Raw genomic sequence first — 72,089 nt, forward strand, 5'->3', positions numbered from 1 at the left:
TGTCAGATCCTGCACATTTAGTGTAGAAGTATAGCATGAGTACGTAAATCAACGCGTACCCAGTAAGTATCTAGCCTAACCCCGGAGAAGTAGTGACGAGGGGTCGATATCGACACTTATTAGTGGTCCAATAAATCAGTATGATAAATAATAAATTGATATGAAGTGCAACAGTGATAATAAGGTAAAACAATAACTAACATAATAATACAATATTTCTTTCAACTATATAAATATCTCAAATCTCCTATGCTATATCAATAGATCAGAAATATCAAATGCAATCTTAAACGAATAAGGAATACCATATAAACGCCAGGTCTCAATAAAAGGGGAATCTCATGAATATCCGGACTGATAGCGGTATCACGCACGATTATGTTGAGGTCGTACGACCCGATCAGAGTGATGTGTACACTGCCAAGGGTCGCCGGCGCAAACCAGAGATGCATCTCAATATACTGCCGAGGCATTCGGTCTGATCCACAAGAAAGGAAAGAGCTTATCAAATTACGAGACACGTTCTTACAATAGAGGTTCATGAGCATAAAATGAATATAAACTTTACCGTTTCTCAAATAATTTGCCAACAACTCATTGTGATAAGGCTCGGCCTAATATATATTTCTAAATCAATTCCAATTATAAATTAAATTAATCAAGCTAGCAGATTGGGTTCATATAACTCAAATATTATATGATAGAGTCCTAAGTCTACCCGGGCATAAATATGCTTTAGCTACGTACGGACTCTCATCACCTTGTACGTACGCAACACCCACAACTAGTAGCACATAACAATTTTAATACCTATGGGTAGTTTCCCCCTCACAAAGTTAGACAGGAGACTTACCTCGCTTCGAAGTACCATAACTCGCTCCAACGCCTCTCTAGCACCTCAAACCAATGCCCAACGATCCGAAAATAGTAAAACAATCATGAAAACCAATAAGAATATTCTCCAATACTTGTAGTTAATCAATTTATAACAATTGCCAACTCCATTCGAAAAGTCAACAAAGTCAACCCTCGGGTCCACGTGCCCAAATTTCGAAAATATTTGAAGATAAATATTACTCATAATACCACGAACTCAAATATATGATTTATTCCCAATTTCATGTCCAATTTCATGGTCAAAATCCAAAATATCAAATTCTAGGTTTTCTTCTAAAATCCCACAATTCTTCATAAATTTCCATGCTTAAATCTACATATAAACTATGTATTTAACTCACAAGGTGTAGAAATCACTTACCTCAAGATTGATGAGGAAAATGGCACTCTAAAATCGCCCCAAAGTCGCCTCCCATGGAAGAAATGAGGTGAAAATGAGTCAAACCCCCGATTTTAAAATAACACTGCCCAGTATGACCTTCTTCACCAACGCGGAAAGGCCCTCGCATTTGCGAAGCACAACCAGCTCCTGCTCCCCACTTCCTCTACGCGAACGCAGGACAGGGCCCGCGAACGTGAAGCTTTACCGGCCTGCCCATCGCGAATGCGGCTGACCAATCGCAAACGCGAAGACCAAATTCCCCTGCCAGGCCACCATCTCTTATGCGAATGCGACCAGGCGATCAAGAACACGGAGCACCACTGCCCAACACTTCGTGAACGCAAAATCCATATCGCGAACGCGTAAAACAAAAGGCCCCCAGCTCAATTCCTTCTTTACGAATGTTTGAGACCATTCACAATCGCGAAGAACAAAACCAACACCAGCAAACGAGTACCAACAACTCAGCCAAACTTGGTCCAAAACCACCCCGAAACACACCCGAGGCCCCCCGGGACCCCGTCCAATCACACCATGATCAGGTGCGGCCGGCGGAGATGATGTTGCAACTACTGGTGGAAGAGTGGATGAAGGTGGAAATGATATAGCAGTTGCTGGTATTGGTGAAGGTGGAGATGAAGTTGATGGAGTCGATGGGTGAGAAGTAGTTGCATCAAATGCAGTGGTGGTGGATGGACGCTCGCCAACCAAAGACGGTAGGGATCCAGCACTCAGCCCCGTAGTACCGGACACAACACTTGGGGCCCAAAAATGGGAATTAGCATTATCTACCAAATCAAATGCTCCCCAATGTGCCGAGACACCGTCCTCTATTGGTGTAACTGTGTCAACAGGCCGAGCATCCTTTTGAGATGATGAGGATCGTCGCCTTCTATGTAGAGAAGCTCCCTCATCACTAGCTTCTTCATCATCATCAATTATCACAGAGTCTATGATCGGTCTTGTGGGAGGACCAGTCACCATCTCCACCGGAGAGGACTCGGGGGCATCAGTCTTTGCCCTCTTATTCTTTTCCCCGGCCTCGGAGGAACGTCTTCTCTTTGATTGTGTATCCTCCGGCCGGGGACTCCGTAAAGGAGTGTTTGCGCCTGAAACAAGCTCGGAGATACATGTTCGAGTAAGTGCCTCCTAAAGCAGCCTCGCTTCATTAACAATATCAGCCAAGATGTCCTCCGCAGGGACAGCAATAGAGTCCACAGGTAGACCTAATTTCGTGAACAAGTGAGAAGGGTTCGACCAAGTTCTCCATATACAAAAAAATGGAAGCAAGGTAAGTTAAAATTTCAATGATTTTTGGCCTTCCACCCATATTTAAGGGTCACTTCTTTCCACAAATGAGTTTCGTGCGTCGTGACGTCCAAGATCTTCTAAACCCACCGGTCCAAACCTTCTACCACCGGTGGGATCCATCGAGTTGCTGAAACATGTGAATGGTGAAGAGTCGATACGGCCATAGAAGAATGTTTAGTGAAAGAAAATATATTAAATAAAGATCTTACGAGTGCGGTTCCAAGAGGCCAGAAAGGATGAAGCCGTTGTCGGAATGATATTATTGGTGGCAACTGCAACGAACTGTTCCGTCCACCCACAGTCGTTATCATCATCCATGGTAGTCAACACAGCATGGTGACCACGTTTGTAGAGGTTTATCATACCGTCACGAAACATTTTGGGGGAGTAGAGATTCATCATACGAGCTGATGTTAGCTCTTCTTAGTCTCCTGGCACAAGTGCCGAAGGTAGGCGACCGTCCTCCATACTGAAGGACTTACCTGTGCCAAACACACCTGGCAGCGGAGGCAAAACTCCACAATCACGGAATCAAGCTCTCCACTAAAAGAAAATGCACCCAAAGTAAAGGGATACGTGTAAAAGTATGTAAAACCTTCCTTGGGAAAGGTCATTCGCTCTGATAGATCAGGAGCAATGATATCCAACTCATGGTAGCGATAGTCTTCCTTCACAGCAGGAATATTGGAAGGACGAATGGAAGAAGTGTACCTACTAATAGCTCATGTATGAGGGTTAGCAGTAAGGAATTTCTCTTCAAATTTCTTTGTGGTACTGAGTCTTCTTGGGATGATGGAACCCACTGTTGGAGGAGCAAAGTCCTCGGCTTTGTTCTTATTCTTTGAAGAACCGGTATGCTTGGAGGAAGAAGCCATTGAATAAGAAAAATGAAAAGGTTTTTGTTTGAAGAGAATTAGAGAAAGGATGGAGAACAAAGATTCAAATCAGAAGATCAAGAAATTATGAAGTGCAAAGGAAAAGAATGATGCGTATAAGTAAAATTTTGGCGGCTAAATTCATGGCCATGATTACCTCAATAATCGGCAAAAGCTGTGCTGAATCGTGGGATGACGCGTGTTTGGGGCATTAAATGCGGAGAGACGTGCAATCAACCGTCAGAAGCCTTCAGAGGGAGTTATAGTAATTCCCGCCAAAAGAGTGTTTCTACCAACTTCCTAGTAACACAAAGTTATATCATCGGAAAGTAGGGGAACTATCTGTATAGGGTGAAATATGATATGACACGTGGTCATCTAAAGGAAAGACACGTGGAACCCAAGACGGGGATGGCCGAAGACCGAATGCAGCCATTCCTCTTGGCATCGGAAGGGATAACATTCATAAAGGTGTATTAAATGCTCTGCGTCCGGTAGCATTTAATAAGAAATATTCTGCAACATTAAGAGCGACGATCCGTTACAGAGAATTTGACATTATTGTTCACTGTTACATCTTCATCAATGACCCTCATATTTGACACTAAAGGAGGGCACGATCCTAGGACCTCCTTCCCTAGACACAACTATAAATAGTGAGCCCAGTTATTATTGTAAAGGACACGAATATTTTGGCAAAACTTACACTGTATTCTATACAAAACTTAATACAATCTTACTTTTCAACTTTTTGAGATCATCATTGTTGTGCTCGGAAACCTTGTTCCCGGAACTGTCATCTCTGCTGTTTCATCTACATTTTAAGGCTAAGTATTGTACATTTCGTCAATGATTGCATTATTTCAGGATAAAGTTAATTCACTTGTCTAGAAATTATGTATAAATTCAACTGTACCGTTTTACGGGTAAACAATTATATTTGCCATATTTTAATCATGTTATAGTCTTTCTAACAAAAAAATCAAGTATATATAACAACCAGCAGATTTTGCACTAATGTTTACTTGAAACTTCTAAGTTCTATCAAATGCAGTGAAATTTCAGTTTCCTCTGTTTCCACCTTCCTTCTGATTTCTTTGGAGATTGACAGAGCTAATAGCCCTATAAATTTTAGATTGATGGCTTTAAAATTATATGTCTAGGAAACTTGAAGAGTGATTTGTTTCGTGCATCTCCAAACATGTTTTCTTGTTCGTGTGATTTGTTTACCTCTTGAAAATTGACATGTGTAGAAAGAAGCATTGACTTGAGACGACTGGCAATTTTCTCCCCCTTTTCTCTATTTTTGTCCCCTAAAATTCATTAAACGCAACACTGTGTAATAAAAAAAATCAAACTCCCCTAAATTAGAAACAAAACTCCCTGTCCATTAATTTCCTCGCCTACGTTACATTGTAATGGTAAGATTCTGTTTATCTTTTAGTTTTGTTAGCTACCATTAGCTTAGGGATCAAAACTGTATCATTGTTTTAATTGAGGTCATATATGCACCAATCAAATATTACAAGGATAAAAAATGAAATAAATCAATAAGTCAAGGGCTAAAATAAACAACTCCAGTATGTTTCCTTTTCTTTCTTGTTTCTCGTTATAAAATGTTGTGAGTGACGTGGTACTAACGTGCAATAGCATTTGCCATGTTATGTGGTGCTGATGTGACATGCCAAGTTAGAATTTTAGCTTATTTGGCATGCCACATCAGCTTTCTAGTTACAGGAAATGTGTTTACCAATTAGTTTGATATTTTGATTACGTAGGGTTGAGTTTAATGATTTGGTAGGTGACAAAAAATTGATATAGTGACTTTTGTAAGATAAATATTTACTAGGAAAATCAGCCAAGAAATTTTGAATAGAGTGTATTAATAATGCTCGTATTAGTTATACATGTATTAATTATGCTGAAATTATTTTTTATCGACTGTTTGATTTGGTGTATTAAAAGTTATATACATTGCATAATTATTTTAGAAAATTATTTGTTTACAAAAATACCCTCCAAATTCTTTAGGAACAATTACATTAGTTTGGTCTATACATTTTGTGCCATTGCTGATCCAAGACGGCGTGTCCATGGAGCAATTGGCCTCACAAGAGAGGACGAGGAAGAGGAAGAGGAAGAGGAAGAGGAAGAATCCCACGATTGTAGAGAAAAGTACTTTAATTTTCAGAAAAGGAATTGTGATTTTTAGCATTTTTTTTGTTAAATATGATATTTTAATAGAAAGGATGATTAATTGAAAGAATTTAATATTAGAAAATGGGGTGGAAAAAAATTAGATAAGACAAATTTATCAGCCTGTATCTTATTTACATTAATGAAAAACAGGTAAAAAGAATTCTAATCAAGCATAAAATTTGAAGGGGTAATTTTATCTTTAACTAAGCTTTTGCATGTATTAATAACTTTGGTATTACTAATATCATAATTTGCTATGTATTAAATATACATAGAACAAGACCAAATATGATGGTATAACTAATGCTTTTAACAAATGTACCAAATAAAGTATTACTACAATATACAAAGCTAATGCATATATTATTTTTTCTAATACAATCTACGAACGACATCAAGAGTAAGAAGCTTAGCTCGTAGATTTAGCTCAACTTACTTAATTACTTGATCTTGTTTAAGGTCCAAGAATAAATTAAAAACCATCGATCTTAGACCCCTCGTTTATAGACTTTAATCACCATAACGTACAGATATAGTCAAAACGAACTTATACTCAATTCTCCTCCTTTATTCACTTATATTTATTTTTTCGCAGGACTTTTTTGGAACTGAAAAGTCAAGATCAGTCCCTTTATGTAATGAATATCTTTTTTTTTCTCCTTTAATTTGAAGCTCCTTTCATTAGAAAAAATAGGTATACTCCATTACTTGGCTAAGGGACCTCAGTAGAAGACACACAATGAATATGTCATTTAATGCAACTCACAAATGATGATATTGATTAAATATGAACAAAAGGATTCATTTATGATTCAATATTTGCTCATCTAGCTCCTACCTAGAAAATGACTAAATTTGAATGAAAAAACAATCATAACGGCCTCCTAATTAACTCTTGCAAAGTCTTGCTTATACAGGAATATACAAACTAAATAATTTCACCCTAATATCTAACAACTTGATCCTCAACCTGTTATTTTACAGTCTAAACTAAAAATACTCAATAAGTTACTTAATTTGCTTGCTAAGAAATATAAATAAAGAATGAAATTGATGGACATACAAGAATTGTCTTCACCAAATTTTTGAGGTAAATTGTTTGAGACACTGGTCAATACATATTTGGCTCAACTTCTATTGACCTTAACAAATTTTAGATGAGTTGAGTTATATATTACCTGTAATTTTATTTAACTAGCTCGTTCTGACTCGTGCAATCTTCATTCGTGCTAATTTGACACTCAAAAAATTGTATATACCTAATTAATTCTGAGCTAGAAAATCCATGAATGTGTAGTCGGTAACATGTTTCCTATCCTATTTACAGGTCTACTTTTACTTGTCCAAGGGTCAACCAGAAATTTACTTTACTATAGTTTGTTTAAATGTGAAAGCTAATTCCTTCTAGTAGTTAGCATGCATGTAGATCTTTTTAATTATAATTTACTATCTAAGGATAATGTAAGGACCGTCAGAAACAAAAAGTAATAATTAATTTATGATTAAAAAAAAAAATCTCCATAACTTTCCGAGCCTTTAAATCCAACCTAAGGAACCATAGTCACCGCCCTGCCATGGCTGTTCCTCGTTGTTTTGCATTTTACGACAAAACAACTAGAATTTCGCCCGATTCCCTTATTTTCGTGTGTTATAGCCCACGCTTTACAAGTGGGTCCGGGCCCCCGGACCTCGATCGCCTAAAATTATTACGGGCCATCAAATACAACCTAAGACAAATTCTTCTTTTCATATTTAAAATTTCAGATAATTATCCTTTCTACTAGCTATGCATGCACTTTGTTCCACAAAAGAAAAGAAATAATTCTGACTTAATTTCTTAATTATCTCATCTATGATGGCATCTTATCAGTATGGTAAGATTGATGAGATCCCTTCACCATTGACCGTATGTATTACTCATTAAAAGTCACCAATTATATTTTAGCTTTAGGAATGAAGAAACTCTTGGTATGAAATGCTTGCCCTTTAATAGGCCATATGCAGGTTGAACCCATAAACTTCGAATTAATCGAGCCAATAAATTTTCGATACGAAAGAAAATAAAAAGAATATTGGAAACTCCATAGATCCTACTAGGAAGGTGGTGAGGAAGGTCACAAAACAAAGATACACAAGAATTTGCAATGCTATATAGAAGCACACCAACCAAAAAGCAAACATACATTTTATCAAAGTCACCATCTCTAAAGTCTTTCTTAGGTCTTATTGGTTTGTTTTCTCAAGCACAATGAGCTCCAACTTCCTAGAAACAAGCAATTCTCAAAGAGGAAACCCTAGTTTTACTTCTCCTTTTCGTTACCCACATATGACTCAAGATTGTGGTTATAATTTTCAAGATTGGGATTTTAATAATTTTCAGGATTTTGAATCTTCTTCATTTCTTGATCAGCTGCTTGTTGATTATTCTCCTACCAATAACAACTTCAACACTTCTCTTTCAGAAAATCCCAACATGCAGGAAATAAGTAGTACCAATATTAATCGCTTGAAAGAGTAAGTGATCAAACTAGCTAAGAAGATCTTGGCTATAATTAGTGGTCATTCTATTTTTAATATTTTCATAATTCTTGGTATATTTTCTTTATGTAGTTTTTGATGTTTTTACAGAAAAGCCGAAGAGGGGAAAAAGAAAGAGAAGATGAATGAAAGACATGTACAAGCTATTGCTTTTAGAACAAAGACTCAACTTGAGATCTTGTATGATGGATATAAATGGAGAAAGTATGGGAAGAAGAAGGTGAAAAGTAACACAAATCTAAGGTAAATTCTAAATTATGAGCTCATGCATGCAAATTTTTCCAATATGATGATCAATACTCATGTAGATCTGTTGATTGTAATTCTATATATTTATTCTATCTTTGTTCGCTTTTACTTTTTTCAGAAATGTTAGAAGAAGATTTTCACATAAATCAAAAGGCATTTTTTTGTGTTAAAATCTATCGATTAAATCAGTCAAATTAACAAAAAGTAAGTAATAAGTTACTGATCTCAAACTTCAAAACGATACGAAAATACTTTTTTGTGGTCCTGGACATGATCATGCTCTAGATTTGACTGCCCTTGAGTTTCTTGCCTTTTGAAATGCATCTTTTTTGTCCTTACCAGGTAAACCTGTGTCTAAAAATGAGAAAATAAGAATCTCAAATAAATTGAGAGAATGATCATCCTCGCTGACCAAGTTATTAATTTACTATGTATTATGTATACCTTGAAGATTAGGGCCACTGCTATATATTACGGAGCTATAGAGTGGCTTCACTCGAAACTCCCTTCGTCGAAGAGTTATATGTCAAAATTAACAAGCAATACATGCGAATTTTGACCACAGTCTCAACTATACGCTTATGCTTCCCAATGGCGGATCTACGTTGATAGATCTGGGTGCTTCAGCACCCATTATATTTGGGGTACTACACTATTTATTTATATAGAGAAACTAATGATACACAAAAATATTATTGTTGAGCACCCATCTCTCTTCATGAACTTCAAACTAAAAGTAATTAAGCACCCATAATATAAAATTTTTGGATGCGCCACTGAGTCGCTTCCCCAGAACGATGGCAAAAAATTAAAAGAAGAAACAACGGCCCGGAAAAATTATGTAAAATATTTAACGTGGCTCGCGTGTATTATACGCGCTGGTTAAATCTGGTGTTGACATCTAGGGTGGTAATAAATCCACTTCAAACAAGTATAAAGAGATAATAGGTCTCTCGCAAAGTTAAGGTCGACGAAGTTACTAGGATTTCTCTCCGGTGTCTGCTAAGATGCTCCGATCTTTGGTTGACGCTATTATGTGAAAAAGACCCCAATTTTCTCAAAGATTAGAGATGTCACTGTCCATCACCTTACCTCACACGGGAGGCCCCGCGCCAAGTGATTCTCCCCCAAAAAACTCTCTGGCGTACCTTTGATCCATTGAGCGAGGGTCCTTCCACACGGGATTCCCGGATCACTATGACCGACACTGCGGTAACGAGCCGTAAGAAAGATGAGCAGAGCATTCCTTCTGCTGCCTTTATAGTAGTAGGATAAAATATCCATTTTCAAGGTATTTTATGTATTATGCATTTTACGTGTGTGAGTGTGTGTGTGTATATATATATATATATATATTGTCTTTGCTATTTGCTGGACTTAATTTTGTGGTTACCCAAGTATATTTCACAATCATAATTCTTGCTTTGTAATTGGTCAATTCGATATTCATTAAGTGCTACTTCATTAATATTGTTATTATTTGTTATCCGTTGTTCTTGCTACTCCTTGTGGCTAGTCATGTATGTTAGCTTTCTCTTGATGGTCGTTCTAAGCAGAAAATATGCCATATCTTCTGTTGCGCCACTAATTGATTTGCCTACCATCATCTCCTTTAAAGAAGCAAAACTTCAATAGAATATTAACTCCATCTTCAGATATCTCTATAATAGTCATCTCTATATAAGTAACATTTTACTATAAAATAAAATTTTAACCGATTTTTTATGTTATATTTTATCTTTTTATAATAATAACAATCATATTTATAATAATATACTCTTTGTACAATTATCCCTTAATAGCGGCCATCTTGATTTTTGGTAATATAACAACCATCTTTATAGAAATAAAATCTCTAAAATCATCAATAATAGGTCTAGGGATTTTGACAAAATATTTTAAAACTTTAATACACCAATTATGACAAAGAATAATACGTGAGTACATACTACCGTAATTAAAGATTTCATTCCTTTGAAAGATCTACACATATATTTCTATTTCATTGGAAAAAGGTTTTGGTCTATAGCGATCAAATAATATTTTAACGTCAAATGTTGTTATATGTGTATAACAGTCAATCGCAATAAAAATCAAAAAAATATTAGAAATGATGGAATTCCACATCAGTGATAGACGAGTTTCTTGAACTCTTTATATGGTTAGGGAAATCTTCAGCCTTTGATCTAGCTTTTGGGGTGAGTTAGGCCCAAAGTCCATTTAGCATGGGATCAGAGTCAGGCCCAGATATTGGGGCCCAAAAATAAATTATCCACGCTCCAATTGGCAGGCCCGGACATGCGAGAGGAGGAGGGGAGGGAAGGGGTGATGGAATCCCAAATCGGCGATGGATGGGTTTCTTGTACTTCTTCTATGGCTTGGACAATCATCACCCTTTGATCTAGCTTTTGGGGTTGAGTTAGACTCAAGACCTATTTAACAAGAACAAACACGACTCTTATAAAGAAGTTTGACTACATATGATTTCTTTGTTTTTTCATTACTTCCATTCATGTTGTGCCTCGTGGTATGGCAGTATCTGTACTGTTGAAAAGGTTTGCTAATAGGGATGTTCAAAAAAGTTGTTATTTTCGACTAAACCATAATTCCTAATCCTGTCCTTGCTTGTGATACTTTCACTAAAAAAAAATCTCTTTGTAATCCAATTATTTGAATAGACAAGCTTAACAGTAAAGTGTAAAAAGTAGTACGTAACTTGGTCTAGGAAAATAGGAGAGAAAAGCATGTTTCCTAAATATATATCCAATATGGTATTTAGACATGGAAAGACGTCACAACACTAGTGTAGAAAGAGTGTACTTTGATTTTGGCATATAAAAATAAATGAGTCAAAATAGTGTGAATTGTCATGGCATTACATACTTAAGGACACTAACACAAGTATGTACAATAGACTAGTTTGGATTTATGCTTGGTAGGGTGGTACATAAGCTATATTTCTGCTGAGAAGATTGACAGAAGAATATTGAGAGGGGAAATTCCCACTAGATATTCATGATAATAAGTCAGAGAAATTAAATCATACTATAACATGCAAAGAGAAGTCCTTCATTTGGTGGGTGCTTAATTAGAAAATAATAGATCAATCATGTATGTGAGAATAGTGGGAGCATATGTATTAATGCTGGTGTGAATTATGATAATTGAATTCATTAAAGTAAAACGAGACAGACCTATCACATGTAAGGAAGTTAGTAAAAAACATATTTACAATTCTCTCTGAATTACTATGGATTTAGTTGAAAAAAAATACAACAATATGAAGATGAAAATCTATATAGGTGATGGTAAATTAGTTGAGTTTAAGATTCTCTTTTGTCACACTTACATTAGGTCTAATGTTTAATCTAGTAAGACTCACATGTTAAAAAGTAGAGATGAGTGTCAGATTTAGAGAACCTCTATTTTCAAATAAGCATTAATTTGCTAAAAGACAAATTGTTTAGCATTAAATTGGTCTGTATATATAGAATATACTCATATAGTCGAATCCTCCAACTAGTTATATTTTTGGTTTCCTTCTTTAGCATCACAAATGAATCCTTTATTATAGTCTGAAATAAGTTCTACTGAAAACACATGTAGAAACAAAAAGAATCTTGATGTATTACTTCCCATGAAGTCACCGGATGAATTGTCGAGTAAATAGATCAGATCCAGACATGGTTGTTGCTTCGCGGCGATACAGACTCGACCCGCTCCTATCCACTCCGGGGTACCATAGCATGTTGGGAATAAGGGGGAATACTGGACGTAACCAGTCCCTTGGTTGGAGGCTGTGCCGCCCTACCTTTCGATCGATACACAACTGAGGAGGCCGATCACAAACGCTACAGGTGCGGGAACGATCCTGGTCAGGGAAGGCTAAGACGGCGCCTCGCATATGGATAGCATGAGGGCACTTATGCCCCGAAGGCGGGGCCTTATGGGGAAGGGGCAGCCCAATAGGGACAACACACCCTCCCCTTTATTTTCTTCTCTTTTTATTATTTCTTTCCATTATATTTAACCAAATACTAACAAAAGAATCACATGTACATATCAAGAGGGAGGACACACTAGGAAATGAACTAATGATATGTTTACTTATTGTGCAAAACTAAATAGGAATTACTACAAGTGTTCAAGTGGAGGGTGCAAGGTAAAGAAGAGGATAGAAAGAGATGCACATGACTCAAGCTATTTGATTACTACATATGAAGGCAGACATAACCATGAAAGCTCCTCTGTAGTTTACAACCATGAAATTCCACTCAGTTTTCTCAATGAATGTACACTACAAGCAATTCCCATTGGTCTTATTGATGAGACAGTCTCAACTTCACAAATTTTATAAGAAATAATTGGACATTATATTATACTTCTATTTCATTAGTATATCATGTGATCTAGTTATGTAACTTCTCGCAATTTACAACTAGCATATAACTGTAATGTCTTATAGCTGATCAGCCATGAGAAACATTGTTGTAAGTGTAAAAAGGTTTTAATCGATACTACTTATCATGTAAAACATACTTACCTGATAAGTAATATTTATTTGTTTAAAGTTTTTTCCTGCTTATGTGACCATGTCACATCATCGTATGAGAAACCTTGTTGTGATGTATGAATATTTTTAAGGGAATTTTACGCTGTATAGCTGCACGTTCAAAAGTAATATCTCTATAATATATATATATATATATATATATATATATATATATATATATATATATATATATATATATATATATATATATATATATATATATATAATTTATAACTGATTGACTAGCGAATACAAATATTTTTGGTCAAAGGTGTAACTTAATTTCCTCTTTTTTAATCGATACAATGAGAAAACGTTTTCGTACATTCTCTAAATATTAAGATTTAATTAGTGAAAAATAAATTAATCGAGTTCTGTTTAGTTCTAATATCAACTAAATCATCTATCTAGGATAACTGTACGTATGAAAAATAGAGATCAATCAAAATGTTATTAGAGTATTACATGTGATAAGATGATATCTTTCAAAATGAAATGCAAGATTTATAAAAAGATCGTACACCGGTCTATTATATATCTGAGTGAACGTTGGGTAAATGCTTATGTTATGGTAGAGGTGCAACCATACAAGAGTAAACAAAATTAGAAATGATCTCTTTCAACACAAAAGGCAAATACTACACATGAATGATAAATCAGAGAAAGTCGCTTGAGATGTCCGACGTCGACCTCCAAATATATACTAGTCTTTAGATATGAAACAATGTTGATAGAATGCGTTAAAAATGGATGAAGTAGAACTAAAATCATATAAAATAAAGTTGTTTCGAAGACCTAAACTATCTCTGAATCTGTCACGATCCAAAACCCACTATAGACCGTGATGACGCCCAACGTCGCCGTTAGGCAAGCCAACAGTGAACTATCACATTAGTTGTTTATTTTATTTCTTTCGAAATCATAAAGTTTATTAAGTGAAGAAACTTACACATTTAAAATTATGGGTACATATATAATTAGTAAGGCATAAAGATAAAAGGTGATAATAATGTGCAATTTCGTAATTGTCAACTAGAATATCCCAAAACTCAGTATCACAAGTGCATAATCATTTACTAAAGAGTACAATAATAATACAATATCTGTCTGAAATATAAATTAGACATGATAGAGTAAATAATACGATGAAGACTCTGTGGGCCTATGCGCAAGGGTCTACACTCAGCAGTTGCGCCTATGCGCAAGGGTGACCACCAAATAAACCTGTCAGATCCTTCACATTTAGTGCAGAAGTGTAGCATGAGTACGTAAATCAACGCGCACCCAGTAAGTATCTAGCCTAACCGGAGAAGTAGTGACGAGGGGTCGAGATCGACACTTACTAATAGTCTAATAAATCAGTATGATAAATCACAAACCGATATGTAGCGCAACCGTGATAATGAGGTAGAACAGCAGCTAGCATAATAATCCAACATTTCTTTCAACTATATAAATCTCTCAAACCTCCTACGCTATCTCAACAGATTAGAAATATCAAATACATTCTTAAACGAATAAGGAATACCATATAAATGCTATGTCTCAATAAAAGGGGAATCTCATAAATATCCGGACTGCTAGCGGTATCATGCACGATTATGCCGAGGTCGTACGGTCCCGATCAAGAGTGGTGTGTACACTGCCGAGGGTCGATCGACGCGAACCAGAGATGCATCTCACTATACTACCGAGGCATTCGGTCCGATCCACAAGAAAGGAAAGAGCTTATCAAATTACGAGACACATACTTACAATAGAGGTACATGAGCATAAAATGAATATAAACTTTACCGTTTCTCAAATAATTTGCCAACAACTCAAGGTGATAAGGCTCAACCTAATATATATTTCTAAATTGATTAAAATTATAAATTCAATTAATCAGGCTAGTAGATTGGGTTCATATAATTCTAATATTACATGATAGAGTGCTAAGTCAATCCGGACATAAATATGCTTTAGCTACGTACGGACTCTCGTTACTTCACGCGTACGCAACACCCACAACTAGTAGCACACAATAATTTTAATACCTACGGGTAGTTTTCCCCTCACAAAGTTAGACATGAGACTTACCTTACTCTGAAATACCATAACTGGCTCCAACGCCTCTTTAGCACCTCAAACCAAAGCCCAACGATCCGAAACTAGTCAAACAATCATGAAAACAAATAAGAATATACTCCAATACTCGTAGTTAATCAATTTATAATAATTTTTAACTCAACTTGAAAAGTCAACAAAGTCAACCCTCGGGCACACGTGCCCGGATTCCGAAAATATTCGAAGATAAACTTTACTCATAACATCACGAACTAAAATATATAACTTATTCCCAATTCCATGTCCAATTTCGTGGTCAAAATCCAAAATATCAAATTCCAGATTTTCTTCTAAAATCTCACAATTCTTCATAAAATTTCATACTTAAATCCACATATTAACCATGTATTCAACTCACAAGGTGTAGAAATCACTTACTTTAAGATTGATGAGGAAAATGGCGCTCCAAAATCGCCCAAAGTCGGCTCCTACGGAAGAAATGAGGTAAAAATTAGTCAAACCCCCGATTTTAAAATAACACTGCCCAGTCCGACCTTCTTCGCGAATGCGGCAAGGCCCTCATGTTTGCAAAGCGCTACCAGCTCTTACTCCCCAGCTCCTCTACGCGAACGCGAGACAGAGCCCGCGAACGTAAAGCTTTACGAGCCTGCCCATCACGAACGCGACTGACCAATCGCGAATGCGAAGACCAACTTCCCCTGCCAGGCCAGCTTCTCATACGCGAACGCGACCAGGCGTTCGCGAATGCGAAGCACCACTGCCTAACACTTCGCAAACACAAACTCCCTATCGTGAACGCGTAGAACAAAAGGCGCAAACTCAATTCCTTCCTCACGAATGTGTGAGACCCTTCGCGTTCGTGAAGAACAAAACCAGCACCAGCAACAGCAGCCAAACTTGGTCCGAAACCACCCCGAAACACACCCGAGGCCCCGTCCAATCACACCAATAAATCCCAAAATATAACACGAACCTGCTCGAGGCCTCAAATCGCACCAAACAACATCAAAGCTATGAATCGACGATCGAAACCTTCTTTCAACTTTCAAATATTCAAACTTCGACGAACGTGTCCGATTCATACTTAAATATTCCAGAATAATGCCAAACTTTACACACAAGTCATAAATCACGATATGAACCTATTCCAAGGCTCGGGACCCCAAACGGATATCGATAACACCAATGTCCACCTCAAACCAAACTTAAGAAATTCTAAAACCTTCAAAATGCCAACTTTTCATAATAAGCGCTGAAATGCTCATGGATCACCCGATACTCAACTCGAATATTCACTCAAGTCCGAAATCATCATACAAACCTATTGGAACCTTCAAATTCCGATTCCGAGGTCATTTATTCAAAAGTCAAAACTTGGTCAATTCTTCCAACTTAAAGCTTCTGAATTCAAAATTTTCCATCCGAATCAACTCCGAACTTTCCGAAATCGATTCCAACTAAGCGTACAAGTCACAAAATTTGAAGTGAAGCTACTCAAGGTCTCAAACTGCCGAACGACGTGCTAGAGCTCAAAATGACTGATCGGGTCGTTACAGAATCCATGCATCAGACTTGGCAAAAAATAAGCTCATTAGGAAGAAAAAAACCATATAAGTGATATGAAAGTTAGGGTTAAGGTCTGGTCATGTAGGTATGTATATTTAGTTCCAGTATTTACTATTAGAATCTTTTTATCTGGTTAGATACTTTTATGTCAATGAAAAATGTAGGAAACTTTTGTTGTTATTATTGTTGTTGTTGTTGTATTTTGTTGTTATTGTTGTTGTTGTTGTTCGTGAAGTTACACATTATTAACAATGTTAACCTTCTGAATTTATTCGACGTAAGATTATTCTTGAATTAATAATTTTAAGATTCAATAACTATATAAATGTATACTTTGACATATTTTTCTTCATCAAAAATGTTTGTCTTCCTTAACTTTTAATTTTTTTTTAATAGAACTATATAGTTGAGTATTTTTCCAAATTTTACTCTATTTTATATTTTTTGTCAATAAAAAAAGAGAAAGGAATTATGTACTAACTACAAACTGACGGTTACAGCAGGATTAGTAGTCTCTCGTCCAAAATCTAATAGTAGTACTTATCCACATTAAATATTAACATCTAATTAAAATATTACCTAAAGAGTTCAACCAATCAATGTGAAAATGCATATCACTTAATTATATTATGATCTAGTGGATTGAATAACCTTTTTTTTTTAGTGCCAACAAAGTGTATGTATTCTTGGTTAATAAAAATACAAGTATAGGCTTGTGGACACGATTCTTTCGTGAAGCGCTCAAATGTTCAATTTAAACCAAGAGGGTTTTCAAATTTTTCCAACTCAATTCACCAATTAAATGATAAAAATAATCATAGATTCAGGTAATTTAATCAATATTGAGTTAAGAACACTTACCCCATTGTTTTCTCTGAAAATCACCCAAAATCGCCTCAAATTCGAGCTCCAAATCGTCAAAAACTGAAAATGGGAAGAACTTAAACTCACTGCCCAGGCTTTTCTTCTTCGCGAACGCGGTCAGTGCCTCGTGTTCGCGAAGCACAAAATATCTCCCGTCCAAATTCCTCCTTCACGAATGCGACATCACCCTCGCGTTTACGAAGCACAAACTGCCTTTGCCTCAATGCCTTCTACGTGAACGCGTTCAACCCATCGCGAATGCGATGCTTCGTTCCCCCTCACTACGGGAACGCGACACCCCCTACGCGAACGCGTACACCAATTACCTGGGGTCCTCAACTGCTTCCTCTCTTCTTCGTGAACGCGTAACACCTCTCGCGTTCGCGATGCACACCCAGTCCACCCTTCGCGAACGCGTGTTTCTCTTCGCGAACGCGAAGAGCAAATATTGCCAGCCTCTCAGTTCCTCTTCACGAACGCGATGAAGGAAACCAGATGGTGCATCAGAAAAATTCCAGCAGAGTTCCAAGTCTAAAATCCAACCCGTTAACCATCTGAAACTCACCCGAGCCCCTCGGGACCTCGACCAAATATACCAACAAGTTCTAAAACATCATACAGGCCTAGTCAAATCCTCAAATGACCTCAAACAACGCTAAAACCATGAATTACACCCCAATTCAAGCCTAATAAATTTTGAAATTTTTAATTTCTACAAACGACTCCGGAACCTATCAAATCATGTCCGATTATCCTCAAATTTTGCACACAAGTCATAAATGACATAACAGAGGTATTCCAATTTTCAAAATCGAATTCCGACCCCGATATCAAAAAGTCAACCCCGCGGTCAAACTTCTTAAAAATTAAACTTTCGGCATTTCAAGCATAATTCCTCTTCGGACTTCCAAATAATATTTTAGACACGCTCCTAAGCCCAAAAGCACCATACGGAGCTATTGGAATCATTAAAATTTAAATATGAGGTCGTTTACATATAGGTCCATATCAGATCCACTTTTCTAACTTAAAATTTTTAATTGTGAGACTAAGTGTCTCATTTGACTCCGAGTTCCTTCCGGAACCAAACCAACTAACCTGATAAGTCATAAATCAATTGCAAGAAATAAATTGAGCAGTAAATGGGGGAACGGGGTTATAATATTCAAAATGACCGTCTGAGTCGTTACATTCTCCCCCTCTTAAACAAACGTTCGTCCTCGAATGGGTTTAGAATAATACCTGGAGTCTCAAATAAGTGTGGATATTTGTTCTGCATCTCCTGCTCAGTCTTCAAAGTAGCTTCTCCGACTGGCTGGCCTCTCCACTGCACCTTCACTAATGCTATGTTCTTTGACCTCAGCTTTCGAACCAGCCGGTCTAAAATAGCCACCGGCTCCACATCATAAGTCAAATTACCGTCCAGCTATACTGTACTGAAATCCAGAATGTTAGACGGATCCCCGACATACTTTCGGAGCATGGATACATGGAACACTGGATGAACACCTGATAGACTAGGTGGCAAAGCAAGTTCATAAGCCACCTCCCCAATTTTCTTAAGTATCTCAAAAGGCCCAATATACTGAGGGCTCAACTTGCCCTTTTTCCCGAACCTCAACACACCCTTCATGGGCAAAATCTTGAGCAGAACCTTCTCCCCAACCATGTGAACAACATCACGAACCTTCCTGCCGGCCTAACTCTTCTGTCTAGACTGTGCTGTGCGAAGACGTTCTTGAATAACTTTGACCTTCTCTAAAGCATCCTGAACCAAGTCAGTACTCAATAGCTTAACCTCACCCGGCTCAAACCAACCCACCGGATACCGACACCGTCTCCCATATAAAACTTCATACGGAGCCATCTGAATGCTTGACTGTTAGCTATTATTGTAAGCAAACTCTGCGAGTGGCAGAAATTGATCCCAAGAACCCCCAAAATCAATGACACAAGCGCGCAGCATATCCTTCAATATCTGAATAGTGCGCTCCGACTATCCGTCCGTCTGAGGGTGAAATGATGTACTCAACTGAACTTGTGTGCCCAATTCTCGCTGCACTGCCCTCCAAAACTGTGAGGTAAACTGCGTACCCTGATCTAAAATAATGGACACCGGCACACCGTGTAGGCGAACAATCTCGCGAATATAAATCCCAGCCAACCGCTCCGAAGAATAATTAGTACCGACTGGAATAAAATGCGCAGATTTGGTCAACCGATCTACTATCACCCAAACAACATCAAACTTTCTCAAAGTCCGTGGGAGTCCAACTACGAAGTCCATGGTAATACGCTCCCACTTCCACTCCGGAATTTCAAGTCTTTGTAGTAATCTGCCTAGTCTCTAGTGCTCGTACTTTACCTGTTGAGAATTTAAACACCGAGATACAAAACTAACTATATCTTTCTTCATCCGCCTCCACCAATAGTGCTGCCTCAAATCCTGATACATCTTTGCGGTGCCTGGATGAATAGAGTACCCCGAACTGTGAGCTTTGTGGAGGATCAGCTCATGCAAACCACCTACATTAGGCACACATAGCCTCTTATGCATCTGTAATACACCGTCATCTGCAATAGTGACTTCCTTGGCATCACCATGTTGAACCGTGTCCTTAAGAACAAGCAGATGTGGATCATCACACTGACGCTCTCTAATGCGATCATATAAGAAAGACCGAGAAACCACATAGGCCAAAACTCGATCCGGCTCGAAAATATCCAATCTAAAAAACTAATTAGCCAAGGCCTGAACCTTCAAGGCTAAAGGCCTCTCTTCTACTGGTAAGTATGCTAAGCTGCCCAAACTCTCTGCCTTACGACTCTAGGCATCGGCCACCACATTGGCCTTTCCGGGATGATAGAGAATGTTGGTATCATAATCCTTAAGCAAATCCAACCACCTTCGCTGCCGCAAGTTAAGATCCTTCTGTTTAAACAAATATTGTAGACTCTGATGATCGGTATACACCTCACACTGGACACCTCTGAAAATCACCCAAAATCGCCTCAAATCCGAGCTCCAAATCGTCAAATCCCATTTTTAGAACTTAAACTCACTGCCTAGGCTTTTCCTCTTCGCGAATGCGGTCAGTGCCTCGCGTTCACGAAGCACAAAATATCTCCCGTCCAAATTCCTCCTTCAGGAACGCGACATCACCCTCGCGTTTGCGGAGCACAAAATGCCTCTACCTCAATGCCTTCTACGCGAACGCGTTCAACCCATCGCGAATGCGATGCTTCGTTCCCCCTCACTACTCGAACGCGACACCCCATACGCGAACGCATAGACCAATTGCCTAGGGTCCTCAGTTGCTTCCTCTCTTCTTCACGAATGCGTAACACCTCTCGCGTTCGTAATGCACACCCAGTCCACCCTTCACGAACACATGCTTCTCTTCGCGAACGCGAAGAGAAAATATTGCCAGCCTCTCAATTCCTCTTTGCGAACGCGATGAAGGAAACCAGATGTTGCATCAGAAAAATTCCAGCAGAGTTCCACGTCCAAAATCCAACCCGTTAACCATCCGACACACACCCGAGCCCCTCGAGACCTCGACCAAATATACCAACGAGTCCTAAAACATCATACGGACCTAGTCGGATCCTTAAATCACCTCAAACAATGCTAAAACCATGAATTACACCCATATTCAATTCTAATAAACTTTGAAATTTCTAATTTCTACAAACGACTCCGGAACCTATCAAATCACGTCCGATTGACCTCAAATTTTGCACACAAGTCATAAATGACATAACATAGGTATTTCAATTTTCAAAATTAGATTCCGACCCCGATATCAAAATGTCAACCCCCCGGTCAAACTTCTCAAAAATTAAACTTTCGGCATTTCAAGCCTTATTCCTCTACGGACTTCCAAATAATATTCCGGACACGCTCCTAATCTCAAAATTACCATACGGAGCTATTGGAATCATAAAAATTCAAATCCGAGGTCGTTTACACATAGGTCCATAGCCGGTCCACTTTTCTAACTTAAAATTTTCAATTATGAGACTAAGTGTCTCATTTCACTCCGAGTTCCTTCCGGACCCGAACCAACTAACCAGATAAGTCATAAATCAATTGCAAGACATAAATTGAGTAGTAAATGGGGGAACGGGGTTATAATATTCAAAATAACCGGCCGGGTCATTACAGGGACTTGCCTGCAAAATTCGGTGTCACTTAGAGTTGATTTGATATGGTTCGGACGCTTAGTTGTGATTCAAGAAGATCTTGAAGTTCATTGTGATTCTCATGCATTTGGCATCTGATTCGTGCTTCTAGAGGTTATTTTAGTGATTCGATCACACGAGCGAGTTCGTGTTTTGTGTTTGGACTGGTGTGGATGTTTGGTTTGGAGCCTCGGGGCCTCGGGTGAGTTTCAGATTGGTTTAAGATTGATTTTGTTAAATTATTGAGTATTACTGGTTCCATCGCATTTGCAATGTTTTTGTCGCAAATGCTACTACCGCATTTGCGAACCTGGGTTGCCAGGGAAGGGATCGCATTTGCGAAGAAATGATTGCCTTTGCGAAGCCTGTAGAGTTTGCATTTGCAAACTCTGTATCGCATTTGCGATGAAGGCCTAACTGAGTAGGGTCGCTTTTGTGATAAACTGGTCGCTTTTGCAAAGACCAATGTCCGCATTAGCTTCATTTTATCATGTTTTTAAACCCTAACCTCGATGGGAGGTGATATTGTGGAAGGATTTTCATACCAAACCATTGGGTAAGTGCCACTAATCAATTTTTAGTTATATTTTATGATTATACATTAGATTTAACATCAAATTCATGAGAATCTAATGGAAAAATTTGGGGATTTTGTCAAAGTTTTGAAAAATAAAAATTTGGAATTTGAGAGTCGAATTGGACTTGGATTTGGAAACAAAATACGTATATAAACTTGTAGGGCTATGGGTAGTCAAGACCTACCCTTGGACCCGAGTTTTGACCGGGCGAGCACGAGGTTGACTTTTTGGAAATTGTATAAAGATCATAACTTTGTTAATTGAAATTGTTTTCTCGTGCATTGTTTGATGTATTTAAGTTGTCTTTGGCTAGATTGAGCCGAGCGGAGGTGAATTTGTAAAGGGAAAAGCTAATTTGAGTATTGATTTGGCCGAATTGAGGTAAGTGTCTTGCCTAACTTTATATGGGGGAAACTACCCCTTAGGATTCGAGTTGATTATGCTAACTGTGTTATGTGAAAGTCGTGTACGCAAGGTGACGAGTGCGTACATAGGCCATATGTGGTATTTGACCGGTTTAGGTTATCTAGATTCTTTCTATGCCTTTAAGTGAATTGTCATGATGTGTTATATGTCTCATCGTTAATCTATGCTTATATCCTTTATTTGACATTGTTAACACTCACTGTACTTCTTACTTGATATTTTGCACTTATATGCTTTAGTTGAAGTTGTTGCCTTCCTTATTGTCTTGTGACCTCTTAATCGTTGCGTTCCTTCCATGAATCCGTACTTATATGCTACTTGTTTTAATTGTTGTAATTGCATACCTTAGTTGTCTCGTCCTTCATTTGTCATGTTGCTTTTGTAATATTTATTGCGTTCCTTGATTTTTATGTGATTCCTTCATTGCCGTGTACTCATATCCTATGATTGTAAAAATTCTTGTAAATTGAGTATTGTATTGTTAATGTTATTGATTTATTTATGGATCGAGTTGCACGACGCTACATGAGGAATAAGGGAGGATTTATATTGATACGGTGGGATCGGGTTGCGCGCCGCAACAGGTAAAATAAGAGTAGATTAATATGGTAAAATAAGGGAGGATTATGATATTTGCTCTGATTATATGGTGGGATCGGGTTGCGCACCATAATATATAATTAATTATTATTATTATTGATATTTACATGGTGGAATAAGGAAAAATAGTGTTGTACGGTAGGATCGGGTTGTGCGCCGCAACAATTTATGTGTTTTGTATTTCTGGTTGTATTGTGTTGGCTTCGGTTCTTTCGTACGAGATTTTGAGGATTGGTATTTCTGGTTTTTACTAGTTTTCGAGGATTGAGTTATTTTCATTAGTTTACTACTTTGCAGTCATTTCATGTTTTTCTTTCCTATTACTATTATTTTGGTGAATTAATTTTCAAGATGAATTTGCTACGCTGAGTCATTATCTCATACTTTGTTGAGTTATTAGTAACACAACTACTTTAAATAAATAATCAATAATATGCTTACATTATGTGACTCGTAAGTTAAAATTCGTCGTTTCATTCGATGCCTTACTATTTTTAATAGTTGTCATATTACACTTATCGATTTCTCAACTTAATCTCCTTACCCTATTTGATATTTCTACTTTACTTTTAAAAAGGAATTGCTATTATGTTTTAATTTATTTAAATTCTGTATTCAAATCAGTAGCTTATCCGATGCCTTACTTTATTTAAAAATGTTATTCTCTTCACCCAAAATATTTTCCAAAATAAACTCATTTCTCATTGATTTCCTGTTTCGTTCAGAAACTGTAATTTTACTTTGTTGTATATGAATAGATCCCTCGCATATTATTTGTAGCATTTGACACAGATACTATGTACTTGGTAGCACGTAGATTTTGCCGTGCGAAGTGATATGAAAAATATGGGCATAAGGTGTCATGTGTGTTAAAGGTTTGGAAGTTGTGATTTATGATTTGAGATTACGAGAAGTGGGATTGTTGAAATTCGTATATTAAAAATAATTTGGTTGGTTGAGTTGTCATCGTTTTCCCTACTTGAACACATTCATACTTCATCCATACCCCGACTATGTTGTTGCTTAATTACCTCGTTATTTCTCGTTTCCATTCGCGTTCCCCTTATCTTCACTGTTGATTGAAATTTGAATTCCTTCTGCTATTGGCCTTATATTGACATTCTTTCATTGTGTAATGACTCAACCGGTCATTTTGACTTTTATAACCCCGTTCCCTAAAATAAAACTTCCCGTATGTGCTTTTAATAATTTATGACTTGCGGTAATGGTTGGTTCGGTCAACATTTTGAGAAAACGACCACGAAATAGAATTTTGACAATTCCAACAGCTCTGTATAGTGATTTTGGACTTAGGAGCATGTTCGAAATTTTATTTGGAAGTTCGTAGTTAAATTAGGCTTGAAATGGCTAAAATAGGAATTTAAGTTTGGAAGTTTGATCGGGGAGTTGACTTTTTGATATCGGAGTCGGAATCCAGTTCCGAAAATGTTTATAGCTCCGTTATATCATTTATGACTTGTCTACAAAATTTTAGGTCAATCGGACTTGATTTGATAGGTTTCGACATCGAATGTAGAAGTTGGAAATTTTAAGTTACATTAAGCTTGAATTGGAGCATGATTCGTGGTTTTAGCGTCTTTTTATGTGATTTGAGGTTTCAAATAAGTTCGTATGATGTTTTAGGACTTGTTGGTATATTTGGTTGAGGCCCCGAGGGCCTCGAGTGAGTTTCGGATGGTTAACGGATCAAAAGTAGGACTTAAAATAGCTGCTGCAATTTTTCTCTTCTGCTGGAAATTTTGGGCTGTGATCAAGCCCAAGATCGAGGGTCATGATCGAAGGCCCATGCTCGAGGGCCATGATCGAAGGCAAAGGCTCGAGGGCCATGATCGAATCCACGATCAAGGCCGAGGATCGAGACCATGATCGAGGGTCATGATCGAAGGCCTGCGCTCAAGGACCATGATCGAATCACGATCGAGACCGAGGATCGAGGTCATGATCGAGGCTGCCTAGGAAGAATTATAAAGGAGGGCATTATAAAGGAGGGCATTCGTCTCATTCGCCATTTTTGACAAATTGGAGCTTGAGTAGAGGCGATTTTTGATAGATTTTTAAGGAAAGACATTGGGGTAAGTGATTCTAACTCGGATTTGGTCAATATACACGAATATATCATTTTTTTTACTATTTAATTAGTGTTTTGAGATTAAAATTTTAGAAATCTCATAGAAAAGAATTTTTAAGATTTCGGTATCGATTCGGAGTCGGATTTGAGTGAAACCGGTATGGTTAGACTCGTAATTGAATGGGTTATCGGATTTCGTAACTTTCAGTGAATTTCGAGACGTGGGCCCCATAGACGAATTTTTAATTAATTTCGGAATTTTTATTGAAAATGTAGTATTTTCTTATGTAATTGATTCTATAATTTTTGTGACTATATCAAATTATTTTTGGTTAGATTCGAGCTATTCAAAGTTGGATAATCGAGGAAAGGGTCTACTAGTAGATTAAATTGGAGCAAGACGAGGTAAGTCTCTTGTCTAATCTTGTGAGGGGGAAATTACCCCATAGGTGATTAAATTAAATAATTGTTGTTAATTGCGGGGGCTACGTACGCACGAGGTGACGAGAGTCCGTGCGTAGCTACTATTAATGCTAAAGTCCGGGTAGTTTAGGACTCAAAAGCATGAATTACTTGTATAAATTGTATTCTTTACTTAATTAAATTATTTGATATATATATATATATATATTGTTAATTTTAGGAAAATTATTAAAAGATGAAAATCTCATATGCTTAAATTTTTTGTTTTAATTAATTAATTGTTAAAATAAATTGTCCATCCTCTCGAATTGATCTTATAATAAATATACTCTCCTTCCGGAAGTACATAAGAAAATGTCCTCCTTTCTTGTGGAGCGGGCCGAACGCCTCGGCAGGATAGATGCATCTATGGATCGCGTCGCACGTCCCTCGACAGTGTACACGACACTCTAGATCGGGTCGTACGACCTCGGCAGAAATCGTGCCTAATAATAATAATTACACGATACTTTGATAGTTTATTGCAGCTTGTAAAGCTAATTGATAAATTGGAAATTTATTGGAATTGAAGGGATTTAATTAATATATTGAGAATTATTGCATTTGAAGGAATTTAATTATTTCTGATAATTAAATAAAATTATTGTTGACTTTGTGAATCATGCTGAGTTAAATAAATTCTATTTTATTCTATTTAATATTGTTGACCCTATCGTCTCTACAACTTTGAGATTAGGCTTGATATTTATTGGGTACATGTTATTTACGTACTCATACTACACTAGCTGCACTTTTTGTGCAGGATCTGAGACAGGAACTAGTGGAGAACCTATCATTGCACATCCACGTTATCCAGAGGCGAAGTGGTGAGCTGCCTTTCTGAGTCGTTTTGCAGCTACAGTGCCTCTTCTTGCATTTTTATTCTGTCTATTTTTATTTCAGACAGTATTTAGAGTTTTGTATAATATACTAGATGCTCATACACTTGTGACACCAGGTCTTGGCATACACATTGATAGAATTTTGAATTTGTATTATTTTCTTGGATTGAAGTTAATCAGTATATTTTTTAATTTCTTTAATATTGCTAGAAAGAAATAATAAAATTACTTAGAAAATTATTCTGAAAATAATTGATATATGTTTAATTTATTTGTTGGCTTGCCTAGCTGTAGTGTTGGGCGTCATCACAACCTATAGGTGAAATTGGGTCGTGACACGTTGTAAGCTTTATGTCATATCCTGCACAGGTTTACATGTTCGGTAGGTGTCTTGACCCGTCCTCGTCACTACTCTACCGAGGTTAGGCTTGATACTTACTAGGTACCATGTGGTGTACTCATGCTACGGTTCTGCACATTTTTGTGCAGAACCAAGTACTTCGGATCGAGCTGGTCTTGAGACTTATGCTTGTGCGGCTGGATACTTCAAGGTACACCTGCTGAACGTTTGCAGGCTTCGAAGTCACCTTCTGTTGTATTTATTTCCAGTGTTTCCTATTATTCCAGAACAGTGATGTATTCATTATATATAATTACTCTTATGAAGGCTTATGACTTGTACTACTGATTTTGGGATATTGTATCATATTGAGATTACTGGCTTATTTAGAAATTTCCGGTTCATGTTTAATAGTTGTTTAGTAGAACCTGTTATCATTTTAGTATGTGTTAGGGTTACCTAGTTTTAGAGATTAGGGTCCATCACGACTCCTTCGGATGGATATTAGGTCGTGACAAGTTGGTATTAGAGCTCTTAGTTCATAGGTGCTACGAGTCATAAGCAGGTTTAGTAGAGTCTTGCGGATCGGTACGGAGACGTATGTACTTATCTTCGAGAGACTGCATAACTATTAGGAAATTTCACTTCTTTCATTCCTTATCATGAGGCATTGATTTATCTTGAAGCATATATCTTATATTCCTTAGCATCCACTCGTTTATATCTTTTCGACACCTCCCTAACACAACATATAACCAGTCACCTGGTGGGAAGTGTTCTACACTCGCCTCCACGTCATTGCCACGTCACTGACACGTTAACACTATCATATTTCATAAAGATTATTTTTCAAGTCACCCAATCTTTTCTTCTCTGTTACCCACCACCAAACCTGTCACATCACCACCACCAAAACCGTCGCACCACCACAATCACAATCACAACAAATGATTCATTCCTAATAAGTCACTACCTTTCATTGAATTTCTAACATTTAGATAAGAAAAAAAAAGCTGAATTGCAAAGAGAGGAAGAAATAACATCCTTATTCCCATGGATCTTCCTCTTTCTCTAAAATGGGTAAAAAGATCTAAAACAAGAATAAAAATTCTGCTAATTAGTAATATAAAGAATTTACTTCTGATAAAAAGAAAAAAAAATTAAAAATTAGAACCAACCAGAACCAAGAGTTATCCACAATAGATTAAGAAAAATAAAATTATCAAAAATAAAAAAAGATTAAGAAGAAGAATAAAATTATCAGTTTTTATTATTACACTAAAAATAAGTATAGGGTGGTATTAGAACGCCCGTAAAGGTTAAGTGTGAAACTTATTTTTCCGGACAAGTATATGATGCATCTTATGTATTTTCCCTACCTCTCCATTTTCTTGAAAAAGGAAAACAAAATAAAAAAGCTTTATCATCTTCTTATTCTACCCAAAACACCATTTTAGACAAAATTCATCTCTCAAAATAGTTCTAAACAACAAAAACCTCAAAGTTTCTTCTTCCTCAAATAATTTAAAAGACGAAAACCAACAATCCAGTGTGGTTATCAGCTTTGGTACGAATTAAATACTAAACTTTTTGGACCTGATTAACCAACAATGGGCAATATTTATTTGTAGGTACTTTCTTTCTCTAAAGTTGTCGAACCAATTTTCTCTAAAATAAATAGTTTTAATTTGGAGTTGGAAAATTTAAATTTCAATCACCTGCTCATCCTTTGAATTATCTTCATTTAACTCCTTAATCCCTTCACATATGAAGCTCTAATTTTGAATTTTGCTATATTGACAGTGCAACATTGGGGATTGTGATGAAGAATTCGGAATAGGCTTCATTGGAAATGATGAAGCAGTGTGACTACCCGATAGGTTGTTATGAGTATTAGCCTTTATTTTTGTGTTTCGAAATCTTTATTAGTTTCATTTAATATTTTTGGATTTGTGTGCACAGTCCGTGCCTTTTTTCAAAATATTTTTACATACAAATTTGAAAAAACAAGACTTTTGGCTTTAAAAATAACTTGCGTTGACTACGATCAATATTTTGTATAAATGACTCCGAATCGATATTTTAACAGTTCTGGTAGGTCCGCATTGTGATTTTGGACTTGATCGTATGCTTAGAATTGAATTCAGAGGTCCTTAGGTTGATTTGATTTATTTTGCCAAAAGCTAGTAATTTGACAGTTACTCGAATATGTGCTCTTAAGCCTTAAAAATCTCATTTTACCCTTCTTGATTTGAGTGCGCAGTCCGGACAGGTTTCAGGAAAGCTTTTATATCGAAAATTGATGAAAATAAGAATTTATGCCTTAAAAGTTAATTTTAATTGTCTTCGGTCAATATTTTTGGTAAACGAGCCTGGATACGTGGTTTGACGGTCCTAGTGGGTCCGTATCAAATTATGGGACCTGGGCGTATGCCCGGAATCGAATTTGGAGGTCCCTAGCTTGAGTTATGAATTTTTGATGAAAATTAAGAGTTTGAAAAATTAATTGTTTTTAAGAATTGACTGATGTTTGACATTGTTAGTGTCAGGTCCGTATTTTGGTTCCGGAACCCGGTACAGGTTCATTATGATATTTAAGACATGTCTGTGAAATTTGGTGAGAAACAGAGTTGATTTGACGTGATTCGGGCGTCCAGTTGAGAAAATAGAAATTTTAAAGTGTTCTTGGGAATTTCATTTGATTTGGTACTAAATTCGGAGTTCTAGGTATTATTTTGGCGATTTGATCGCGCGAGCAGGTCCGCATGATATTTTTAGACTAGTGTGCACCTTTGGTTTAGAGCCCCGAGGGCTCGGGTGAGTTTCGGATAGGCTACAGAGTGAATTGAATATAGAAATCATAGCTTGTGTGCTTCAGGTTTGCAGACTTAGCAATTGCGAGGTCTGGCTCGCAAATGCGAGCATCGCATTTTCGAGCAGTGGGGTTGGAAGGGGACCTTCGCATTTGCGAAGTTCAAGATCGCAATTGTGATCATCCCAGGCCGCATTTGCGAACGGTTGTCCGCATTTGCGAAGATGGGTTGGGACTGGGATTCTCGCATTTGCGAGATTTTCATCGCATTTGCGAAGGTAGTAGAGATGCGAGGAGCTCGCATTTGCGATACCTTTCTCGCATTTGCGGGCTTCGTATTTGCGAAGCTCAGGTCGCAAATGCGACATCTGCAGCCGATCAAAATGACTTATGGACGGGATTTTTGATTTACTTCCCAAATCTTCAAAACCTAAAACATAAGAGGCGATTTTTAATAGACCATTCCTTCCCCAAATCATAGGTAAGTGGTTCTAAACTAGTCTCTTTCAATGTTTTACATCTTATAACAAGATTTCAACCTAGAATCTAGAATATTTATGGTGAAATTAGGATTTTTGGGTAGAACTTAGGAATTTTGAAATTTGGGGATTTAGACCTCAAATTGAGGTTGGATTCCAAAACCAATTGTATATCCGGACTCTCTGAGCCGAGAGTCTCCCGGAAACAGCCTCTCTACCCCCGTTGGGGTAGGGGTAAGGTTTGCGTACACTCTACCCTCCCCGGACCCCACTGGTGGGATTTTACTGGGTTGTTGTTGTTGTTGTACTTGTCTCGGCATGGGTATTCGGATTTCGTAAGTTTTGAGACGTGAGTCCCACTATCGAATATATTGAATATTGAATTCATATGATTCATATGAATTCATATGGAATTAATTCCTATGATTCGTATTGAGTATATTGAAGTGTTTGTGAATAGATTTGAAGCTTTCAGAGACAAATTTCAAAGGAAAAGTTGAGGTTGAGTAATTGATTGGAATTTGCAAAGCGAGGTAAGTATCGTGGTTAACCTTGACTTGAGGGAATAGAACCCTTAAATTATTTGTTATGTGAAATGCATGTGAACGGCGTATAGGCGAGGAGACGAGTGTCTATGCGTCGTCAAATTAATTGTTTGCGTATTTACTTGAAAAATCATAAGTTATATTAAATTATGAATTAATTATTATAATATTTATTTCTCTCCTATTCTTTGTCAAATATTAATTCTTGAATTCCTGCATTAATTGTTACATACTGTTTGAATTATGTGCCTTAATTGTTATTTGACATTTAGCATATTAAATAAACTACATATTTTCTCTCTGATTTCTATAATAATTTGCTATTTGCCTTTGTTTGTTTCGTAATTAAATCATAATTATTGTATGCTTGTTGTCTTATAATTTTATATTAATTGTTGTATTTATTGGAGAAATTCATCTATAAGAATTGGTAAATGAATATGTTGGAGGAGCGGGTTGCACGCCGCAACAGGATTGATGATAATGAATATATTGGAGGATCGGGCTGCACGCCGTAACAGACTTATTAAAAGTCCATATTGGATGATCGGGTTGCACGCCGCAATAGACTTGATTAAAATGAATATATTGTGAGAGCGAGTTGCACGCTGCAACAGAACTGAATGTGAATATATTGTGAGAGCGGGTTGCACGATGCAACATAACCGAATGTGAATATATTGTGAAAGCGGGTTGCACGCTGCAATAGAATTGAATGTGAATATATTGTGAGAGCGGGTTGCACGCTGCAACAAAATTGATGGAAGTAATAATTGGTTATAACTGCTGAGTTAGCTTCAATCATTATAAAAGAGTTACCTGATTTATTTCTATTATTGTTGTTGTTACTAATATTGCGTACAGGTTAATGTAAGTGAACCGCCTTAGCCTCGTCACTACTTCATCGAGGTTAGGCTTAGCACTTACCAGTACATGGGGTCGGTTGTACTGATACTACACTCTGCACTTCTTGTGCAGATTTCAGAGTCGGTCCCAGCGGCGTGCCATAGACTTGCTCGGATTTCAGCTACTCGGAGGAGACTTGAGGTATAATTGCATGGCGTCCGCAGTTCTGAAGTCCCCGTCTATTTTACTTTAGCTGTGTGTTTATTTTCAGACAACTTCATTTATTCAGACCTTTATTTGTATTGATCTAGAAGCTCGTGCACTTGTGACACAAATTCTGGGATGGTATTTAGGCACCGTTGTTTTTATGGATTATTCACTATATTTCAAACTTTGCTTCAGCATTTGTTTACTTGATTATTAATAATTTAAAATTTGTTTAAAAATTGGTTAATATTATTCTAACATTGGCTTGCCTAGAAAGTGAAATGTTAGGCGCCATCAAGGTCCGAAGGTGGGAATTTCGGGTCGTGACAGAATAGGTCTATTTTGCTATTAAATCTTATGTGCAAAATTTGGTACAAATCGGAGTTGGTTTGATAGGACTCAAACGCTTGGTTGTGATTTTAGAAGTTCTTGAGTTTTCTTTTTGAAATTTTATGCATTTTGACGTCCGATTCATAATTCTAGGTGTTATTTTTGTATTTCGATCGCGCGAGTGAGTTTGTATGATGTAATATATTACACTTGTGTGCATGTTTGGTTTGGAGCCCGAGGGGCTTAGGTGAGTTTTGGATAGGCTATGGACCATTTCAGACTTACGAATTGTTGGTTTTCAGTTGTTTGAGATGTCTAGTGCTTTGTGCTTCATGATCGCAAAGCTACTTTCGCGAACGCGAAGAGAAAATTGGGACTAGGGTGGATTTGTTCTTCGCGAACGCAAGGACTGGGTCACAAACGCGAAGTTGTGGCGGTACTACCCTTCTTGAATGCAACAGTCCTCTCGCGAATGCAAAGAGTTGTGGGATCTGAGGGAAGGTCAGTCTGATACTCTACGTGAACGCGGGCCTTGGCTCGCGAACTTGAAGGCAAGGGGGGATTAAACCTTCGCGGAAGGGTACATTGCGAACGCGTAGGCCTTCTGGCCGCTGTGCTTCGTGAACATGTCAGGTGCTTCAAACGCGAAAAGCACCTGACGCCCAATTATTAAAATATCTAAAATATGGGATTTAAACCATTTTTTAATATTTTGAAGTTAGAGCTCACCCTAGAGGCGATTTTGAAGAGGTTTTTTTTATCCCTAATCTATTGGTTAGTAAATTTTAACTTGTTTTGTTATATTTTCATAAACACCCATTGATTTTAACCTTTAATATAGGATTTTCATGGTAGAAATTAGGAATTTGGGTAGAAATTGAGGATTTTGAGAAATTGAGATTTACACCTCAAATTGAGGTCGAATTTTGAAACAAATCACATAATCGGGCTCGGGGGTGAATGGGTAATCGAGTTTTGATTCGAATCTCGTATTTTGACCAAATCGGCTTGGGGTTGACTTTTGTTGACCTTTTTCAAACTCATTAAAGATTGAATCTTTTTCACTCGTGGGTAGTTTCTAAAGCCTATTTTGAATTATTTGAAATATATGTAGCTAGATTTGATTGGTTTGGAGGCTAATTCTAAAAGAAAAGCCACGGTGGAGCACTGATTTGGTTGGAGTGAGGTAAGTATCGTGGTTATTTGGCATGAGGGATTAGGACTTGTTGGTTTATTTGCTAAGTGAATTATGTGTGGGGATGGCGTATACGTAAGGTGACAAGTATATATACATTGTTATTGGGTTAAAGCATGCGGGTAAAGATTATTTAATTATATTATGTTATTTTCATGACTATGTTTCCCATGCCGTAGTTATATTATTAATTCTTTAATTGTTCGCTCTCATATCTATTGATTATTTTGGAGTTGTTAGAATTTTTAAAGTTGAGATGAATCATCATGAAACTAAGATTGAAGTGAAATAGCTTCCAACCTTGTTTTGCTATTTTCGATTAATGTTTTTACTTGGTGAGGAAGAGTAAAAAGCATAAAGGGTATTATCGTGCCTTATTTGCATACAATATTATTTATTGAGATATTATGAGGATTAAAAAATGAAGGGTGATGTTGTGCATTTAATTACTTATTATCGTTTATCACATCATGTGAGGTTGAGCGTAAATACACGAAAAGTGATGTCGTGCCATTTTATCTATGATATTACATGGTGAGGATGAGAGTAAAAGCATGAAGAGTGATGCAGTGCCATTATTGATTTCTTTACTACTTGGATACTGGATTGATGATTTACTTGGTTGAATTATTATTGTTTATTTTCGGAAAGAGGTTATTCGGTGATTTTTTACTTGCGGTTCTATATTTTGTACTTCCCTCTCTACATGTCCCCTCCCAGTTAATACTTTAATTGTTCTACTTGTTATTTTTTGCATTATATATATATATATATATATATATATATATATATATATATATATATATATATACACACACACACACATACACTTGTACAGGATTTACATAGGTGTCTTGTCATAGCCTCGTCAGTATCTCGTCGGGGTTAGGCTCGATACTTACGAAGTACATTGAGTCGATTGTACTCATGCCACACTTCTGCCCTTCTTGTGCAGATACTAGTGTTGGTACCAATGCCATTTAGTGGTGTCTTTGCTAGATTCAGCTGCATTGGAGACTTGAGGTATAACTGCACGGCATCTGCAACCCTGAAGTACCCTTCTCTATCCGTTTTACGGTTTATTTAGTTTCAAATTGTTATATTTTGTTCACACTTTATCTGCAGTACTCTAGATGCTCATGTATGCGTGACTCTAGATTTTGGGATATGTGTAGATCACGTCTTTTGGGTATTTTATCAATCTACTGCAGTCTTTTACAGTTTATAATTATAAATGTTTTGATTGGAATTGTTAAAACTGGTTAAGTAATATAGCTAATGTTGACTTGCCTGGTTAGGCGATATCATGGTCCCGAGGGTAGAATTTCTGGCCGTGACAAGTTAGTATCAGAGCACTAGGTTGCTTAGGTCTCACGAGTCATGAGCAAGCTTAGTAGAGTCTCGAGGATCAGTATAGAGACGTCTGTACTTATCTTCTAGAGGCTATAAGGAATTAGGAAAATTTCACTTCTTTCTTCTCTATCGTGCGATTTTATGCTATCACTGAATTTGAATCATTCAATTCTTATTCTCTCGTAGATGTTGAAGACACGCATAAAATCCATGGCAGGTCAGGAGCCAAAGCCCCAGGTTGCTGCCACTACCAGGGGTAGAGGCCGAGGTCGAGCCAAAGACAGAGGCAGAGCTTAGCCTAGAGTACATGCAACAACACCTATTCCGGAGCCTCAAATCGAGTAGGAGGAGGAGGTTCTTGTTCATACCGTGCTAGTTGGACCAGCTTAGGTCCCAGAGGGGTTATTTCTACCCCGGTACTTCAGGATGCTCTAGTTCGCTTGGTGGGCCTTATGGAGAGTGTGACCCAGACTGGTACATTTTCGGTGGCACCAACCTTCTCTCAGGCTGGGGGAGGAGAACATACTCCCGTTACTCAACTACCATAGCAGATGACTCACAGATATCAGACTTCGGCAGTTTTGCCAATTAGAGTGGCTCAGCCTATTATTGCTACATAGACCGGGGAGAGGGCCGCGATGTATTTTGAGGGATTGATGAGATTAGACAAGTTCACAAAGTTATTTCCTATTCGCTTTGGTGGCACACCTTCTGAGGTCCCACATGATTTCATTGATCGTTGCCACAAGGTGTTGTGTAACATGGATATTGTGGAGTCCAATATGGTTGACTTTGTAGTATTTCAGATAACCGACTCTGCCAAGAGGTGGTGGCAGGATTATGTGTGGGGCAGACCAACTAGTTTACCGCCATTCACTTGGGTAAGTTTTCGCAGCTATTTTTAGAGAAGTTCATTCCTTTTACTCTGAGATATGAGTATCGCATGCAGTTGAGCGCATTCAGCGGGGTAGCATGATGGTTACTCAGTATGAGACCGGATTCATGGACGTAGCTCGCCATGCAGTTATCTTGATTCCTACTGAGAGGGAGAGAGGGAGGAGATTCATTGATGGTCTTGCTTTTGGTATCAGGCTACAGATGGCCAAGAAGACTGGGGATGATATTTATTTCCAGCATGCAGTAGAGATTGCTAGACGTACCGGGATGATTCGTGGCTAGGGTAAGGAGGCAATACCTGAGAAGAGGCCTCGTCATTTTGGTGGTTTCAGTGGTGCCTCGTCTGGAGGCATGGATTCATTTGGTAGAGAATATCCTCCCAGGACGATTTAGTCAGCACTTCAGGAATCCCATAGTGCTTTGGATAGTCGTGGTTCTTATGGGTTTTATACTGAGCAACTAGCCTACAGCGTACCTTCAGCTCCTATTATTACACCTTCGATCTAGAGTTAAAATGTTGGTTATTCAGGTCGACAGGGTCAGTTCCAAAGTTAGCAGTCACAGCAGTCGAGGACTTGTTATACTTGTGAAGATCCGAAGACACATCGTGAGATTTTGACGTAGGTCACAAGGCAGCATACCACATCAGGGTTCTTGTGCCTTGGTTCCGGCACCAGTTGCTGCACCGCCCGCTCAGTTAGCTAGAGGCAGGGGTCATGCTGCTAGAGGTGGAGGTCAGGCCATTAGAGGAAGAGGCCAGCCAGCTAGAGGTCGTCTGAGAGGCGGAGGTCAGAGTGGTTGGGCCCAACCCTATTTTTATGCATTTCCAGCTAGACCTGAGACAAAGCCATCTAATGTCGTCATCACAGTTATTGTTCCGGTTTACCATAGGGATGACTTAGTTTTATTTGATCCTGGCTATACATATTCATATGTGTCATCCTATTTTGCTTCATATCTGGTTATGCCTCGTGATTCTTTGAGTGCTCCTTGTCTGTGTGTCCATTCATGTAGGAGATTCTATTGTTGTAGATCATGTTTATCGCTCGTATGTGGTTTCTATCAGGAGATTTGAGACTAGGGTAGACCTTCTACTTCTTGATATGGTGGACTTCGATGTTATCTTAGGTATGGATTGGATGTCACCTTATCGAGCTATTTTGGACTGTCACGCCAAAACGTTGACTCTAGCTCTGCCGGGGTTGCCCCAATTAGAATGAAGGGAGACTCCTGGCCATTCTACTAGCAGAGTTATTTCTTATGTGAAGGCTTGGTGTATGGTCAAGAAGGGATGTCTAGCATATTTGACCTATATCTGTGATCCTTCCATAGATTCAGTACCAGTTGTGCGAGAGTTTTCAGACGTGTTTCCTGTAGATTTGTCGGGGATGCCACCCGACAGAGATATGGACTTTTGTATGGACTTGGATCCGGGCACTCAGCCCATTTCTATTCCACCATACCGTATGGCTCCAACTGAGTTGAAGGAACTGAAGAAGCAGTTGCAAGATTTGCTCGATAAGGGGTTCATTAGATGTAGTATCTCGCCCTAGGGTGCACCAGTATTGTTCGTGAAGAAGAAGGATGGTTGGATGACGATGTGTATAGATTATCAACAGTTGAACAAAGTCACTATCAAATATAAGTATCCTTTGTCGAGGATTGATGACTTATTTGATCAGCATCATGGAGAGTTTTTGAAGATTGATCTAAGATTTGACTTTCATCAGTTGAAGATTAGGGCATCGGATATCCCTAAGACTAATTTTCAGACTCGGTATTGTCACTATGAGTTCCTAGTGATGTCAGTTGGCTTGATAAATGCCCTAACAACATTTATGGATTTGATGAACCAGGTGTTCAAGCCCTATTTGTATTCTTTTGTGATCATCTTCATTGATGATATTTTGGTCTACTCCCGCAGCCGAGAGGAGCATGAGCAGAATCTTTGAGTTGTACTTCAGACCTTGAGAGATAGTCAATTATATGCCAAGTTTTCAAAGTGTGAGTTCTAGTTGGACTTTGTTTCCTTTTTGGGCCATGTTGTGTCTTCCAAGGGCATTAAGGCGGATCCTATGAAGATTGAGGCAATTCAGAACTAGCCTAGACCTGCTTCAGCTATGGGGATTCAGAGCTTCTTGGGTTTGGTGGGTTACTATCGCCCGTTCAAGCAGGGATTTTCATCCATTTTAGCCCCATTGACTAGATTGACACAGAAGGGTGCCCCATTCAGGTGGTCTGATGAGTGCGAGGAGATCTTTCAGAAGCTCAAGACTGCTTTGACCACAACTCCAATTCTAGTTTTACCGTCAGCATCGGGTTCATATGCAGTTTATTATAATGCTTCGAGGATTGGTATCAGATTTGTCTTGATGCAGGAGGATAGGGTGATTGCTTATTCTTTGCGTTAGCTGAATCCCCATGAGAAGAACTACCCCATTCATAATTTAGAGTTGGCAGCCATTGTTCACGCATTGAAGATTTGGATGCATTATCTCTACGGTATGTCGTGTGAGGTATTCACAGATCATCTGAGTCTACAACACTTGTTTAAGCAAAAGGATCTAAACTTGAGGCAATAGTGGTGGTTAGAGCTCTTAAAAGACTATGATATCACCATTTTGTACCATCCTAGGAAGTCCAATGTGGCGGCCAATGCCTAGAGCAAAAAGGCTGAGAGTATGGATAGCCTTGTATATATTTCAGTTAGTGAGAGATCGCTAGCACTGGATGTTTAGGCTTTGGCCAATTATCTTTTGAGGTTAGATGTTTCGGAGCCTAGCCCGATTCTTGCTTGCATGGTTTCTCAGTCTTCTTTGTATGAGCGCATCAAGGTGCATTAGTATGACGACCACTATTTGTTTGTCTTTAAGGACACGGTGCAGCGCAGTGGTGCCAAGGAGGCTTCTATTGGAGATTATGGGGTGTTGCGGATGCAGGGTCAAATTTGTGTGCCCAATATGGATGGGTATCGTGAGTTGATTCTTAAGGAGGTCCACGGTTTGCGGTATTCTATTTATCCGGGTGCCGCCAAGATGTATCAGGATTTGAGGTAACACTATTGGTGAAGCAGAATGAAGAAAGATATAGTGAAATATATGGCTCGGTGTTTGAACTGTCAGCGGGTGAAGTACGAGCACAAAAGGTCGGATGGTTTGCTTCAGAGACTTGAGATTCCCGAGTGGAAGTGGGAGCGTATTACCATGGATTTCATTGTTGGGCTCCCACGGACTTTGAAGAAATTCAACGTAGTGTGGGTTATTATGGATAGACTGACCAAGTCCACACATTTTATTTGGCTCAGGTCTATATCCGAGAGATTGTTCGTCTTCACGGCATGCCGATGCCTATTATCTCCAATCGAGCCACGCAGTTCACATCACATTTCTGGAGAGTTGTGCAGCGTGAGTTAGGTACGCGGGTTGAGTTGAGTACAACATTTCACCCCCAGATGAACGGGCAGTCCGCGTGCACCATTCAGATCTTGGAGGACATGCTACGTGCATGTGTTATAGATTTTGGGTGATCATGGGATCTATTCTTATCGCTTGTGAAGTTTTCCTACAACAACAACTACCAATTGAGTATTCAGATGGCTCCTTATGAGGCCTTGTATGGGAGGCGGTGTCGTTCTCCAGTTGGTTGGTTTAATCTGGGAGAGGCTAGGTTTTTGGGCACTAATTTGGTTTGAGATGCCTTGGAGAAAGTCTAGTTGATTCAGGTTAGGCTTCGTGTAGCACATTCTAGACAGAAGAGTTATGCTGATCAGAAGGTTTATGATGTTGCATACATGGTGGGTGAGAAGGTTTGCTAAGAGTTTCGCCCATGAAAGAGGGCAAGTTGAGCCTCGGTACATTGGCCCATTTGAGGTGCTTGAGACTTGAGAGAGTTAGGGAGGTGGCCTACAGACTTGCGTTGCCACCTAGACTGTCGGGTGTTCACCCAATATTTCATGTTTCTATGCTCTGGAAGTATTATGGTGATCCTTCACATGTTTTGGACTTCATCGCGGTTCACCTTGATGAGAATTTAGCCTATGAGGAGGAGCCGGTGGCTATTCTAGCCCAACAGGTTCGAAAGTTGAGATCTAAGAGTTTTCCCTCTGTGAAAGTGCAATGGGGAGGTCAACCAATCGAGGCAGCTACGTAGGATTCTGAGTCCGATATGGGGAGTAGATACCCACACCCTTTTACCATTTCACGTAATTTTCTATGTCCATTCGAGGACGAACGTTTCTTTTAGAGGTAGAGAATGTGATGACCCGATAGGTCATTTGAGTACTAACCCTTATTTCTGTATTTCGAGAACTATATTAGCTCTATTTGATGTTTCTCGATTTACGTGCACAGTCAGTATCGTGTTTCGAAAATTTTTTACGTAAACATTTGAAGACAATATGATTTTTGATATAAAAGTTACTTGAATTGACTACATTCATCATTTTGTGTAAATGACCCCGAATCGGTATTTTGACATTTTTAGTAGGTCCATATTGAGATTTTGGACTTGAGCGTATGCTCGAAATTGAATTCGGAGGTCCCTAGGTTGATTTGATTTGTTTTGCTAAAAGCTAGTAATTTAAAAGTTGGAAATTTCCAAGGTTTGACCGTAGGTTGACCTTTTGGCTATAGGGTTCGGATTTTGATTTTGGAACTTAGAATAGGTCCGTTTTTCTATTTGAAACTTGTCTACAAAATTTGGAGCAAATCAGAGTTGGTTTGATAGGATTGGGACGCTTGGTTGTGATTTTAGAGGTTCTTGAATTTTCTTTGAAATTTCATGCATTTTAATGTCCGATTCGTAGTTCTAGGTATTATTTGGTGTTTCGACCACATGAGCAAGTTTGTATGATGTTATTACACTTGTATGCATGTTTGGTTTAGAGGGGCTCGGGTGAGTTTTGGAGAGGCTACGGACCATTTCGGACTTACGAATTGTTGGTTTTCAGCTGTTTCGAATGTCTGGTGCTTTGTGCTTCACGATCGCGAAGCTACTCTCGCGAACGCGAAGAGGAAATTGGGACTGGGGAGGATTTGTTCTTCGCGAACGCAGGGACTGGGTCGCGAACGCGAAATAGTGGGGGGATTACCCTTCGCGAATGCGACAGTCCTCTCGTGAATGCGAAGAGTTATGTGATCTAGGGAAGGTTAGTCTGATACTCTATACTAACGCGGGCCTTGGCTCGCGAACGACAAGGCAAGGGGGAGTTAAACCTTCGCGAATACGAAGGGTACATCGAGAACGCGTAGGCCTTCTGGCCACTGTGCTTCGCGAATGCATCAGGTGATTCGCGAACGTGAAGAACTCTTGATGCCCAGGTATTAAAATATCTAAAAGATGGGATTTGAACCATTTTTCACCATTTTGAAGTTGGAGCTCGGCGTAGAGGCGATTTTGAAGAGGTTTTGCATCCCTAATCCATTGTTAGTAAATTTTAACTTGTTTTTTTATATTTCAGTAACACCCATTAATTTTAACCATTAATCTAGGTTTTTCATGGTAAACATTAGGGATTTGGGTAGAAATTATAGATTTTGAGAAAATGAGATTTAGGCCTCAAATTGTGGTCGGATTTCGAAACAAATTATATAATCGGGCTCGGGGGTAAATGGGTTATTAGATTTTGGTCTGAATCTCAAGTTTTGACCAAGCGAACCCGGAGTTGACTTTTGTTGACTTTTTTAAAACTCATTAAAGATTAAATCTTTTTCACTCGTGGGTAGTTTCTGAAGCCTATTTTGAATTATTTAAACTATATTTGGATAGATTTGATTGGTTTGGAGGCTAATTCTAAAGAAAAAGTCACAGTTGAGCATTGATTTGGTTATGGAGTGGGGTATGTGTCGTGGTTAACTTTCGCTTGAGGGATTAGGACTTGTTGGTCTATTTGCTATGTGAATTATGTGTGGGGACATCGTATATGTAAGATGACGAGTATATATACGTTGTTATTGGGTTAAATCCTGCAAGTGGAAATTGTTTAATTATATTATGTTATGTCCATGACTATGTTTCCCATGCCGTAGTAAGATTATTACTTCTTTATTGTTCGTTCTCATATCTATTCATTATTTTGAAGTTGTTAGAATTTTGAAACTTGAGATGAATTATCATGACACTAAGATTGAAGTGAAATAGTTTTCCACCTTGTTTTGCCCTTTTTGGATTAATGTTGTTGCTTGGTGAGGAAGAGTAAAAAGCACGAAGGGTGTTGCCGTGCCTTATTTGCATACAATATTATTTTTTGAGAGATTGTGAGGATTAAAGCACTAAGGGTGATGTTGTGCATTTAATTGCTTATTATCATTTATCACATCATGTGAGGTTGAGCGTAAAAGTACGAAGGTTGATGTCGTACCATTTTATTTATGATATTACATGGTGAGACCGAGAGTAAAAGCACAAAGGGTGATATCGTGCCATTATTGATTTCTTTGCTTTACTTGGATACCAGATTGATCATTTACTTGGTTAAATTAATATTGTTCTTTTTCGGAAAGAGGTTATTCGGCGATTTTGTACTTGCCATTCTTTCTTCCCTCTCTACATGTCCCCTCCCAGTTAAAACTTTAATTGTTTTACTTATTATTTTGTTTCATTATATATATATATATATATATATATATATATATATATATATATATATATATATATATATATATATATATCTTTTATAGGATTTACGTAGGTGTCTTATCATAGCCTCGTCACTACCTCGTCAGGGTTAGGCTCGACACTTACGGAGTATATTTAGTTGGTTGTACTTATGCTACACTTCTAAACATCTTGTGTAGATACTGGGGTTGGTCCCATCGATATTTAGTGGTGTCTTTGCTCGGATTCAGCTGCATTGGAGACTTGAGGTATAGTTGCATGGCATTCGTAGCCCTGAAGTCCCATTCTCTATCCGGTTTACTGTTTATTTAGTTTCAAATAGTTGTATTTTGTTCTGACTTTATTTGTAGTACTCTAGATGCTCATGTATTCGTGACTCCAGATTTTGGGATATGTGTAGATCACGTCGTTTGGGTATTCTATCAATCTACATCACACTTTTACAGTTTATTATTATAAATATTTTGATTGGAATTGTTAAAAATGGTTAAGTAATATAGCTAACGGTGACTTGCCTAGCAAGTGAAATATTAGGCGTCATCACGGTCCCGATAGTGGAATTTCGGGTCGTGACAAATAGTGGCATGTTTTCTAGTATTGGTGCACTATCAGCACAAAAGGGATAAAATGATTATTATTTGTCACGCCCTTAAACTAGGGTTGGACGTGATTGGCACTCAACCCTAGCTGACCGTCGAGCGAACCCTTAACAAGTCTATGCTGGGTGTAAATATCATAAATACCATTAAGCACAATGAAAACTAAAATAATTAAATTATGCTAAAACGATTATTTATTAACTAAGTTACATGATTCTTATTAATTGTGATGACCCAATATGTCATCTTTAATTTTAAACATTCATTTCTATATTCTCAGACCTCGAATAGCACTTTTCGGCATTCCTCAACTTACGTGCGTAGTCCGTAATTTTTTCAAGAAAGTTTTTATGCGAAAAAATAGATTAAAATGTGAATTGGAGCTTCAAAACTCATTTGAGTTGACTTCGGTCAACATTTTGAGCAAACGGACCCGGATCAGTATTTTGACGTTTTCAGTAGGTCCTTATCGTAATTTAAGACTTGGGCGTATGCCCGAAATTTAATTTGGAGGTCCTAGCTTGAGTTATCGCCATTTATTAAAATATAGATGTTTGAAAGCTTAAAGATTTCAAAGTTTGACCACGAATTTGACTTTATCGATATCGGACTCGGATTGAGATTCCGAGAGCGGAATAGCTCCGTTACGTCATTTATGACTTGTGCATCAAGTTTGAAATCATTCCGGATTCATTTAAAATATTTCGGCACGGGTTTTGTAAAATAAAAATTTTGAAACTCATAAGTCCGAATTGAGGTGTGAATTGTAATTTCACCGTTATTTGACGTGATTTGAGACCCCGAGTAAGACCGTATCATTTTACGGCACTTGTCGGAATATTCAGACGAGGTCCTGAGAGGCTCGGGTAAGTTTCGGACGAGTTTCAGACCATTTTTGTTCAAGAACACAAGTCTGGTTCTGGTGTGTCGCACCTGCGCAATTTTGGCCACAGGTGCGTGATCGCTTCTGCGGAGGCATTGTCGCTTCTGCGACTTTGAGGCCAGGTGACAAGCTTTGCTTTTTTGAAGCTTGGGACGCAGGTGCGATGCCCGCTTTTGCGGTGCCATGATCGCAAATGCGATCTTTCTCGCTTTTGCGGCTTCCTTCGCGCTTCTGCACAGTCGCTTCTGCGACGTGAATGTCCGCAGATGCGGTCCTCCGCTTGGCTGCTCTATTCCGCAAATGCGAGATTTTTCTTGCAAATGCGAGCCCTCAGATGCGAAAATAATGTCCGTAGATACGAAAAAGCTGGATAGAATACACAAAATCGGGAGTTTGCCATTTTTACTCATTTTTGAGTTTTAAGTCTCGCATTTCGGAGATTCCAATGGGGGTTTTCACGACTTCGACTTGGGTAAATGTTCTATATCCAAAAATGATTATATTGCATAAATCCATGTTTATATTCATCGTTTATTTTGGATTTAGATGGAAGAAATTAGAATTTTTATAAAACTTTCCAAAAATAAAAATTTAGGATTTGAAAGACAATCCGATGTCGGAATTCGATAATTTTAGTATAGCTGAGCTCGTATCGGAACAGGTGTTTGGATTCAGTGATTTTTCGTCTGGTTCCAAAAAGTGGGCCCCACGTTGACTTTTGGTTGACTTTTCCGAAAATGACTTAAATTATGTCTCTTTTGAATTATGAATAATTTCTAAAGCTCCAATTAAATTGTTGGTCAATAATTTGATAGGTTTGATTGGTTTGGAGACTAATTCGAAAGGAAAAGTTATGATCGAGTGATCACTTGAAATTGTGAAACAAAGTAAGTGTCGTGGTTAACCTTGACTTGAGGGAATAGAACCTTGAATTATTTGTTACGTGAATTTCATGTGTAACGACATATAGGTGAGGTGATGAGTGCCTATACGTAGTCAAATTGATTGGTTGCATATTTATCTAAAAATCATAAATTATTTTAAATCATGAATTAATTATTATATTAATTATTTCTCTCATATTCCATGTCCAATATTATGTCTCGAATTCATGCTATAATTGCTACATGCTTATTTGACTTATGTGTCTTAATTGCTACTTGACATTTAGCATATTAAATATTAAATTGCCTATTTTCTCCCTGATTTTTACAATTAATTGCTACTTGACATTACTTGTTTCCTAAATAAATCATAATTATTGTATGCTTTGTTGCCTAATAATTTCTTATTAAATGTAGTATTTATTGGAGCATTTTTTATATTTAAGAGTTGAAAGATTATATTGTTGAACCGGGTTGCACGCCGCAACAAATTTTATTTTAAGTTTATATTGTTGGAGCGGGTTCCACGCCGCAATAGATTTTATTCTAAATTTATATTGTTGGAGCGGGTTGAATACCGCAACGGAAATTAATTGAAGGATTATATTGTGGGAACGGGTTGCATGCCGCAACATAATGATAAAAGAAATAATTGGCTATGACTGCTGAATTAACTTCAGTTATTGATATGATTTAACTGTCTTACCTCTATTCCTGTTATTATTATTATTGCGTACAGGTTAATGTAAGCGACCTGCCTTAGCCTCGTCACTACTTCGTCGAGGTTAGGCTCGGCACTTACAGAGTACATGGGGTCGGTTGTACTCATACTACACTCTGCACTTCTTGTGCAGATACCGGAGTTGGTCACAACGACGTACTGTAGATTTGCTCGGATTCAACTATCAGAGGAGACTTGAGGTATAAAAGTTGCACGGCGTTCGCAGCTCTGAAGTCCCATTCTACTTTATCTTAGCTGTGTGCTTTCTTTCAGACAACTTTATTTTATTCAGACCCTTGTTTGTATTATTCTAGAAGTTCGTGCACTTGTGACTCCAGTTGATGGTATTTAGACATCGTTATTATTTTGGTTTTTCATTTAAATTCAGATATTATTCTGGGTGTTGGTTTCTTTACTATTTAATTAAGATGAATTGTTAAAAATGGTAAAAATTATTCTAATGTTGGTTTGTCTAACAAGTGAAATGTTAGGCGCCTTCACGATTATGAAGGTGGAAATTTCGGATCGTGACATTAATGTACCTGAACCGTGAACTATAACCCACTGGATTAAGTCACGAGCCTCTAAAGATTTAAATCTAAAATATAAACTATGGGGCATTCCCCAAGAAGACATAATGTGACAAGGAAAATAACATAAGCTGAAGAAATTCGACAATTGCCGGGAAGAATCAACGGGGCTCACCAACTAAATCTATAGAGTCTGTCTCTAGCCATGTGTCTCACCACCTGCAATCTCAAGACCTGCCACACGACCAAGGTCGACCCACCAACTTTGGTCGGTAAAAAAACCGACCAAAAAATCGACCAAAGTTGGTCGGTTTTTCAAAATATTTTTTTTTTTTTACGAAACCGACCAACTTTAGTCGGTTTTCTTTGGCGCAAAAATGCGGGAAACTATTTTTGAGTCCCGCGAAATTTATGTTTCAAGAAACCGACCAACTTTGGTCGGTTTTTCAATTAATTAAAATAAAAATTAATATTAAAAAAACCGACCAAAATTGTTCGGTTAATTCGGCGGGTCATTTAAAAAAACCGACCAACTTTGGTCGGTAATTTTACTTTTTAATAAAACCGACCAACTTTGGTCGGTTATTTTCGTGCGAAAATACAATTAAAGAGTATAAATCAAATAAAAGACAGTCTTAAAACAAAATGTACAAATGGTCTAGTGGTAGAATAGTATCCTGCCACAGTACAGACCCCGGTTCGATTGCCAGATGGTGAATCTTTTTTTTACATAATTAAAAAACCGACCAACTTTGGTCGGTTTTTTTTTGCAATATTTTTTTTTTGAATTTAATTGACCGACCAAAGTTGGTCAGTAATTTCCGACCAACTTTGGTCGGTATTCCTTTCCGATCACAAAAATACCGTCCACACGTAAATGGTCGCGTTTTGATCGGTTTTTTGCCATTACCGGCCAACGTTGGTCGGTTTTTTTGGTCGGTTTTTTCCGAATTTCTAGTAGTGAGAATACCCAGTAAGTCTCATAGGCTACCTCCTAAAAAAACTGAGCGAGACCTTCTAGAGAAAAAAATAAGAATATAACATGAAATGGTTTCACAGGATATCATGTAAATCATTAAAAATCTATAAACAGGTAAGTGACCTGAAAACATAAACTATAAACTGAACTATAAAATGATTACTGTAACTGGACTTGAAAATAACTTAAGCCGAAAGCGAATTATCTTTTAAAGAAATAACTTGTTTTGAAAAATAGCTACACATAGTGGCCCTACGTTTGTGAGATCTGGAAACACGCACGAGGAGTATCGGTCTATCTCCCCAACAAATAATAGCCCCTACGAGCAGTGGCGGACCCAAGTGGTGACTAGCGGGTTCAATTGAACCCGCTTCACAAAAAAATAATACTGTATATATATATGTATAAATTAAGATTAAAGTTATGTTAATTTTGCATAATATTTTATTTAAACCCACTTGACAACTACTATTTTATCACTAAATTTATATACTTCTAAGATTGAACCCGCTTGCACAAAATATTGGGTCTGCCACTGCCTACGAGTATGGGGTAGTTAGCCGTGGCATCGTGGCACTCACGCAAGGGGAAGTCGACTAGCTCTCCTTTCTGAATGAGATCACATTAATGCATGAATGAATGACGAAACTGAGCGTAAAATATCACAAAGAAAGTCACATAACAAGTGATAATAAATATATGTTAGCATGTAATCCTGTCACATAAATTCATATTCAATAATAATGGAGTAAACTGGGATACTAGAACACAAGAAGACATAACTTAGGAATTTCATCTAATACATGGGGCACATGGATTAACAAAATCCCTCATTAGAAGAGTAAATCTTAACTTACTTCGATCTATAGCGCAAAGGCGTCCTTCTAGTATCTATATGTGTTCAACAATACAAGATCTCGGCACGTCAAAATCTTAATTCTTCATCAGTCACTGTTCCACATTATTTCTCGTTGGCTACTGAATGAGAATGTAGTAGTCTAGTTTTAAAATCCACCGAAGACCCATTTTATCTACGTATGATACAAAGTATCACTTTGTGTCTCCTGATTAAATCTTTTCACTATTCATGCAATAAAAGAAACTTCAGCTTATTTCCATTTTCAAGTGTCCTTCGTCCTTTGCCAAGGTAAGGAGATGGCTTGGCAAAGTTTTAGTCTTTCTTTTTCACTTGTTTGTTCCCTGTAGGATAGTTCTAAAAAAGCTACTTGCATCTGGTATGTATCCCTGCGGCACGAGCACTTTAAGTGTGTTCCCAATCCTTCAAACCCTTATATATTGTGTCTCAAAACCTTTCTTTTGGGCATCGGCCGCTCACTTGTCAATTTCTTTTTTAAATCCTTCGGTCATTTTTTTCTCTACTAATCATATCATGTATTAGTGTATATCTAAATACCTCGTTTAGATTGTGTAGGTTCTTTTATCCTCTCGAGCACCTTAACTATGTCATTAAGCTCAAATTTTAAGCCTTGAAACTTATGAGACTTTGTATTCTTTTCCGCTTAGGACATTCGCCCTCGAATGTTGTGTCATGGATATCGTGGAGTCTATGAGTGATCTTAGGCCTATTCCGTTTTCACCTTTCTCTTATGACCCCATCATTTGACTAAATTGTTAAATTATTAAAACTTTCGATAGAGTTTCCATGCTATTAAGTCAAACTTTAACGTGTCATAACCAAGCAATAATACATCCAACTACTCTATCTAGAAGAACACATCAACATGATATTTCCACCGTACAATATCAGATGTCATCATCTCATCACTTTGAACATATACGCACCTAGCCACATTCCATCACTCGAAGAATAAATAAATTATGTACCCGTGGAATGAAACAAAAAAAGGGGTATTTCTCCATAGTTTGTTCAGGTTCCTTTAGTCGAACGATTTCGCTATAATACCTTTACTGAAACAACATTTTTGATTTGTAATCTCTGGACGTGTCTATCAAGTATAGCAATTGGAACCTCTTCATAGGATAGCATCTCATCAACTCGTACATTTTGAGAAGGAATTACATGACTTGAGTCGTACAAAATAAACCTCTGAGAGCAGGCAATTTATGCTACTTCCTGGTATCTCTAATAATTTCATATGGCCCAATAAACCTCGCTCAAGCTAGATTTTCCTTTATTCCTAAGTTTCCAGGCACCCTTCCTGGAGATGCTTTCAAAAACACAAGGTTTCTTGCTCTAGAATCATGTTTTCGATGCTTTCGTTTATTTGCATAAGACTATTTACGATTTTGAACTGCGCGCTTTAATCCATCCTTCGATAAACTTCACTTCTCTTTTTCTTAAATGGGTAAAATCATTGTATACATCTTAATCAATGAATAGAATAGTCAACTTCAGAAAGCGAAGCTTATCTTAGATTTACAAAACTTCTCCCGCAAGATTACCATTTTTTTGTAAGTTCATGAACTCCATAAGCTTGGTTAAACTAGAAAATTGAGGTTACTCTAACTTTCTGTAATTACTTTTGCTATAAATTAACAAGTTGGGTATGAATCCAACTGAGCTTTAGAATTCCTTTTAATTCTTAGGAAGCTGTCTGTATTAAAGAACTAGTAGGAAATACTCATCTCAAGCAAAATTGCTTGTCTTTTAATATCATTTTACACTCCACTAATACGTGCAAGAAAGTTATTTCATCTACTTCTTTCTACCTCATTGTTGGGCTATCTGATGGACAGTCCCACTTAGGCCCAAAACAAGAGCACAAGACTTAGTGGATCAACACAATTATTTATACTGTGGTCAGTTATTTCTTTTGTAAATATACATACAGTTGGCTATTTTTGTAACTGGAAGACGGAAGTATAAATAGAAGTTGGGGCCAAATGTTTAAGCGGCTCATTTCATTTTATCTCTTTCCTTTCTTACTTTCTCTCTAAAGCAAATTCCAGAACCCTAAAACTCCATTGACGATTTCTTCAAATCGAGCTCATTCATGAGTGTTAACATGATATCAGAGCAGAGAAAATACATCTCCTATTCGTCCTCTATCGACCGATACTAACCGTGTTCAATTTTGTCCAGTTTTCGACCAAGGTTTGCAATTTCGTTTTTTTATGAAAGTAGTTGGAGCGTGTTCTTTTGTTTATGGAACATTCATCGATGAAGTTGAAGATATCTTCTAGTTTGAGGTGTTTATCTTTCAAAGAAGTTGAAGATCCCGTTCTCATATATCAGACCTAGGGTTTCTACACGACCTAGGGATTTTTTTGTGAGCTGATTTTTGGGGATTCTGTTAACTGTCACCTTCTCAAGGCCTTTACTTCTTCAGGTTGTGAAGAAGTTCGGTATTTCTTCTATCTCGCTGATTTCCATTTGAGAATATAGTAAATTTGTGACTTTGTGTGAATTTGTCATTGATATGGGTAGTTCCGGACCTAGTGCGTCTACTTCTGTGTGTACTTCTAATATTGATCCTTCTTCTCCATTGTTCCTCTCATCTTCCGATGTTCCTGGTATTTCCCTCACTATACCATTCGCAGGGGTTGGATTTGGAGGAAGGAAATGCAATATGATAGTCTCCTTATCTGCTAGAAATAAAATAGGATTCATTGATGGGTCATGCATCAAACCTCCTGAAAACTCTCCTCAATATAGACAATGGGATCGTTGTAATAATATGGTCATTTTATGGTTGACTCATTCTTTATCATCTGATATTGCTGAAAGTGTACAGTACTCAGAAACAGCTAAAAGTATATGGAAACAACTTAATAATAGATATGGGGTTGTAAATGGGACCAAGGTTTTCGAATTAAAAAGGCAACTTGTCTCCACTTACCAAGGATCTCTTGATATTGCCTCTTATTTCAATAAACTCAAGAAGGTCTGGGAAGAACTGGGGTTATGTACACCACTCATGCAAATTCATGTGTTTGTGCTGCAAAAGAAGGTCTTCAAAGGGAGAAAGAGGAGGACAAAGTCCATCAATTTCTCATGGGTCTGAATGAGGTGTATATAGGGGTTAGGAGCAATCCGTTGATGATGCAACCCCTGCCCTCTCTTGACAGTGTGTATAATATTCTTCTCCAAGATGAAAAGCAAAGATAAGTGAACCTAAATCCTTCCTTTCAATCTGAGTCAGCATCCTTTAATGTGAATTCTTTTTTAAATAAATCCATTCCATCACACTTTCAGCAAAAGCAATTCAATCCTCAAGCTCAACAAAGACAATTTCATCAAAGAGTAACTTTTGATCAGTCTAGAAATGCTGCTTATTGCAAGTATTGCAAGAAACCTGGGCATAAGGCTGAAAATTGTTACAAACTCATTGGGTTCCCCTCCAATTTCAAGTTCACCAAAGGATGAAAGGGAGCAGCCAATATGGTTGAAAATTCTGATCTTCCTTATTCTGAATGTGTTCCTGCTACTCAGCCCACACATCCTAGTGTTAGTCAACATGATCATGGATCTGGGGTGCCTAGTCTGACCAAGCAATAGTACGATCAACTCATCTCTTTACTTCAGTAAGCTCATATGTCTGATTCTGGATCTTCACTCAATATCATGGCTTCTGCTAACTTTGCTGGTACATACTTGCCCAAAAATGTAGCATATAGTTTTAATTATGTCTTGCTGACTCAGTCTGATTCCTTAACTTGGATAATTGATTCTGGTGCTTCTAACCATATGACATCAAATAAAGATTTCCTTATTAACATCAAACCACTACCAATTCCTTTTCTAGTTTGCCTTCCAAATGGTTATAAGGTCAAAGTTACTTGTACAGGGTCTTTTGTACTAACTGATTCTATTATCTTACAGAATGTGCTATATCTTCCTTCTTTCAAACATAACCTAATTTATGTGCACAGACTTACTGAACAATTTGATTGCATAGTTCAGTTCACCAGAATATCATGTATTCTATAGGGCTTTTCTCTGAAGAAGCCTCTAGATCTTGGTAAACTGGATAATGGTCCATAAAGTTCATTTGGGAAAAACCTTCTCAATCTCAGAGTATTCTGCCTTCTGCTCACACTAATAGCTTATCATCTTTGTGCACTTCTAGTTCTCCTTTCTCTCTTGTACAAACTGTTTCTTCCACATGTAATAAAGCTACTATAAATGGCATGGATTGTGTCTGGCATAACAGGCTTGCACATGTTCTTTTTGCTAAAATGAAATGTATTTCTGAAATTTCACATATTATCTCATTTGTTCAGTCTTTCCCTTGTGATATTTGTCCCATGGCAAGGCAGACTAGAATGCCCTTTCCTGATAGCTCTATTCATACCTCCCTCTAAGCCTTTCCAATTGATTCATGTTGATACTTGAGGACCCTATCACACTCCCACTTATTCTGGTTTAGATATTTCCTGACAATTGTTGATGTTTTCTCTAGGAGTACTTGGACTCATCTTCTAGGATCCAAGAGTACTGCCTTTTCTCTTTTGAAGGCATTTGTTGCAATGGTTAAGACTCAATTTCATATAACTGTACAAAACATAAGATCTGACAATGCACTTGAACTAGGATTTAGTCATGTTGCCATTTCTTTCTTTTCAGAAAATGGTATTACTCATCAAACTACTTGTCCACACACCCCCCAACAAAATGATATGGTGGAAAGAAAACATAGGATCTTACTTGAAGCATCTAGAGCTCTTCTTTTTCAATCTAAACTTCTTATTAAGTTCTGGGGTGACTGTCTTCTAACAGCCACATATATCATTAACAGACTCCCTTCCAGATTACTGCACAACAAGTCACCCTATGAAATCCTTTATAACAAACCTCCATATTATTCACACTTACGTGGGATTGCTGAAGTTGGACCTCTACTGGTGTAATCGCACTTGCAAAGTTTTGATCGTAGGTGCGAGCTCGCAGAAGCGAGTGGTCCATCGCAGAAGCGGACGAGCGTGGGTTGAGATAGACAGATGGTTCGTAGAAGCGGAGCCGCATATGCGACTACACGACCCCAGAAGCACTGAAGTCGCAGAAGCGGACTGTATTGGGCAGCATACAAAAACAGAGGGGTCCGAGATTCTTTTTCATTTTTGGACTTCAAACACACGGTTTGGGCAATGTTTCATAGGGAATTCACGGGAAAACATGAGATTCGAGGTGTTCGGAGGCCGATTCATGAGGCAAAAACATAGTAGAATAAAGAATTACATAGTTTGAGGTAACGCTTCTAAACTTAGAGCTGAGGGTATAAACCCTGATTATATGTGTTATGTGTTTGGTGTCGAGGTGACGCACATGCTAGGTAACGCGCGTGTGGTCATGCACCGTGTGAATTGTGACTCTGTTATTTCTGTGGTACTGTGTAGTTACCTAATCTTGTTCGTATCTATGAAATCTCTACGTGCTAGAGTAATTGAGCTGTGATCTATGTTAGAAACCATGTCTAGGTTACATGCTTATTTTGTTGGGACCAACTGAGGTCATTACTGTTGTTGAGTTATTTACTTACATTGCAAATTCATACTCAGTCATGTTCAATCATTTCATATTTTATCTTAGTCTCTGTTGTTATATATTGACACATTATATCATCATTGTTGGGCTAGTTTCATGGCATTGTGGGCCAGAGAGACTGGAGAGATTGATGACTGAGTGAGGCCGAGGGCTTGATTACATCACGTGAGTTGTCCGTACGGATTCAGATATTTATACTATGGCACGTGAGTTATTCGTGCAGCACGTGAGTTGTCCGCGTGGATCCAGATATTTATACTATCGCACGTGAGTTGTCCGTGCGGATCCTGATATTTATATTATAGCACGTGAGTTGTCCGTACAACACGTGAGTTGTCCGTATAGTTTATAGCGCTTGGGATAAAGGAGCCCCTCCGGAGTCGGCACACACACCCCAGTAAGCGCAGGTACCTACTGAGTGCGAATGCCGATTGTAGAGTGATTTTGAGGTTGGAGTGAATGGGAGGACTGAGTGATTGTTGCTCTGAGAGGATGCATTGATTTCTTTATTGTTGTACTTCGTCTATCATATATCACTGTTTTGAAAATTTCTGAGAGATATTATCTTCTGTTCCGGTTGAACTTGATATGAAATTACTGTTTGGGCTTTAATTGTTGAACTTGCAAGCAGGCCTACTTTGTTATGTTGGAAATTACTTTAATTGGACTTAGCTGTAAAGCTCGTCACTACTTTCAGTTCCTTATTTAGTATTGTTACTTGCTGAGTTGGTTGTACTCATACTACACCATGCCCTTCGTGTACAGATCCAGGTTCTCTCGGACATAGTGGGTGTTAATTTCTTCGCGCGGTTGATTTTTTGGAGATTCCGAGGTAGCTGTCGGTGTTTTGTAGACCTTGTCTCTTATTCTCTATCTTTTTGTTTATTGTATTTAGTCTCAGACTATTATAGACCGTGTTCTCCAGACTTGTGGTGTATAGATGCTCATGTACTCTCTGACACCGTGATAGTTGGAAATTCCGCGTTGAGTTTTGGATTTCCATAATGTCGGCTTACCAAGTATCACGATAAGCACCATCATGACATGTTAGAATTTTGGGTCGTGACATACTCATTGCACAACGTTTGTCCATTTGTTTCTTTTGAAGTCATCAGAGATATTATAAAAGTCCTATTTGACACTCGAGACTTGGTTCTACGCCATCAATTTAGTACATACTCAATCTATTCATTATTGGCTCGTTGTATTAGTTCCTTTAAATAACTTTTTATTTCTGTAGCTGCCATATATACATCCAAGCTTAACTTAGTTTTCATCCTTAAATCCCACTTAACCCGTCAGATTATGACATTTAACCACCTGAGTACTAAGCATCCAAATCTATTTCGAGGATTTTTGGCTATTCAGTTATAAACATGCATTTCAACTTCATCTTTCCAATAAAAAGTCATTGCATAACGTAAACCCCTAAACATTGTAGCCCGTAATTTAAAAATCTAATTTTTACCGACGTACGAAGTTAATATCCGTCGTCTAAACAACAAGACAACTCCTAAGTGCTAGTCATGTTACTATGCATCAATTACTAATCTTCTTACCGTAGGCAGATATTCACTTGTCCCATCCGCTTCTTATCGATCTATTTTGTCATGGCTCTCCAATGCTTATCCTCTTAAATTCATGCTTGAATAGACATGAGCGAATACGGCTGATGTTTTAACTTCAATACCACACAAGAGGGGTGATTTGTGTGATGTCTAATTTTTCGCGTGCACAGATAATAGAAGGACCTGGTTCTTCTATGTGTTCCTTATTCTACTGTTGCGGAATAAAAAATGCAGAAATTAAAGAACACAAGTATTTTACGTGAAAAACACCTGGCTCAAAAGATGAAAAACACCACGACCTACTTTCCAGTAGGATTTTCCCAAACTCTCCACTAAATCACTGAGCCAAAAGCTGCATTTACAAAACACTTTTGTAAACCTAGGATTAACTCTAATCCCGTTGTGGCAACCAGCCTCTAACTGCTGTGACAACTTTAAGTTAACTCTAACTTGAATACTCTGAGTATCTATTACAATTGCCTCTAGATAAAGCTAAAAGGTACAATATGAAAGCGCCTACTATAATTGAACTAAAATAAAAGACAGACACTTGGAACTGGTTCTTCTATCTGGTTCATGTAGCTTTAGGTTCGCACACTTAAATCACACACAAACTGCTTGCAAAATACCTTGCTATTTTGCTCTCAATTTACGTTTAACTTCTGCTTTTGTGTGTCCCCTATAGAATGAGAACATCCTTCGATTTATAGAGTTAGTAGTGTAAAAAATAACTAGAGTTCTAATGCTACTCTTCCTTGGTGGAAGAGTTCTAATTGATCTCAACCTCTAACTCTTTCTTTTATCTTGGATAGTGTTCTCGTTGATTAAGGAGTCCTTCTCCTTATCAATTATGCAACAATTTTTGATCAGGAGATATTAATTCGACCAAGTTAAGCTTATCTCTTTCACGTGCATCCCACATGCTCGAATCTGCTCGTGTCTATGCACACAAGGGATGGACCTGGTTCATGCCTGAGCTTTCTTTGTCAATCTTCAAAACTAACCTTCACTTGGGCCAACAAATTCTCCCTTTTTGATGATGACAAACTATGTGCTCTTCATAAGCTTAGGCCATGTTTCAACTTATCCCAACATCAACACAATGTTAGAATATTTTTCCTTTTTATCACTTATCCTCAAGGACCAGGTTCATTAGGTTATAAACATCACTGTTCAAAGTGTAAAGCACAACCTTTTTCCCCCTTTTGCATCATTGAAAAGTTGCATAAATAAGTGAGATAACCAGATTTTAAAACTTAATCATGGCCACTGGGGCTATTTCAAATGTAATCATGGGTTAATCATCATAGATCAAGCTAAGAATTTTAACCATCAAAGAAATATAACAAACAGTTAGAGCAAAAGACAGTGAATTTTATTGTTGATTGATAAGATTCTACCACAAAGCATAAGAAGAAATAAATATACTGGAAACATGAGCAAAAGAAACAAAATAAATCCCGAACTGGGTCACTGGTTGATCTACACTAGTCTAGGAGGCTTAAGGCTGGGAAGAACTAGGTGCTTGGTTTTTGGCTTGGAGGAGTTTCAGCGTATCCTAAAGAATACCATCATTCTTCTCCTTTTCTCTTGCAAGCTCAGTTCTGAGAGCAGCTCTCTTTGTCTCCGCCTCAGGCAACCTTTTCTTCAGCCTCTCAATCTCAGCATCCTTAGCCCCACTTTCTTACACCAAGGCTCGCACCTTACTATTCAATAGTACCTTCTTAGATGAACCAGGTTCTTTAGGAGTGACATGGACTTTATAGTCACAAGTAGGCAGCGTATTTGCCCCAAAATGATCATTGCTTGTACCAACCTCCCTTTCTTCTTTGGACTTTCAGTCACTCTCTTCAGTAGGTCTGCGAGGGTTTCCTGTTCAGATGAAACAGGTTCATCTATATTTTTCCCAAGTTGAACCAGCCCTTCAGTGGCTTCGCCAGACCCACTTCCCCCTATTTTCTTTACACTTTCCTCTACTCCAGCAGATTTTTCTCCCCAAATAACCATAGCACTTGTGTCTTTGGTTAAACTCACCGGAGTGGGTGAAGAATCAACCACTCTTTTACCCTTTCCCCTCACAACACTTCGAACACCGTTGCTCTCTTTTTCTTTTTCTTTTTCTTTTTCTTTTTTCATTTCTACCACTAATTCCTCTAGACTCTGTAGTTTCAACACCTGCTATAGACCCTACCAGCACAAACCTATTCTCTAAATTTGTATCAACTTTAGAAATTGTTTCAGGAGTAACTTTAGGGACAGAAGATACTTGTTCGGTTTCAGAAGAAACCATTTCTTCCCCCTCAGTAGCATATTTAAATGAGTCTTCAGATTTCCTTGGGTGGAGATGAAGGATTTTCAAGAGTATTAGCCATTTTTGTGCTTGGGTATGGGAGAGAAGAGAACTGGATTGTGTTTGGAAGATGAGAGAAGATGGAGAGTATTTAACGGTAGCTCATGATCCAAATATTATTATTTCAAATTATGCAGAGTGTAGAAAATATACCGAGTAATCTTGATGAACCGGGTTCTTCACTGAGAATTCTCTTGTGTAAGTCTAAAATTGTCAAAATAGAGAAAATATCATTAGAGATTAATAAGTCATTTTGGCACATGGCACAAGAGTATATTATTGAAAGTATGAGACTGAGCAAAAATTAATCTAATTATATACACAGTTTCAGATTTTCTAACAAAAACAACAATTTTTTTTATTTTTCAATTTTTTTCGTTGTGAATTCTGAGTTGGTCTTTTTAGGTGATCTTAATCATCCCTAATTCTAACCTGTTCCTTTCAAAGTGATCTCTAATTAGGGATTTTGTGAAGATGTCATCTATTTGCTTGCCAGTAGCACAAAATTCCACAGTGATCAACCCTTTTTCATAGTTATCCCTCAAAAAGTGATGCCTAACATCTATGTGCTTAGTTCTCTTGTGATGAACCGGGTTCTTGGTCATACTAATTGCACTAGTAATATCACAAAAAATGGGGATACAACCAATATCAATTCCAAAATCCATTAATTGTTGTTTGATCCATAACAATTGCGCACAGCATGGGGCAGCAGCAACATACTCAGCTTCAGCAGTAGATAAGGCCATTGAATTTTGCTTTTTGGTGGCCCAAGACACAAGACATAAGCCAAGAAAGTGTACCATACCTGAGGTGCTCTTTCTATCCACGAGAAAACTTGCATAATCTGCATCAGCATATCCCACAAGATTGAAATTACTACCTTTTGGATACAAAAGACAAAGATCAATGGTGCCTTTTAGATATCTCAAAATTCTCTTGATAGTTGTCAAGTGAGACTCCTTCGGATTTTCCTGAAATCTTGCATAAAGGCCTACACTGAAAACAATGCCAGGTCTACTAGCAGTGAGATACAATAATGAGCCAATCATTCCCCTATACAACTTTTGATCAACAAATGAACCAGGTTCATCTATATCCAACTTTGTAGTTGTTGCAATAGGAGTGTCAATTTCTTTGGAATTTTCCATTTTAAACCTTTTAAGCAACTCTTTTACATACTTCTGCTGATGGATCATAGTTCCATTTGAATTTTATTTAATTTCTAAGCCTAAAAAGAAATTAAGCTCACCCATCATGCTCATTTCAAATTCACTCCCCATTAATTTAGCAAATTCTTCACTTAACTTATCAGTAGTTGCTCCAGAGATTATATCATCAACATATATTTGAACTACCAAGATATCTTTACCTTTTTCCTTCAAGAACAAAGTATTGTCAATTTTACCTCTCTTGTTGTCATGTTTAAGCAAAAACTTTGATAATCTTTCATACCATGCTTTTGGCGCCTGCTTGAGCCCATAAAGTGCTTTGTCAAGTTTGTACACATGATCAGGACTCTCCTTGCTTTCAAATCCTGGAGGTTGCTTGACAAACACTTCTTCCTTTATATAGCCATTGAGGAAGGCTCTCTTGACATCCATCTGGTGAAAGGTGAATTCCATGTAAGCAGCAAAGGCTATGAGGAGCCTTATTACTTCTAACCTTGCAGCTGGGGCAAAGTTTTCATCATAGTCTATGCCCTCCTCTTGACTATACCCTTGAACCACCAATCTTGCCTTGTTCCTTGTAACTGTTCCATCTTCATCAAGTTTGTTTCTGAAGACCCATTTTGTGCTAATTAGTGATCTGTCCAAGGGTCTTGGTACCAGATGCCAAACTTGACTCCATTCAAATTGGTTGAGTTCATCTTGCATTGCATTTACCCAGTCTGCATCTTGCAAAGCCTCAGCAACATTTTTAGGTTCAATAAGAGATAAGAAAGCATTAAAAGCACAAAGATTCTTTAATGAAGATCTGGTTTTGAATCTAAAGGTTGGATCAGTAATTATGTTCTCAATGGGATGAGAACTTTGATACTTGTAAGGTTTCACAACCAATTGGTTTCCCCTTGACGTTCTTTCAATACTTTGTTGTTGTGGAACAAGTTCATCGACAGGTTCCATTGAGGTTTGGGGATCATTTCCTCTTTGCTCTATTCCCCCTGTCAGGTTGCCCTGGGTAGAAGGACCTATTCCATCACATGTTCCTTCTTCCAGTACTACTTTAGTCTGGGTTGTGGTTTCCTTTAAGTTTCTCACCAGCCCAATTGCTTCATCATCATGTTCCTGTCTCTCAGAAATAATGTTAGTTTCATCAAAAACCACATGAACACTTTCTTCAACACACATAGTTCTTTTGTTATAGACCTTATAAGCTTTACTATGTGAAGAATATCCCAAGATTACTCCATCATCACTTCTGGGATCAAACTTGCCTAGGGAGTCTTTACCATTATTGTGCACAAAGCACTTGCATCCAAATGCCCTAAAATGGGATATATTTGGTTTTCTCCCTTTAAGTAACTCATAGGGAGTTTTCTCTACAAGAGGTCTAGTCATGCACCTATTTTATGATGTAGCATGCAGTATTTATAGCTTCTGCCCAGAAGCTATGGGGCAGTTTACTAGAAAGAAGCATAGTCCTAGCCATATCTTCAAGTGTCCTATTCTTTCTTTCAACTACTCCATTTTGTTGAGGAGTCCTTGGAGCAGAAAAATTATGATCTATGCCATGCTCATCACAAAATTCAGCAAATTTAGCATTTTCAAATTCAGTGCCATGATCAGACCTAATTGATGCAAGTTGATTACCTAGTTGTTTCTGAGTTTTTCTAACAAAAGAAGTGAACATATCAAATGTTTCATCTTTAGATGTTAAAAACAATGTCCAAGTAAACCTAGAGTAATCATCAACATGCACCATCACATATCTTTTACCACTTCTGCTTAATGTTTTCATTGGACCACAGAGATCTATATGGACTAGTTCCATCGTCCTGGTGGTGCTTACCACTTTCTTGCATTTAAAAGAGGATCTTACTTGCTTCCCCCTTGCACAAGCCTCACAAACTTTATCTTCCTTGAACTTGATGTTAGGTAGCCCTATCACCAGGTCCTTGGAGACTAATTTGTTGAGTTGACTCAGACTTTCATGTCCAAGTCTCTTGTGCCAGAGGAGGGGATCATTGTCTAACACACTTAAGAAAGTGAGTTCATTTTCTGACAGTGTGGACAGATCTACAATATATATATATTGTTCACGCTTTTTCCCTGCAAAACAATCTTGTCAGTGGTAAGATTAATCACAAAGCATTTTGTAGAGGTGAATGCTACCAAGTTACCTCTATCACACAGTTGTGATACACTAATTAGACTGTATTTTAGGCTTTCTATCAAATAGACATTCTCAATCGAGTGAGAGTCAGTCTTACCTACCTTACCAACTCCAATGATCTCACCTTTCTTCCCATTTTCAAAGGAGACATTACCTTCTTTGAGGTCCTCAAGTGAAAGTAATTGGTTTTTGCTTCCTGTTATGTGCTTTGAGCAGCCACTATCCATGTACCATATTTGGCTGCTCCCCTTCACTTGGACTTGTAAAAGAAAATCAGGGGTTAGTCTTAGGAACCAAAACTAGTTTGGGTCCCTTTCTATAGGCAAAAGGATGAATCAAATTCTTTTTAGCCCAACCTGGCAGCCTATTTTTCCCTTGAACAAAATTTGTATTCTTTTGACTAGCCTTTTCTTTTGCAGTACATTCACTTTTATAGTGACCAGTCTTACCACAGTTTGTGCAAATTTTATTCTCAGAAAGTGTGAGATACTTACTTTTGGGATCCCATTTAGGTGGCAGATTCCCAAAGCCAATTCCTCTTCTATTGCTACTGTGATGTTCCTGTAGCCATGACAGTGCATCGGAGGACCTGTTCCATTTACAAGTTCTGTCTAGTTCTTGCTTGGCCTTTCCTAGATCCTCTGTCAAAATTCTTACATGCTCATCCTTTTTATACAACTCATCTTTTAGTTTACCTATATTTTCTTCTAGAGTGAGTTGTGTGCAATCAGATGTCTTCTTACTTGTTCCTAATTTCAATTTTAGGTTTTCAGATCTAAGTTCTAGGATATTTGATTCAAATGCATGAACCTGGTTCTTTAGTGCAGTATTTTCACTTACAGTCTCACTAACTCTAAGTTCCAGGTTCTTACACTTTGCTTTTAAAATCACACATTCCTTAGACGGTTGTTTCTTTTCATTGTTTATACCCTCAGATTCATCAATGAAATCTAAAAGTAACTCAGATAGCCTTTCTTTAGACAAAAACTTAATCTTGTCTTTTAGATGGATTATACTTACTTCAGATTCCTCATCGAATTCTCCAATTGCCATAAGTGCTTGTTTATCTTCATCTTTATCATTTGAGTCCTCATATGAGCTTTCTCCCCAAGCAGCAATCATAGCCTTTGTTGATCCTTTGTTCTTCTTGGGATGAACCTGTTCCTTCTTTCTATTTCTTCGTTCAGCTCTTTCCTTCTTCCATTCAATTTCCCATTGAGGGCAGTTTTTGATGTGGTGATCAGTCTTTCCACACTTATAGCAGCCCTCATTGATCTGTTTTTTCAGGAACCCTTGGTTTGTTGTAGCCTCCACTTGTTGAAGAACCCTTTCCTTTCATTAGGTATTTCTTGAAGTCCTTTGTGATCATAGCCATTTCATCATCTTCTAGATCAGAACCTTCAGTGATTCTGAGTGCCAGGCTCATTTCCTTCTTGGGTACATATATCTTCATGGTTTGCCTTCTAAATTCATAAGCAGTGAGATTTCCAATTAGCTCATCCAACCTAAGAGTGGCAATGTTCTTTGATTCCTGAATGGCAGTGATTTTGCTCTCCCAAGTAACTGGCAGAAACCTTGTCAGAATCTTCTCATCTCTATCTTCTTTAGAAATAATCCTTCCAAGAGACTTAAGTTCATTTGTCAGTGTGGTGAACCTTGTATACATCTCTTGGATGGTTTCTCCTTCCTTCATAGTGAAATTCTCATATTGAGAATATAGTAGTGTTCATTTGGACCTCTTCACTTGAGGTGTTCCTTCATGGGCCACTTGCAAAGTGTCCTAGATTTCCTTAGGAGTGGTACAACTTTGGATTCTACTGTACTCATCTGGACCGAGTCCACAAACAAGCTATTTTTTGGCATTAGCATTCTTCTCCCATTTCCTCAAGTTGTCAGCAGTACAGTCAGGTCTTGTGTTTGGCACCTCTTATCCTTCGGCATATATCTTCATAGTAGCCAGTGGACCATCTGTGACAATGTCCCATAGCTCATAGTCTTCTCCTATGATGTGATCTCTCATCCTGTTTTTCCACCAAGAGTAATATTGGTCGTTGAAGAGTGGTGGCCTAGCAGTGGATTGCCCTTCCTAGTTTCCAGGTGGTGCACTCATCTTGATCTTCTCCTAAGGTGTTAGCCTCTTCAAGGATAACCTGCTCTGATACCAATTGATGTTTTAACTTCAATACCACACAAAAGGGGTGATTTGTGTGGTGTCTAATTTTTCACGTGCACAGATAATAGAAGGACCTGGTTCTTCTATGTGTTCCTTATTCTACTGTTGCGAAATAAAAAATGCAGAAATTAAAGAACACAAGTATTTTACGTGGAAAACACCTGGCTCAAAAGGTGAAAAACACCACGACCTACTTTCCAGTAGGATTTTCCCAAACTCTCCACTAAATCACTGAGCCAAAAACTGCATTTACAAAACACTTTTGTAAACCTAGGATTAACTCTAATCCCGTTGTGGCAACCAGCCTCTAACTGCTGTGACAACTTCAAGTTAACTCTAACTTGAATACTCTGAGTACCTATTACAATTACCTCTAGATAAAGCTAAAAGGTACAATATGAAAGCGCCTACTATAATTGAACTAGAATAAAAGACAGACACTTGGAACTGGTTCTTCTATCTGGTTCATGTAGCTTTAGGTTCGCACACTTAAATCACACACAAACTGCTTGCAAAATGCCTCGCTATTTTGCTCTCAATTTACGTTTAACTTCTGCTTTTGTGCGTCCCCTATAGAATGAGAACATTCTTCGATTTATAGAGTTAGTAGTGTAAAAAATAACTAGAGTTCTAATGCTACTCTTCCTTGGTGGAAGAGTTCTAGTTGATCTCAACCTCTAACTCTTTCCCTTATCTTGGATAGTGTTCTCGTCGATTAAGGAATCCTTCTCATTATTAATTATGCAACCCTTTTTTATCAGGAGATATTAATTCGACCAAGTTAAGCTTATCTCCTTCACGTGCATCCCACATGCTCGAATATACCCGTATCTATGCACACAAGGGATGGACCTGGTTCATGCCTGAGTTTTCTTTGTCAATATTCAAAACTAACCTTCACTTGGGCCAATAGAGGCTCACTCGGAAAGCATGCATATCTCCACACGAATCTATAAACATACGTGGAATAAACTATCTTTCATTTAATGCACACTTTTACATATAATATATACTTAGTGAGCATTTGGAGATATTCATCTGGAAGTCCAATTATTTGCTTGTAGGCCTCTCGCCATTTATACCCTATTCACATGTCCTGAAGTTCATTACATCTTCGACATTTTTCAAACATGAGGCATGAGCTGGGAAGAGCTTAATTATCTAATACATATCTTATGACCGTGGGCCTTTAAAAATACTACTTTTCTAATTATATATGGAGTCCATAAGCCTAGAAAACCATGCTTTTTTATACATCACTGTAATGGACTAAGAAGACAGTTTTCTGCGCGCGATCTCACCTCGAGGGCCTTACTTTATCATGTCACTGACGTACTGTAGTATTTATGCAAGTTTTCGTCTTTGCATCATATAGTGGACTATATATTGATTCTAGTTTGGACATGAGCGACCTGATCTAGTAGTATAAAAATTCTAGTGGTTGTGATTACGACTTAGTGGATCTGATCAAGTCTATTCAACCCCTCCTAAATCTTAAGATTGCACCATTTGGTATGCTTCTTTTTCCTCCTCACAACTGATCATATTCATAATCGTGTCTATTACTGTTCCAATCATAACTTATTTCTATAAGTCGTAAGGTGCTTGTTGCACCTTGGCTATTTTGCATATACTTGACCAATTGAACCTTATTCATTCTCGGGGTTCCAAAGTAGAAACTTGAGATACGAACCTTCCCAGTTGGCTCTTAACCTTTTCATTTACTGGCCTATCTTGTTTGATCAATTCCATGGTACTGTCATACAGGAGCGGATCTACCTTATGAGTTAGAGGTACCACGACACCCGTTTGCTTCGCTAAAATTCTTACCATGTACATAATATCTCTATGAAGAAACGTATATATGGATAGAGTGATACTCAAAAGTTACAAAGTGGAAGCGGGTGCCATTGGTTCAGCCTTCCCTTTGAAGGCTTTCTTTGGCCTTATGAATACAAGTTCGATTCCTGCTGGAGCAGCTCCTTTGATTTTTTATTTTTTCTACTTATTAAGATTTTCTCACCTCTTTTTCGGCTCTTTCCTCATTTTCTTCCTTTTTATTATTTGCTAAGTCTCTCTTATTCATTTTTTTAACTTTCAGGACTCATTTTGTTTCAATCATTATACCTTACTTTATGAACAATTATTTTCTATAGGTAATTTGAATTGATTTTAATTAGCATATAATTTTTTTTATTTTTAATAAAACGATATTAATTTATATATTAGAATATAATTTGAGCAATATCTTCTATTGGGTTTTGAAAAAAAATTAAATGGCTTGATTGATAGTTATTTTGAGTCGAATATCATATGTTGAATGTTGAAGGTTTTTCTTTGAAAATAATTGTCATATAACTCAACAATTAAGATGGAAAAATAAACAAAGAACAATACAAGTAAATTAATCTAGTCAAACAAAGAACATATAGTGTATTTTAGCTACTCTTTAAGCAAATATTTATATTGGAGGCGCTCTTTCATGAAATATTATTTTTCTTTTGTATTTTTATTTAGAATGTGTTTAAATTAAGCGATAAAAATTTGAACTAAAATCGAACTTCTTTGCTTTGTGAATGAAAGGCCTATTCAAATTAACCAAAAACTAAGCGAACCGACCCATTATTCCTAATCTGTCTTTATAGCTACTGACATATATACTCTATGCATAACATGGTGACACCCGCAACTTTCGAATCCTGGATCCGCCTCTGCTGTCATAGTGACTACCCATGGCATTGCAAATAACACTTAACTAGAACTTTAACTCGAGAATTTTGTTTTTTACTTATTGATATTCCCACATCAATTTCACTATTATCAACTCCTCCCGAGTCCTGGTACAGTTCTTAATTCCAATATTAAATGATGTCGTCAACTATTCCTCTACAACTTGCCCTTCAAATTTAAGGGTTATCGTAACCTCCTTCTTGGCCGCATGTATTTCATGTAGTTCTCATTTATAGGTTTAGTGGACATCTTCTTAACTTAACTGTACCTCAAGCAGCCGAGCTTATTACTCATGTATTGAACCTTGCACTCTGTAATCACATCGAGTATACCAATCATTCATGAGATTAGCAGAAGTGGGAACTAAATTCTCACTTTAAGCTTTAATGCACGAGTTCAAAGAAAGGAAATTTTTCTAATGTCTTGCAGCCACCCAAATATAAGTATGGTGCACAGCATACTCATAAGTGAGGCTCTACTAGACACCGCTCATGACTTCCTAGGATTTCCTTGTCACGATCCAATTTCACCTATAGGTCGTGATGGCGCCCAACACTACAGCTAGGCAAGCCAACTAATAAGTCAAACACACATTGGTTAAACTTTTATTCCAAGAATATAATAAAATACCAATTTCTACTAATGTGTGTGCCAAGACCCGATGTCACAAGTGCATGAGCATCTAGTAGATTATACAAAACTTCAAATACTGTCTGAAATGAAATAGACAAAATATAAATATAAGAAGAGACACCGGTAGCTGCAGAACGGCTCAGAAAAGCAGCTCACCACTATGCCTTGTGATGTCGTGGGTATGTGATGATAGGTCCTCCACTAGTACCTATCTCAGATCCTGCACAAAAAGTGCAACAAGTGTAGTATGAGTACGTAAACAACGTGTACCCAGTAAGTATCAAGCCTAATCTCGAAGTGGTAGAGACGAGATGGCCGACTTTGACACTCATTAAAGGTCAATAATAATTGAAATAAAATTAGGATATTTAAATTAGCATGATTTACAGAATTTACAATAATTTATTTAATCAGCGGAAATAATCAAATTCCTTCAAATGTAACAATTCTCAATATATTAATTAAATTCCTTCAATTCAAATAAATTCCAATTTATCAATTAAATCTCATTTACAGGAGTAACAATTAATTCCTAAACAAGCAAGAATAATAATTCATTAAATTTCAAGGATTTTTCAATTTATTAATTAGCTTCACAAGCTGAAATAAATTATTAAAGTATCGTGTAATTATTATTATTAAGTACGATTTCTGCCGAGGACGTACGGTCCGATCCAGAGTGTCGTGTACACTGCCGAGGGACGTGCGGCGCGATCCATAGATGCATCTATCCTGCCAAGGCGTTTGGCCCGCTCCACAAGAAAGGAGGACATTTTTCTTATGTACCTCCGGAAGGAGAGTATATTTATTATAAGATGAATTTGGGAGGAAAATAATTTCTTTTAACAATTAATTGATTTAAACAGACAATCAAGCCTATGAGATTTCCATCCTTTAATATCTTTATCTAACAATTCACAATATATTCATATAGATATGAATTAATATAAATAAATCAAAGAATACAATTTACACAAGTAAGGCATGCTTTGAGTCCTAAACTACCCGGACTTTAGCCTTAATAGTAGCTACGCACGAAATCTCGTCACCTCGTGCGTACGTAGCCCACCACAATTAGCAACAATTACTTAATTTTAATCACCTATGAGGTAATTTTCCCCTCACAAGATTAGACAAGAGACTTACCTCGTCTTGCTCTAATTTAATCTACAATTTTGCCTTTTTCACGATTATCCAACTATGTCTTGCTCGAATCTAGCCAAAATAATTCGATACAATCACTAAAAATTATAGGAAATAAATTCTATAAGAAAATACTACATTTTTAATAAAAATCCCGAAATTAATTAAAACTTCGCCCGCGGAGCCCATATCTCGGAATCCGGCGAAAGTTATGAAATCCGACAACCCATTCAATTACGAGTCCAACTATACCAGTTTCACTCAATTCCGACTCCAAATCGATACCGAAATCTCAAAATTTCGTTTCTATGAGATTTCTAAACTTTTCCAAATCTCAAAACACTAACTAAATTGTGAAAAACAATGATACACTTGTATATGTAGACCAAATCCGAGTTAGAATCACTTATCCCAATGTTTTTCCCTTGAAAATATGCCAAAAGTTGTCTCTACTCAAGCTCAAGTTCGTCAAAAATAGCAAATGGGACGAATGCCCTCTTTTTATAAAACTGCCCAGCAACCTTCGGAACTGGTCCTCGAACTGGGCCTCGATCGCGGCATCGAACATGTGCCTTCGATCAGGGCATCGAGCTTGGGTCTCGATCCTAGCCCTCGAGCCATACCTTCGATCATGCCCTCGAGCCTTGCCTTCGATCGCGGCTTCGATCACAGGCTCGAGCCTGGACCTCGGTCATGGCCTCGATCAGGGTATCAAGGTTTGGCCTTCGATCATAGCCTCAATCATGGCATCGAGCTTGAGCCTTCGATCGTGACCCTCGATCTTGGGTCTCGATCCCGGCCCTCGAGCTGGACCTTCAATCATAGCCCTCGAGTTGGACCTTCGATCATGGCTTCGATATACTAGCTCGAGCCTGTACCTCATCAACCCTGGGCTCAATATCTGGGCTCGATCACAGCCCAGAATGTCCAACAGAAGAGGAAAAATTACAGCAGCCTTTTAACTCAAATATTTTATCCGTTAACTATCTGAAACTCACCCGAGGCCTTCGGGACCTCAACCAAATATACCAACAAGTCCTAAAACATCATACGAATTTAGTCGAACCTCTAAATCACATCAAACAACGCTAAAACCATGAATCATACCCCAATTCAAGCTTAATGAAACTAAGAATTTTCAACTTCTACATTCAATGTCGAAACCTATCAAATCAACTCCGATTGACCTCAAATTTTACACACAAGTCATAAATTACATAATGGAGCTATGAAAATTTTCGGAACTGGATTCCGACTCCGGTATCAAAAAGTCAACTCATCGGTCAAACTTCCAAACTTTAAATTCCTATTTTAGCCATTTCAAGCCTAATTTCACTACGGACTTCCAAATAAAATTCCGATCAAGCTCCTAAGTCCAAAATCATCATACGGAGCTGTTGGAATCATCAAAATTCTATTCCGGGATCATTTTCTAAAAATGTTGACCGAAGTCAAACTTAGCACTTTAAGGCCAACTTTAGGAACCAAATATTCCGGTTTAACCCCAAACACTTCCAAATCTCGAACCAACCATCCTCGCAAGTCATAAATCATTATAAGCACCTACGGGAAGTTTTACTTTAGGGAACGGGTTCTAAAAGTTAAAATGACCGGTTGGGTCATTACATTCTCCGCCTCTTAAACAAACGTTCGTCCTCGAACGGGTTTAGAATTATACCTGAAGTGCTGAATAAGTCTGGATATCTGCTCCGCATGTTTTCCTCGGCCTCCCAAGTCGCTTCCTCGACTGATTGGCCCCTCCACTGGACTTTTACTGCAGAAATCCTCTTGGACCTCAACTGGCGAACCTGTTTATCAACAATGGCAATTGGCTTATCTTCATAACCCAAGCTATTATCTAGCTGAACTGTGCTGAAGTCTAACACATGTGATAGGTCGGCCTAATACTTCTGGAGCATAGATACGTGAAAAATCGGATGAACTCCCGATAGGCTGGGAGGCAATGCAAGCTTATAAGCAATCTCCCCAACTCGTTTCAATACCTCAAATGGGCCTATAAACCTTGGGCTCAACTTGCCCTTCTTCCCGAATCTCAAAATTCCCTTCATCGGCGAAACCTTCAAGAGAACTTTTTCACCTACCATAAATGATATATCACGCGCTTTCTGATTCGCGTAACTCTTTTGTCTGGATTGTGCTGTACGAAGTCGCTCCTGAATCAACTTTACCTTTTCCAAGGCATCCCTTACCAAATCAATACCATATAACTTAGCCTCGCCTGGCTCAAACCATCCGATAGGTGAACGACATCGCCGACCATATAAAGCCTCAAATGGAGCCATCTCGATACTGGATTGATAACTGTTATTATAAGCAAACTCGACCAAAGGCAGGAAATGATCCCACTGACCTCCAAAGTCAATCACACATGCCCTGAGCATATCCTCCAAAATCAGAATTGTCCTCTCTGACTGTCCATCGGTCTGTAGATGAAAGGTTGTGCTGAGCTCTACACGGGTCCCCAACTCACTCTGTACTGATCTCCAAAAATGTGAAGTAAACTGAGGACCTCTATCTGATATGATGGAAATTGGCACACCGTGCAACCGAACTATCTCCTGAATATAAATTTGGGCCAACCTCTCTGAAGTATACGTAGTCACCACAGGAATAAAATGTGCCGACTTAGTCAATCTGTCAACAATCACCCAAACTGCATCAAACTTCCTCAAGGTCTGTGGCAACCCAACTACAAAATCCCTAGTAATTCGTTCCCATTTCCACTCTAGTGTGGTCATCTGCTGGAGTAGGCCACCTGGCCTCAGGTGCTCATATTTAACTTGCTGGCAATTTAGACACTCAGCTACATACTCAACTATGTCCTTTTTTATTCGTCGCCACCAATAATGCTGCCTCAAGTCACGATACATCTTCGTAGCACCTGGATGAATAGAATATCGAGAACTGTGTGCCTCTTCCAGGATCTTTTTCCTCAGTCCATCCACATTAGGAACACATAGACGATCATGGAGTCGTAGAACACCATCCGCTCTAATAATAACTTCCTTGGCATCACCTCGTAGTACCGATTCACGAAGAACCACCAAGTGTGGGTCATCATACTGGCGAGCCTTGATCTGCTCAAATAGTGAAGATTGGGCCACAACACATGCAAGAAATCGGCTGGGCTCTGAAATATCCAGCCTCACAAGTCTGTTAGCCAAGGATTGAATATCTAAGGCTAATGGCCTTTTCTCTGCTAAAATGAAAGCCAAACTACCCATACTCTCTGCCTTTCTGCTCAAGGCATCTGCAACCACATTTGCTTTGCCCGGATGATACAAGATAGTAATATCATAATCTTTTAGTAACTCCAGCCATCTGCGCTGCCTCAAATTTAGATCCTTCTGCTTGAACAAATGCTGCAAACTGCGATGATCAGTGTAAACTTCACAAGACACCCCATAAAGATAATGCCTCCAAATCTTAAGAGCGTGAACAATCGCAGCTAACTCCAAATCATGTACCGAATAATTTTTTTCGTGGGGCTTCAGCTGACGTGAAGCATATGCAATAAATTGCCCTTACTGCATCAATACACAACCCAAGCCAATGCGTGAAGCGTCACAATACACTGTATACATCCCCGAATCGGAAGGCAACACTAACATTGGTGTTGTAGTCAATGATGTCTTGAGCTTCTGAAAGCTCACCTCACAATCATCGTACCATCGGAATGGAGCACCCTTCTGGGTTAATTTGGTCAAAGGTGCTGCAATAGATGAAAAACCTTCCACGAACCGACGATAATAACCTGCCAAACCTAGAAAACTCCTTATCTCCGTCGCCGAAGTGGGACGATGCCAATTCTGAACTACCTCAATCTTTTTAGGATCAACTTTAATACCTTCACCCGATACGATATGTCCCAAAAATGCTACAGACTCTAGCCAAAACTCACATTTAGAGAACTTAGAATATAGCTTTTGTTCTCGCAATGTCTGAAGCACTACTCTCATATGCTGCTCATGCTCCTCCTTACTACGTGAATAGATCAAAATGTCATCAATGAAGACAATGACAAATGAGTCAATATATGACCTGAATACCCTGTTCATCAGATCCATAAATGCTGTCGGGGCATTAGTTAAACCAAAAGACATTACCAGAAACTCATAATGACCATATCTAGTACGGAAAGCAGTCTTCGGAACATCCGAATCGCGAATCTTCAAATGATGGTACCCCGATCTCAAGTCGATCTTAGAGAATACCCTAGCACCCTACAACTGGTCAAATAGATCATCAATACGCGGCAACGGGTACTTGTTCTTAAAAGTGACTTTGTTCAATTGGCGATAATCAATACACATCCGCATTGTTCCATCCTTCTTTTTCACAAATAATACTGGTGCACCCCAAGGCGATACACTCGGTCTGACAAACCCTTTGGCTAGTAACTCTTCAAGTTGTTCTTTTAATTCTTTCAATTCTTTCGGAGCCATGCGATACGCTGGGATAGATATAGGCTGGGTATCTGAAGCCAAGTCAATACAGAAATCAATATCACGATCAGGTGGCATACCTGGAAGATCTGATGGAAATACATCTGGGAACTCCCGAACTACAGGCACTGAATCAATAGCTGGAGTCTCTGCAGTAGTATCCCGAACATAGGCTAGATAAGCCAAACAACCCTTCTCAACCATGTGTTGAGCCTTTATAAAAGAAATAACTCGATTAAATGAACTAAAAGGCGAACCCTTCCACTCCAGCTTAGGCAATGCTTGAATAGCCAAGGTAACAGTCTTGGCATGACAATCTAGAATAGC

General features: G+C 38.0%; 5 protein-coding genes across 5 annotated transcripts; 3 read left to right on the forward strand and 2 right to left on the reverse strand.

Annotated features, from left to right (window-relative positions):
* Positions 1–7,704: 7,704 nt before the first annotated feature.
* On the forward strand, positions 7,705–12,945 carry LOC104107811 (probable WRKY transcription factor 51). The gene is made up of 3 exons (XM_070192186.1): positions 7,705–8,178; positions 8,293–8,445; positions 12,580–12,945. Exons 1-3 carry the CDS (start codon positions 7,913–7,915, stop codon positions 12,806–12,808), a joined length of 648 nt encoding a protein of 215 aa, XP_070048287.1. The 5' UTR covers positions 7,705–7,912; the 3' UTR covers positions 12,809–12,945.
* Positions 12,946–35,427: 22,482 nt separating this feature from the next.
* On the forward strand, positions 35,428–37,239 carry LOC138902967 (uncharacterized). The gene is made up of 5 exons (XM_070190874.1): positions 35,428–35,670; positions 35,753–35,945; positions 36,364–36,474; positions 36,701–36,814; positions 37,019–37,239. The coding sequence occupies exons 1-5, from the start codon at positions 35,428–35,430 to the stop codon at positions 37,237–37,239; spliced, it is 882 nt and encodes a 293-aa protein (XP_070046975.1).
* A 13,059-nt stretch (positions 37,240–50,298) lies between these two features.
* On the forward strand, positions 50,299–51,245 carry LOC138902968 (uncharacterized). Its single transcript, XM_070190875.1, has 2 exons — positions 50,299–50,877; positions 51,075–51,245. Exons 1-2 carry the CDS (start codon positions 50,299–50,301, stop codon positions 51,243–51,245), a joined length of 750 nt encoding a protein of 249 aa, XP_070046976.1.
* A 5,244-nt stretch (positions 51,246–56,489) lies between these two features.
* On the reverse strand, positions 56,490–58,432 carry LOC138902969 (secreted RxLR effector protein 161-like). The gene is made up of 2 exons (XM_070190876.1): positions 58,090–58,432; positions 56,490–56,614 (listed from the first exon to the last, which is right to left on the reverse strand). Exons 1-2 carry the CDS (start codon positions 58,430–58,432, stop codon positions 56,490–56,492), a joined length of 468 nt encoding a protein of 155 aa, XP_070046977.1.
* Positions 58,433–58,495: 63 nt separating this feature from the next.
* LOC138902970 (uncharacterized) lies at positions 58,496–61,739 on the reverse strand. The gene is made up of 6 exons (XM_070190877.1): positions 61,638–61,739; positions 61,112–61,283; positions 60,742–60,876; positions 59,322–59,718; positions 58,940–59,060; positions 58,496–58,750 (listed from the first exon to the last, which is right to left on the reverse strand). Exons 1-6 carry the CDS (start codon positions 61,737–61,739, stop codon positions 58,496–58,498), a joined length of 1,182 nt encoding a protein of 393 aa, XP_070046978.1.
* Between the last annotated feature and the right edge of the window lie 10,350 nt (positions 61,740–72,089).

Source organism: Nicotiana tomentosiformis, chromosome 12, assembly GCF_000390325.3.
Source record: "Nicotiana tomentosiformis chromosome 12, ASM39032v3, whole genome shotgun sequence".
Taxonomy (NCBI): domain Eukaryota; kingdom Viridiplantae; phylum Streptophyta; class Magnoliopsida; order Solanales; family Solanaceae; genus Nicotiana; species Nicotiana tomentosiformis.

What these genes read in the sequence shown, in the direction of transcription:
- LOC138902968 (XM_070190875.1), top strand. Translation starts at nt 50,299, where the DNA reads ATGGGTAGTTCCGGACCTAGTGCGTCTACTTCTGTGTGTACTTCTAAT. An exon ending in AGTCCATCAATTTCTCATGG is followed by an intron (nt 50,878 to 51,074) that starts GTCTGAATGAGG and finishes TCACACTTTCAG; the next exon opens with CAAAAGCAATTCAATCCTCA.
- LOC138902967 (XM_070190874.1), top strand. Translation starts at nt 35,428, where the DNA reads ATGTATTTTGAGGGATTGATGAGATTAGACAAGTTCACAAAGTTATTT. An exon ending in TGCAGTAGAGATTGCTAGAC is followed by an intron (nt 35,946 to 36,363) that starts GTACCGGGATGA and finishes TTCCGGCACCAG; the next exon opens with TTGCTGCACCGCCCGCTCAG. An exon ending in GGACTTCGATGTTATCTTAG is followed by an intron (nt 36,815 to 37,018) that starts GTATGGATTGGA and finishes ATCCTTCCATAG; the next exon opens with ATTCAGTACCAGTTGTGCGA.
- LOC138902970 (XM_070190877.1), bottom strand. Translation starts at nt 61,739, where the DNA reads ATGATTGCTGCTTGGGGAGAAAGCTCATATGAGGACTCAAATGATAAA. An exon ending in ACCTAAATGGGATCCCAAAA is followed by an intron (nt 60,877 to 61,111) that starts GTAAGTATCTCA and finishes TTCTTTTACAAG; the next exon opens with TCCAAGTGAAGGGGAGCAGC. An exon ending in CTTTGAAAATGGGAAGAAAG is followed by an intron (nt 59,719 to 60,741) that starts GTGAGATCATTG and finishes AAGACTCCCTAG; the next exon opens with GCAAGTTTGATCCCAGAAGT.
- LOC138902969 (XM_070190876.1), bottom strand. Translation starts at nt 58,432, where the DNA reads ATGGAAAATTCCAAAGAAATTGACACTCCTATTGCAACAACTACAAAG. An exon ending in GGATAGAAAGAGCACCTCAG is followed by an intron (nt 56,615 to 58,089) that starts GTATGGTACACT and finishes CCTTGGTGTAAG; the next exon opens with AAAGTGGGGCTAAGGATGCT.
- LOC104107811 (XM_070192186.1), top strand. Translation starts at nt 7,913, where the DNA reads ATGAGCTCCAACTTCCTAGAAACAAGCAATTCTCAAAGAGGAAACCCT. An exon ending in AATATTAATCGCTTGAAAGA is followed by an intron (nt 8,179 to 8,292) that starts GTAAGTGATCAA and finishes ATGTTTTTACAG; the next exon opens with AAAAGCCGAAGAGGGGAAAA. An exon ending in AAAAGTAACACAAATCTAAG is followed by an intron (nt 8,446 to 12,579) that starts GTAAATTCTAAA and finishes AAAACTAAATAG; the next exon opens with GAATTACTACAAGTGTTCAA.